Genomic DNA, 72,089 nt, shown 5'->3' with positions numbered 1-72,089 from the left:
CCTCTCTAATGACAGCTTCTTTGCCGTTTAGGAAATCAGCGGGTTTATTCAAAATCTGGTTCTGGCAGGTTCCACTATATATTTTTTAGTAGTCATAAGTTACTTGTTATGTGTTACTTATATGAATATATATTCATAAGTAACACACACAAGTAAGTAACTTATGACTACTAAAAATATATCGTCTCTGGTAACTCATGCATGCCTACAACTAAACACCACCACGCCTGATGAAATAAAACACGACCTAATCAACGACCTTATCGATATCCACGTTATCAAGACTTTTAATCAGCAATCATTATACGTACTGTTTCTGAGGATTAACCATTATAATATATATTCTGTTTCTTGGGATTATATTACCGGATATTTTCTGTTCATTCATATTAATGCCTGTTTATGACAACTGGGTTCTCGTGATATATCGACAGATATCGTGATAGGTCACAATGTAAAAAATAGCTGGCATTTATTTGGCATTCGTTGGGGTTATTCAAGATAGATTGGTTTGATAATGCACTCATCTGGGGTTATTTTTAATACTTGGTGTGATGGTTGATTGTTAGCTGTACTTGTGATTGATAATGTAATTGTACATGTATTGTGTATGTTATGTTTAATGCACAATAAGGTTACAACCGTTCTTTGCGATGTCATTAGCCCATATATATTTCTTACACACCCGTTGGTGAGAACATCATTTGTTATTTTTGATAACATATACTTGTTAACACATATACGTGCGTTAACATTTTAAAGACATACCACTGGCTGCTCCTAGGTGATGACCAGGTCACCAATGTCATACCATCCAATAATAAAAAAGAACGGTCAAATTGATCACTCCGTGACATACCTGAAATTGACCTGTCTGTGACTCACAAGTTAACTATAAGCGCAAGAGCCGTAAATAATTTTTTTGTTGAAAAGGGCATTTAAATTTATTTTAAATATGTTTTCTCTCAGGATATGTAAAAAATAGAATACAACATTCGTGTCCGTTAGATACCATTTATTTTACGACTCGTTGTTTAAAAACGTATCCAACTCGCTTTCGCTCATTGGATACGTTTTAAAACAACTCGTTGTAAGATAAATGATATGTAACGGCCACTCATATAGTATCCACTGTGTACAAAACAGTGCGAGTCTTGTACAATTTGTTAAAACATTTAGTCAGCTTACTGGTTACATACGCGTTTATAAAACGTTTAGTTTCTAGACTCGAGACTTTAATAGAGTCTGAGACAGTAATGTCATGGCAGCGCCATACAAATTGTATGCGTGTGACGTTATTAAAGATAAGTCTAGACTCTAAACGTTTTATAAGCACGGGCACAGGTTGGCCGAGTTGTTAAGGTCGCGAATCGGTGCAGTGGGTTCGAATCTTGCCAATGGACACTTGGTGTTTGTAAATATTGTATTAGGTGCTGGAGGGGAACAGTACGCTACAGAATTAGACTCTTTTAAAGGGACTGCCCTGAGTTGGCTGCCATTGTAACATATTTACGACTAACAGATCCTTTTTGATGACTAAAATTACACATTAAAGATATTTTTTGTTTAGAATATCAGTATCTGTAAAAACAAGGTATTTGTTGTCGTCCTAATTATGTTTGTAATAATTCAAACCAAATTTTACTTTCCAATAATTTCGTACGTAGGAAGCAATGTATATCAGTAAGAAAATCAACAATGACTGCTGTAAACATTAGGACATGATCGCAAATACATTAGATATGTAGACACTTGCATTCTAAACAAGAAAACATATTTAATATGTAGCCTAATTTTAGTTGCCAAAAAGGCTTATTTAGTGGGAAACATCTTAATCTGGCTGTAAACTCAGGACAGTCCCTTTAATGCATGATGAGTGTTGAGATTAAAGAAAGAAAGAAAGAAGTGTTTTATTTAACGACGCACTCAACACATTTTATTTACGGTTATATGGCGTCAGACATATGGTTAAGGACCACACAGATAATGAGAGAGGAAACCCGCTGTCGCCACTTCATGGTCTACTATTTTCGATTAGCAGCAAGGGATCTTTTATATGCACCATCCCACAGACAGGGTAGTACATACCACGGCCTTTGATTATACCAGTCGTGGTGCACTGGCTGGAACGAGAAATAGCCCAATGGGCCCATCGACGGGTATCGATCCCAGATCGAGCGAGCGTTTTACCACTGGGCTACGTCCCGTCCCGCCCGTGTTGAAATTAAATATTTTTGTTTGAGGTTGCAGAATATTTAATTTTAGTATTAATATCATTTAACTTTTCTTTTTGTATTTCTGGCGTATTTCAATAAATGAAAAACAGAAGTCACAATGTGGATTGTAGATTGTTATTTCTAACTCCAACATGAGTGTGTGAGTCCCCACCCATCCTACAGTATGTTGATTTTGAATAGCCTTTATCACCTTTTATACAACACTAGTTTTATTTCCACAGAACACAAACGCCGAACATAAAGCCTGAATGTCAGCAAATTGGACCAAGGACTTTAGATACACTGACATGCATTGCCGACGACAAACAGGTACGATTGTATTATAAAGCGTTATAATGCAATGATTCTTTTTAAAGTTTTTTTTCTACCTTATGCGTGTGTATGTATTATATAATATGCATAAAGCAGGGGTTTAAATTTACATTTTACTTGCCAGTTGAGAAATACAGTATGTTGGCATCAATATAACCCATTAATACGCTTCTACTTGTGTTATGCATACAGTCAGACCTGTTATAAAGGGCACCTTCTATACCAACGACATGTATGTACATGTCACTTTAGATCCATTCCTTTTATTTCAGGGATTCACCAACTGGGGAAATAAGGGAGGGGGAGGGGAAGGGGAGGCTGAGGGGGCAATTATCCTCAGAAAATACAGAGTGCCTTTTCAAAGTTGTTATCACAAATACATGTTATAATCATTATACTATATGAACTATCATCTCCTCACGGTCATTCTGCAGATGTTTTCATCATTATAATAAACTAGTGATGTTTCAGTGATCGATTGTAGTCAAAAAGTAATCGACTTGGCTCTACCTATGTGATGATCGAGTATAAAAGTCCATAATCGATTGGTCCTCCAGTTTAAATGATGGAATTAATGTAAATATGTTGGGTTTCGTATTTGTTTTAATGCGTACACAAAGAAACAAACCCATTAAATACTTATGAATTGTAAAATTGGCGATTTGTAGAATCTGTCTTATTAAAATCCTTCTTATGTTCTTATAATTCTAACCGATTATATAATCGAAAGTTGATCGGTTGGTGTAAACCGATTATAACTGATGGTCGATGGTGGAATTGCAACCGATTCCCATCACTATATTGATAATAAACCATCCGCTCAGCAAGGTGACTCTACTAGTGACGCTGGTAAACAGAATCGACAGAATTGGATACAATAATCACATAATTGCGCTGCGTCGCAAATATTTCAATTTATTGGTCTAAATGACATGCCTCACCACTATTAACAGCCCCGCTTGAAACTCTACATGCACAGGTTTATTAACTCTTTGTTCTGCCCGTGTGGGGGTTATTTCAGTGTGTACACGGTTAAGCTGTTATCTTAAACGTTTGTTCCTATCTGTAGATTGAAGTTGCTGAACCCAGTAATAACAGGCATGAGAAATCTACGGTCTGGCAATAATTCAGTTGTAAAACACAGCAGGCAAGAACGCGGTATAATGCGGCTAAAGGGCAGGGGTTCATCAACATTTTTTTACCACACGGGTTACCCCCACCCCCCATTCTTACCCCCTGACGAGATAATTTTTGACCCAACGCACGCATTCCTTTTTATTATTATTATTATTTTTTATTTTTTATTTTTTTTACATTTTGTGTAGAGTAAACTCAGTAGGATTTCTTGTGACCCCCTTGTATTCTCTGAAATACCCTTACATCCATCTTGTGAAGGAAAGGGGGGGGGGTGATGGGGGCGATCACCAGTTTAATAACTCCTGCCCTAGAATGTTAAAAAGTACACTCTTGAACTGCCATACAGGCTTCGTTTGGTTAACAGTAAGGGTCTTTTGTATATGCACTGTCCCCGCAGACAGGATATTGCATACCCGAACCTTTCATACATCAGTCAAGGAACACTGACTGAAACTGAAAATAAGCCAATAGTTTAGCCGAGGGTAATCAACCCTGGAACCCATCACACCCGAAGCGAGCACGCAACAGCTGAGCTACATTCTGGTCAGGTCAGGTCACAGGGTTTTACGTGCACATTCAGAACAAGCTGTTGTAGCGCATGCCTGTCCAGTACAGGGAAGGGGTTGGGGTGATTGGGAGAGAGGACCGCCCGCACTGGCAGGTGCAATAGAGCACCAGCAACCCGACCGGGGTCAGTAGCGGGCGGGTTAGGTGGTTTTGGTGCTATGGTAATTTTGAAAAGTCCCGTAGGATTAAGCCAAAAAAGAAAGAGCTACATCCTGCTTAATGTCTGCTAATATAGACGGCATGAGTGGAAAACCAAATATACTGAACAACAAAAGAAACGCAAATACATTGTAAAAACGCGAATATTAATGTGCATAATATAGTTACCAGTAATTCAATAAACAGACTGTCAAAATGGGTCTAAAATATTCACAAGACATTGATCATTTCAATAGACACACAACAATTAATGGGATTCAAATGATATATTTTATGTAAATTAAAAAAAACTAATTTAACTTTTGCGTTTCTTTTGTTGTTTAGTATGTTAACAGTATGTACTACCACTAAACGTTTATAATAAGAGCATTATAATACATGCTTGAATAATCAAGTGCACGACCTGCTTATATCTTGCAGGAGGTAATTCATTTCCATGTGTATTTCAGGAACCTGTTTAGTTGAAGATTTGCGCGATTACGCGCTTTTCCCTCGACCCCCATTTCTCCTGTTCTGTCAATCTAATATTATATTTAAACGCAGCTGTCCTTGGCACGCATCTCAGCTATCTGAGCTGTGTGTCTAGCAGATCGTATATTGGTTAGTTGTTATTGGTTAATTGTTAGTGGCTATAGTAGTTAATGGTTAGTGGTTAATAGTTAGTTGTGAATAGTTAGTGGTTATGCTTCATACAAACAGTACTTTCTACAGAATTAAGTATGTGGTGGTGGTAAGTCTACACTGTGGCGAGTGAAGTTTTTAGGGGGTTCCAGGTGATGCTTTTGGGGGTTTCAGGTGATGCTTCTCAGAAAATATATTTAACCACCTCCCCCCCCCCCCACGAAAATTCACTTAGAGCAGGTTGGGGGTTCGACCCCCCCCCCCGAAACCCGCCTCTATACACGCGCCCGAATTTGTAATAAATTAATCAACCATGATATATAATAGTTTACGTAACAATCAGAACTGGTTGTCGTTTTTTATTTCGCTTCTTTGTAAGTGTTTATAGCATATTGCTGGGTTAATTTACACCCACGCCCTACCCACTTGACTCTAAATCCTGAATTCGTTCTGGTATTTAACGGACAAGCCTGTTACTTAGCCTCTAGCGTGGTAATGCGACTTAAATGTTTCTGGCTGTGTTCAAATTACTGTGAATCACCTTCCATGACACGGTGAGGTTCGTGTGATATGCAGCGAGTAATTGGATCAAATATTATTGTTATATATTACCGAATCGTAGTTTTATCAGCCTAGGTCACAGAGGAATTTAAAACTTGACTGTTTGTCCACATTGAGTAGTATAAAATAACGACCCCATTGTTAGGAGAAGAGTACAAGAATCCAAAACATTCGGGAAGCTGTCGAATGTACATATTAACACGACTCGGTAACATGTCACACGCCGTTAATATTCACCATAGTTGAGCCAGAGAAATACAAAAGGATACCAGAGGCGGATCAAGGGGGTGGGGTGGAGAGGCAGGGGCCCGAATCCTCTAAATTTTGCGACAGTTATAATTTTATTATATATTAATGTTAATTCCCCCTTCAAACCTTCCCCAAAGTTCTCTTGGCATTCCGCCTCAAGCCATTGCCCCCAGTGGATTTTCTGGATCCGCTACTGGATACTGCTTTACTATTTTCATTTTTGTCTTCTTTCAGTGACTCACTTTTATTATAAATCGATTTTGTCAATAAGTACTATAAGAGTATAATAGCTTGGAGTTGCTAAGATACTAATGCAGAACTGCTACTTTTAACATTTCTTTATACTTAAATGTATCTATTTCGCTTTGCTTTATCATATTATGTTTTATCAGTTTGCTTCTTTTATATGATTAGCACTTGTTAAACAAGTGTATGCATGTACATCCTATCCGTGAATATTTTTCTTTTTTCTTTTGTTAATTCACAAATTCAAAAGATGCGACTGAAAACAAGAGTGAAATAAATAAATTGCGTATGATATGAATACAAGCCCCCTTTTCGCAACATGTTTGTTTGAACGGTACCTAGACATTTATCACTGAAAATCGGTTTTAACCATTTTAATATACAAACGGCGGAAACATGATTTTGTCCATATAAATACATTAATCCGTTTCTGGAAACTTTTTTTTCATCTCTACCACAGCAAAACTATATTTACTTAGACGGCGGAAACATGATTTTCTCAAAATAAATTCATTAATCCGTTTATGAAAACTTGTTTTCATCTCTACCATAGCAAAACTATAATATTTAAACAGCGGAAACATGATTTTGTCAAAATAAATACATTAATATGTTTCTGGAACCTTTTCTTCATCTCTACCATAGCGAAACTATAATAGCTAGACGGCGGAAACATGATTTTGTAAAAATAAATGCATTAAACAATTTCTGGTTCATCTCTACCATAGCGAAACTATAATACCCAGACGGCGGAAACATCATTTTGTCAAAATAAATGCATTAATCCGCTTCTGGAAACTTTTCTTCATCTCCACCATAGCCAAACAGAGCGGAAAACGAGCAGACGACAAGTGAAGACTCAGACCACAGCGAGGTCATCAGTATCAGTCGTCTGTCGACTACGTGTCTCAGTGCAGACGTCAGTGTCAAGGTCGGACCCAAACCAGAACCTTCCTGCACCTATCACGTTTTTCCATCCGACCTGATGATAACCAAAAATCAGCAGATAGTTCCCAACAGTATGATGTGGAACCCAGCCAAGTCCTCGCTGGAGTTCAGGAAAAAGAAAGACTCGGACAGAAAAGCTAACGAGGCTGGGATGAACTCCCCATTCAAGACGGTCAAGGACCCAAACGGTCTCCGCATAAAGCTAGCGAACCAAGAAAACGACTATTTGCACCAGATGAAAACACAACCGCCAAAAGAATTTATCGTAACGAGAACAAACGAGTTTCCCCCCTTGGCCACCCAGAACCGATGCCTTGTACACAGCAACACGTTATTAGCAGAGGCAGAAGATGCGGATGATCTACCTCCGTCCATTTTCTTCCAAGTTCATGGCATATCATCGAAGACGACAATGGAGAAAAACCCAGCAGAACTGGAAGATCGTACAAGCTATCGTCTAGAGGCTCTGAAGAAATATGATGCTAAAACCGTTTTATTGTTACACAAACACGGACGATCAGCACCACCTGAAACCACTAGGATCTGCAGTGCCAACAGTGCAACCAAAGACGCATCCTCCACTTTACCGCCAGACGCTGCCCAGGCTAGAACCGCGACAGACGAGACGTACGCGTTTTTAGCAGGGCAGCAGCATCAACAACAGCAGCATCAATATCAACATCAACAACAGCAGCAGCAGCAACAACAACAGCAGCAACAGCAGCAGCAGCAGCAACAACAACATCTTCATCAACAGAAGCTTAGGGGTACTCCATACTTCAAGTTCTGGAACAGCGGGAACCACGGGAAGACTGGGGTGAGCGCCAGCAGACGCGCCAAGTGGTGCACGGACATGAATCTGAAGCACCTGGCCGAGCTCGTTCTGGCGGAGCAAGACGCGCAGAATCCGGAACTGTGTCACATGAACAATACGCTAAACCACGGACCTTCAATCGCTTCAGGGGTAGATGAACGGTATTTATAATCGGTGTGAAGTCGTTTTACAGATGTCACAGGCACAAATTCACGAACCCACAATAATTGTTGTTGTTGTTTTTTTAAATTGTTTTTATTTGTTTGTTTGTTTTTTTGTCACCTGTTATTTGATAAAGCATGAAACTTGTTGTAACATTAACTATAGTGTTATGATATGGTTGTGTTATTTGTTAACATAATTTTGTGAGCACTGCCATACAAATTAACAATTAGAGAATGTTTTCTTTCAGACTTCTCTTGTTTTAGAAAAAAAAAAACAAAAAAAAAAATTGTTTTATGATTATTGCCCTTTATAGGTTTCATACACCCTAATCACTTTGTTTGTAGCATAGAAATGCACCAATGGTGAAAAACACCTTAAAGGCACATAATAGACAATCATTATGTTCACATATCAAACTGCCAAGCAATATGATATGGAAACTTTGTGATTGTTTTATTTGCAGCTAGCTGATGAAGTGTTCCAAATAACTGCACCATGTGATGTTTTTACTAAATAATTTGGTCCGCAACACTTACAAAGTAGTGTAAAGGAATATTTATTTAACGATACATCAGCACATTTTGAACTATTTAACATCGTATTACGGTAATTGCTACGATTGGTCTGCAACATTTACTAATATAATATGATATATGATATGATATTATATGATATGATGATATATGATATGACATGATATGACATGATTAGATATGATATGATATAATTTACATTTATAATGGGTAGGCATTTTGAGTTACTGTAAATACCAACATGGTAAGTTAAGGAATGTTCTTTAAACGTCACCTTTACTCAACACGTTATAATTTGAGGTCTAACAGTAACACATGTTCTACCGTCTTTGATTGTCTATTTGATCAAGGAAAACATTGTAATTAACCAATCGTAATACAGAACATACAATCAGTTTACAAATACCGGTCATAGGGGGCACTGGTTGGGACGGGAAAAACCATTCAGTCCACCAAATGATATCGACCGGGACCCTGCGACCTATTTCACCACGGGCAAGCTACACCCCCAGCATCGGAACGAACGGAATTGTAAGTAACATGATGTTCAGGTGTCATAAGCATGGGCGGACAAGTGTAGATTACAGGGGTGTGCAGCGCCTTTTTGTACTCTACATTATTAAACAAAAATTATTTACAATATAAACACTAGAACATGCGCTTATGAGAATTTTGTTTTCAGTTCCCTTGGCCTACTAGTTTCACCAGTAGATCCACGAGTAAAAAATAGGCCATACCAGAGATAGGGTAATAGAATATGCTGCAGGACTGAATTCCAGTACTACTAACCCGTTAACTCCCTGAACTTGGAACTCGCTCCAATGATTTTAGTTTTCACATAATTACAACGGATTACTTTAATTGGTTAAATGTTGGCGAATTTTTATAATCCAACAAGTTAACTACCACAATAGTATTTAACAAAAATGGAAAACCTCCGTAGTTTCTCCGAATTTTGACTTTGTTCATCCAACAAGTTAACTACCACAATAGTATTTAACAAAAATGGAAAACCTCCGTAGTTTCTCCGAATTTTGACTTTGTTCTTTTTAAGACCCAACATAGTTTTCAGGATTTTGTTTCTGAAGATCAGATTCATATTTACTTAATACAGACTTAATATATATTATTATTACAATAACTCATGAATGAAGCTGGGTCAGCAATATGAATGAAGCTGGGTCGGCAATTGTACAGTTTTAAAACTTTTATTCTTGCTAACACTAATATATACACAGATTATTATACCCAGATTATTATCAAATGAAACAAGAATAGCGAACAGTCTAGACCTGGTTCTTGTATTATCTTTTAATCAACAATCGAGTTACTATTTACGCCTTTGTTGTTTTTATTTTCAAATGTTTTAACATTTTTAATATTTATATATTTACTTACTTATTGTTGAATTGTTACACTGAAGTATTTTAGTTGGTTTTGTTTGGTGATGGTTTACTCATGATTTCTTTGAATCCTAATACACGGAACTGCATGTTTTAAAAAAAAAAATCGCTTACTTTTCTTTTTACTAGAAGTTTCCCTTACGAACAGAGATGTACACGATTTGGTATAATGTATAAAAGCTGAAGTATTAATTGACATTAGTAAATATGCTGTCACTAATTTTCTGGTGTAAATACTGTTAGGTAATACTGTATTCAGATAAAGTAAAACTAACCACCAACAGGTTCATTTGGGGAAAGGAAAGGAAACGAAAGGAAATGTTTTATTTATCGACGCACTCAACACATTTTATTTACGGTTATATGGCGTCGGACATAGGTTAAGGACCACACAGATATTGAGGAAGGAAAGGTTAAGGACCACACAGATACTGAGGGAGGAAACCCGCTGTCGCCACTTCATGGGCTACTCTTTTTTTTATTAGCAGCGAGGGATCGTTTATATGCACCATCCCATAGACAGGATAGTACATACCACAGCTTCATTTGGGGAAGTGCAATACAACATATGCAGTAAAACCCTTTCATACCGGACACGCACGGGACGTAGTAAAAAGTCAGATTTTTTTTTAGAAGTATTCGGTTTAGATAGGCCATATTCTGAACTGATATTTGAAAAGAGATCGTGGAAAAACGTCCGGATTTTAGGGAATTCCGGTAAACAGAGGGTCCGGTTTTGAGGGGTTTCACCATATATCATCTTGCAAAGTTAGATGGTTTGCGTAAATACTGTATGCTAGAGCTAGACTGCATGGGAATTGTACAAGTCCGTAGACAATATTTTGTCTTTCTCTTGTTATCTACTCATCTACAGTCCAGTTGTAAACAGTTTTAGATCTCCCAAATTTTGCCCACAACAGATGCTATCTGATGCAGTTAATCTGACAGATTATCCCTACATGATCCTGTTGTGGAATTTAGCTATTTTAAATAAAATGAATGGTTTTACTTTATATAATTCAGACTACATCTCAAAATACATTTTATTTCAAATTATTAAACATGTATTTTCAACATGCAGATATAATTATATAACTATATTTACTTGTTACTTACAAAACGAGTGTACCATGTATACCGGTTTACTAAAATAACTGGCATTACAATTCTATTTATTTAAATTAAAATAAGCCAGGGCTCACCCTATCCATTGCCTAATTAACTAACTGCTAATTTTTATACACTGGCTACAACATTTAGTCTTTGGCTAATACAATAATCCTTAAATTATCAACATTTTAATAATTTTCAAGGAAATACTCTATATATTTGAAAACTGGCTAAATCAAAATTTGTTCCAGTGTGAGTCCTGATAAGCTTATTGTATTTCATTTATTGTTTGCACCAGCTCATTTTCGAATTGTCCCCCTTCGTTTTCAGATGTGGTTTGACGCTAGTGGGCGCGCCTACGTCAGTCTTGCCACGCGATACGATCCTATAAGAAAATAAAATTTATTGCCCAGTGTCAGTATAGTACCCCAGGTATTTTTTTTCATTATTTTGCATCCATAATAGTTTGTACCTTTCCCAGCGTGCTTTAACTTCCGTGTGCTATTCCTTTTGATTTCTGTGTTCCCTTTAACCCGCTAACCCTGGCCATTTGTTTCAGTCATGGTCGGACCGAACTTAACTCTTTTTGCCTATAGTGTTAATGATGTACCGCTTGCAGTGGTTATGACGTGTGTGTCAGCCATAACAAACTGGTTTGTGTTTTTATTTAAGGTTTGAAGTAATATGGTGGTGTTATTGCTATTGATATACTCATCAACATTAATTAACGGCCAGTAGACTTTTTAAGTCATTCTTTTCTGGTATCATAGTATTTCAGCAAGTTTTGATACAGATAACTTTTAAACATTGTTTCAGTCAAATTTTACCGGTGACATGCGGAACAATCTTGCACATGGTCGATTTTCGGGCATTAAAGGAAGGGACAATCAAGGCATTTGACCTGGTATGCATATTCAACGATATATAATACAAATTAGTGCTTAATATCGACAAGTATAATCGTATAGTTAATTAATAAAACGGTTAAATGTGACGGCTATTATATATAACGGGCGCAGCCATTTTGTATTATCCCAGTGAATACGCCCTCTGGCGAGCTGGTGGTTACGTAATACCTAACGTGTCACGTCAGGAATTAGTCTTCGAACGGAAGAAACAAAAGATACCTGATTTTTGCGGATGCATCGCAATATTCTGTAATAATAGTCATCCCAGTAAGCCAGCAACAATTATATATTTATGTTTAATACAAAATAAACCACCATTGTCAAAGTGTTGAAATAACTGTATTATGGTTTGTACATAAATTAAACCACGTACTGAAACAATAATCGGAGTGTTTTCTTAGTTAATTGGTCTTTTCTTTCTGTGGCTTGTACCTGTTGTTCCTGATTGGCAGGTGTATATTTAGACGGTGACCAGACACTATGTCTAGACGCGCTAAAATGACGTGCCTCTTTTTATTAACATCACAGGGTATTGTGTGTTAACCGCACGGACACCCCTCTAATCGTAATCGATCAGCCGTCTGCTTCATTACTGTAAGTAATTCTGTAAAACCTTTGATTAAGTAGACTTTCCCATCTAAAATCACAAAACTGACCAATTACGTAGTCCCAAAGAAAAGTAAATTATCATTTGGGTATCGTGAGTGGTCGTTTTTGCTCGAACGTAGCATACCAATAGGCCTAATAATATGCATTTTTTTCTTTGGATTTAAAAAGAAAAGAAAAATACTATAACTCCATTTCGTTCTATTGATGCAAATTGAAATATATTTAGTTAAATAGTTTATTATACTATCAAATCATTTATGTTGTTTTACAAGTCAGTTGATGAAAGCGAAGCGCCTTGTAGTAAATTAGAGCGTTTGTTTACACTGTGCATAGAGCAGATGGACGGAGTTGACGTCACTTCGCCCCAAGCTATACCACCGGACGTCACAAAAACGAAACAAAATGGCTGCCCCTAGTTAGCAGGAATAATCATGTTTTTTTATTAACTCTAAAAATTACGCGTTTTTCATTTGTTAAAGTGTCAGTATGTGTTGGTAGTCCGGGTATGCATCTTTCGAACACACAAATCTCTTGTTTGAGTTTACTCTACCTTTAATGAAAATACCGAAATGCACATTTGCTACTAAAGGATTCGTTAGCCTAATTATTATTGGTTCATAACGATACTTATCATCCCCACCCCACCCCCACCCCCACCCCCACTCTAATTAAGATGTTCTTTAAAATAAATAAATCATTTTAACGGAAGAAGCTATATTTTTTATTCCATATTAAATAAAAAAAATTACGAAAATATATACTGGTCCATAATTAATGTTGTTGAGTATATTACTAAACTACTACAGGTCTGTAGTTTAACAGAAAATCGGTGAGTAGCAGACACTTGGCAAGAAAAACAAAACCCATCGATGATGAAGAATGATAGATGCAGCCACCAGACGATGAGACGTGGGTTTATGTTACACACCTACCCCCTTTAAAGATATTTGGTAGTCTGTTAAAAATACGAACATATCAAGTTATTTTAAAATGCCACCTCCTGTTAAAGTCTCACAAGTCTCTTACATTTTGCGATTTTAGATATCGAAGATATTCTTCACCATTCGACTGAGGTGCGATAAGTTGCTGACCTCCATCCCCACCCCACCCCACCACCAACCTCGCCGGCATGGACCTGTTGCGTCCCGTCGAAACAGTGTTTAGTTCCATAACTGTATTATACAAGGTTTAATACAGATGTTATTCTGCCTGTGATAATGGGTGTGACATTAGCATAATGTGTGAAAGCTGCCTACTGTCAACGTGATTCATGTCTGGCACCAAGAGTCGCAGAGTAAACAACGTGCTACTGTGTTATTGCCCCCGAGTCAGACCACCGATCTTATCGGAGGCCGGACTCAGGGTAGGCGTGCTCGAAACCATAAAGGTATATGAGCACGTTAAAAACATATCTAAGTTCTAAGTACTGTGTCATTCAAATAGACATTCCTTTCTGTTTTTAAAACTTTTTTTTTTTTATATAATGATGGTCTTGACTCGAACGGTTTACAAAGAAAGCGGCGTCATTTATTATATTCCACATTGATATCGATGGGCTATTTTTAAAGATTATTTTTAAAAGGAAGGGGCGTATTCAAAGTTATGGGCTTATTTTCATTTAAATCCATTTTAAAAGGAAACATTGGCCGTGGTTAAGTAGTGTAGTCGGTTATTAGTATTTTTGTTTTAACCAAAACGAAAAAAAAGAGGATATACATTACTGCGGTAGTACATACCTCTGACACTAAGGTTAATGATTTAGCCGTTTTAAGAGAATGAATGAATGGATGTTTAACGACACCCCAGTACGAAAAATACATCAGCTATTGGCTGTCAAACTATGGTAAATGCAAACAGTAAGTGACGAACATCAAAATAAAAATTCAAGAGTTAAATAAAATGAGTCTAAAGAACTGTGCAAAAAATACAAATATCACAGATAGATAAAATAAAAATTTAGAATACAGTTTTAAGAGGTAAACAGAGTCGGATCCAGGACATGTTGGGGGGGGGGGGGGGGGGGGAGGGTCCTATGAGAAAAGGACACATGAACCAACTCAATGGGAATTAAAAAACAACAACATCCCCTCCCCCGCCCCGAAAAAGGAGACACTTGAATGTGTGTGTGTTGTCATTTTCGGTTTTATATCGTGTGTGTGTGTGGTTGGGTGTGGGTGTGAGTGGGTGAGGGGTTATTAAATATTAATTAAATATCAAGTATTAAATATGTTCCAGAAATTATCATATACATAGGAGGAATTATTGATCATGGAGCAGCTAGAACAATTTTAATACAAAGGATTTAACTTTATCGTGTTAGTATTTATATACTGTAGGTCAGCTAGCGGCGTTTTTCTGTTATGTCCTCATACTTATATACAAGGATTATTGTTAAACAGCACCGGTTTGAAAATCGTGATATCCGGGGTGTTTGTTTAAATATTGACTTATAAGCTATTCTGTTATCCTTCTTTTTTTTAATTACGTAAAACAACAATTTACATACCCAAATAAGCCCCGGAAATTATATATTATATAGTAAATTTCTTGGAATTGCAACTAGAATCCTAGAATCCTAGTCCCACACAATTTCTCGAGAATCTTGGATATGAGACTGTATTTATATTTCAATTAACATATTTCTCCCACATTTCATTATATTTTAATTAATATATTTCCTCCCACGTTTCATTATATTATAATTAACACGTTTCGTCCACGTTTCACTAATACCTTTGACCCTGTTATTAACATTCAATTTTCGTTTATCCAGCTGCATGTGTTCAGAAACCGTCAAATGAACATGCACACTATTCGAAATCATCTGAAACACTTATAGCATACTATTTTCTATACAATGAAAGACAACGTAAGAGAGAATAGCAACTACAGTAAAACCCAATCTAACCCCAACCGATAACTATTGTCCTCACTGAATTAACAATGTCTAAATCTATACATACACAGGTTCCAAGACATTCGTGGATTGCTGAATAAGCATTATGTAATTGACACACCAAGTTTCTTAATTTAAAATAAAATCAGCTGTGGCTATACAGTGCTGGATTTATAAGGGGACAAAGGAGGCAATTGCCTCGGGGCCCCTGCCAGAGGGCCCCCAGGCTAAGGACTTCCTTTATAATAAAAATGTAATAATTATAAAATTAGTTAATTTTTTTATTTGTCATGTAATTTAATTTCTATTTTGAGGGCCCCCTAACCTGAAGTGCCCCGGGCCCCCAAGATCTAAATCCGGCCCTGTGGCTATACACTGCAACAATTATAACACCATGATGTCCAATCGCAAGTCGAAATCGATACGTTTTAAGAAGAACACCAAAGAGACCATTTAAATACACATCACAATATAGCCTCTACGAGCAGGTGCATTACTTTATAGATAGAAAACTGTATTTTATACATGTACTTCTTACAGTCGTAAACCTAGCTTTGACAAGTGTACCCTTGACACTATAAGTGGTGCATAAAAATATTACAATATTTGAAAGAAATAACAAGAAGCAGGAGAAAGAAACATAAATAGAAGCAGAAATAATGTACATGTGTTTTGTTGTGTAATTTGATGGAAATTTGCTGGAGACTTTAGTTATGTGTTTATAGTATAATTATATTTTATATCATATAGTACTGACACTAACATCATAATATATATGTTACTAACAGTACGTGTAGTAGGCCTAAGTATTGGTACTACGGTCATGTCATATAATTATTATAGATATTATTCAATGAGTAACACGTGGTTTTTGAATTTTATTTAACAAGTTTTATAACTTTCGTATATCACACCCTACTGTTATTAAAATCACAGGAACTAGTTCTATTTAATGACCACAAAAATCAAATACATCGAATTTGTCAAAAAAAATTCCAGTTTGTCATAAGTCATAATATAATATTATAATGTTTATAACTATACATTTGTTGTTAATATTGTATCATAGTACTTGTAATAATTACGTTTGCACTAACGTTTTATAATTTAATTGTGTTACTTGTGAAAGTGCTGTCGCTAATATGATGCTTTGTATATAATTGTACATATATTTGCTTCTTATTATAATAAGTGCTAACTGATATAATATTTATATTAATTCATCAACACAGTACAATATGTACCAGTGGTGGTTTCATTGCTATTATAATTTATTTCAGTGTCTGCTGACGCCAAGAAGCATCGACAGTCTAACATGGCGCGAACAACTTGACGCCTTGCGTCAAATCCGACCTCGAATGAAATCGAAAAAGCGAAGCGCGAGGCTGTTCTTCTTTAAAGAGGACGGTGCGTTTCATGTGCAGGGCAGTAACGACTGTTTCTCTATAGAAAAATGTCCCGAGGACTTCGACCCGATGAACAAGGAACAGGTGTCACAGCAGCGAAGGATACGACATCTCGTGGAACAATCCAAATTAAAATGTGCAGCAAACTTTGTTGATGCCTCATCTTCTTCTGATGCGGCGAAGGGCAAATCTGGAAACGTCAGTGCTGGGCAAATTGAATCCGTAAAGACTCATTCTACGTCGGATAAGAACTCAGGAAGTAGTGCTAACACGTCATCAGCTCCAGATGTCAAGGCGGATGGTGGTTCGTCGGAAGGAGGTGTTTCCGAGGACAGTGGGGCACAAGTGACGAAGTACTGCCCGAGTTTAATCTGGCGGCTGCCTAAATATCAGTTCTCATACACGACAATATCACACCTTCAGCGTTCGCATACTTGTGTTCCATCTGATCGAAGATTCTAACCAGTTTCAGGCCAATTGGATGACGACAAAATATACAATTTTGTCCAGATATTATACACATGTATATAGTTGCAGGGTTTAAGCTGGACTAAAAAAAACCCATCAAAATCATTGGGGGGGGGGGTTAATTTAGACTGCAAAATGTGAGTATTTTGGCGAATTTGGACATGAACTCTTTAGCCAGTTAGCCAGACGGCCAGAATGGCACTTAATCTGCAAACGGCATGCGATGTTTGGATAAGCGTTTTTGACGAATTAATCATTATATAGATTCACCAAATTCAACTTTTAATTCATATTTGACGAACGACAGCTTAAACCCTGAGATATTCAAAATATATACACAAACAAAACTAACCTTCGAAGACCTCAGCTATTTTGTTAACCAGCTGCTAGAAAACTGACAATGAAGCCACCCAAATATAAAAACATTTTCACTGGTACCCCACTCCACAATGATTTTAGCTTTATGCCCCCCCCCCCCCCCCCCCCCCCCCCCCCCCCCACACACACACACATACACTTCAGATATAGTTACTGGACATGACTTTGCTGGTGTATTTCAATGAAATATTCTTCTAGCAAATGGCGAGCTCTACCTTCGTGTATTTGTTTATATGTATACCTATTCAGAAGTTTAAAAGTTTGTTTTTGTTTAACGACACCACTAGAGTATATTTATTTATTAATCATCGGCAATTAGATGTCAAACATTGGATAATTTTGACATATAGTCTTAGAGAGGAAATATAGTCTTAGAGAGGAAACCCGCGACATTTTCCCATTTTTTTTTAGCAAAGATCTTTTATATGCACCATCCCACAGACAGAACAGCACATACCGCGACCTTTGATATAGCAGTTGTGGTGCACTGGCTGAGACGAGAAATAGACCATTGGGCCCACCGACGGAGATCGATCCTAGACCGACCGCGCATCAAGTGAAAGCTTTACCATTGGACTACGTCCCGTCCCAACTATTCAGACACCTGCACGTATGTCGGAAGCTTTCTATACAATAAAAAGACAAAAGCCAAGCATGAATCTTAAACACACTTTGAACACCTCAACCGAATTCGGTTTCTCCATTAATACATTATACTTTTCTTTAGAGAGGTCAACAAAAACAAAAACAAACAGTTATGTAACTCCACGTTACAGATAACGAATGCATTGTGTACAAATACCCGTAGTGCTTTAATTGCGAAGATTATTTTCTATGTGTACAATGGTAATGTATTTTTATTTTTAAATAAATAAAAAAATAGGCTAACTTATTTTAAGGTCATGCTTATATTGCTAACTGTGTTTTAAAAACTTACTGACGTTTACAAACACAACCAATTATTTTCGAATGGCTTTATATGTACCACTGACCTAGTCTTACTGAAATGTTTATTTGTAATTTTGTTATGTTCTACCTCAGTGTATTTTTTAATAGGCGATTCTTTTTTTTATTAAATATATAAATAACACTATTCATTTGTTGTTCTTCATGTATAATTATATATCTTCAATAATACACGAGCAGATGGAATCCTATCGTATAATTATATATCTTCAATAATACACGAGCAGATGGAATCCTTCTATCGTTGTATAATTATATATCTTCAATAATACACGAGCAGATGGAATCCTATCGTTGTATAATTATATATCTTCAATAATTCACGAGCAGATGGAATCCTTCTATCGTTGTATAATTATATATCTTCATTAATTCACGAGCAGATGGAATCCTTCTATCGTTGTATAATTATATATCTTCAATAATACACGGGCAGATGGAATCCTTCTATCGTTGTATAATTATATATCTTTAATAATTCACGAGCAGATGGAATCCTATCGTTGTATAATTATATATCTTCAATAATTCACGAGCAGATGGAATCCTTCTATCGTTGTATAATTATATATCTTCAATAATTCACGAGCAGATGGAATCCTATCGTATAATTATATATCTTCAACAATTCACGAGTAGATGGAATCCTTCTGTCGTTGTATAATTATATATCTTCAATGATACACGAGCAGATGGAATCCTATTGTTGTATAATTATATATCTTCAATAATACACGAGCAGATGGAATCCTATCGTATAATTATATATCTTCAATAATACACGAGCAGATGGAATCCTTCTATCGTTGTATAATTATATATCTTCATTAATTCACGAGCAGATGGAATCCTTCTATCGTTGTATAATTATATATCTTCAATGATACACGAGCAGATGGAATCATATCGTTGTATAATTATATATCTTCAATAATTCACGAGCAGATGGAATCCTTCTATCGTTGTATAATTATATATCTTCAATAATACACGAGCAGATGGAATCCTTCTATCGTTGTATAATTATACATCTTCAATAATACACGAGCATATGAAATCATATCGTTGTATAATTATATATCTTCAATAATTCACGAGCAGATGGAATCCTATCGTATAATTATATATCTTCAACAATTCACGAGCAGATGGAATCCTTCTATCGTTGTATAATTATATATCTTCAATGATACACGAGCAGATGGAATCCTATTGTTGTATAATTATATATCTTCAATAATACACGAGCAGATGGAATCCTATCGTATAATTATATATCTTCAATAATACACGAGCAGATGGAATCCTTCTATCGTTGTATAATTATATATCTTCAATAATACACGAGCAGATGGAATCCTATCGTTGTATAATTATATATCTTCAATAATTCACGAGCAGATGGAATCCTTCTATCGTGGTATAATTATATATCTTCATTAATTCACGAGCAGATGGAATCCTTCTATCGTTGTATAATTATATATCTTCAATGATACACGAGCAGATGGAATCCTATCATTGTATAATTATATATCTTCAATAATACACGAGCAGATGGAATCCTTCTATCGTTGTATAATTATATATCTTCAATAATACACGGGCAGATGGAATCCTTCTATCGTTGTATAATTATATATCTTTAATAATTCACGAGCAGATGGAATCCTATCGTTGTATAATTATATATCTTCAATAATTCACGAGCAGATGGAATCCTTCTATCGTTGTATAATTATATATCTTCAATAATTCACGAGCAGATGGAATCCTATCGTATAATTATATATCTTCAACAATTCACGAGTAGATGGAATCCTTCTGTCGTTGTATAATTATATATCTTCAATGATACACGAGCAGATGGAATCCTATTGTTGTATAATTATATATCTTCAATAATACACGAGCAGATGGAATCCTATCGTATAATTATATATCTTCAATAATACACGAGCAGATGGAATCCTTCTATCGTTGTATAATTATATATCTTCATTAATTCACGAGCAGATGGAATCCTTCTATCGTTGTATAATTATATATCTTCAATGATACACGAGCAGATGGAATCCTATCGTTGTATAATTATATATCTTCAATAATACACGAGCAGATGGAATCCTATCGTTGTATAATTATATATCTTCAATAATACACGGGCAGATGGAATCCTTCTATCGTTGTATAATTATATATATTCAATAATACACGAGCAGATGGAATCATATCGTTGTATAATTATATATCTTCAATAATTCATGAGCAGATGGAATCCTTCTATCGTTGTATAATTATATATCTTCAATAATACACGAGCATATGGAATCATATCGTTGTATAATTATATATCTTCAATAATACACGAGCAAATAGAATCCTATCGTATAATTATATATCTTTAATAATACACGAGGAGATAGAATATGCCTATCGTATAATTATATATCTTCAATAATTCACGAGTAGTGAACTCGATGACGAAAAGCTGTTTCAATAATTGTTACGACGAAATGAGTTAACATTGCGTAAAATACAAATAAATAAATAAACATATAAAAGAATGAATTAAGAAAGAAATTAAGAAATACATGTAAATAAATAATAAAAAAATATTTTAAAAAGCACAACAAAACATGAGAAATAAATACATGTAAATGAATTTACAAATTTAAAAAAAAAAAGTTTTGCATGCAATGCAGTCATGAATAGCAGTCAAAACTGTGATATCAGATATTCACAAAAGGTATGCATATCCTCCCCCAACTTAATAATATCGATGTTATACCGTTAACTCATAATATATCTGCGATTAAGCATTACTGAATGTACTGTCCTAACGTCTTGCAATGAACTGATGCTTGTATAGAGCCCTTCAAAGTAAGTTGATTTAATGCCCCCCCCCCCCCAAAAAAAAAAGAAGAAATTAGAAAAAAGGTTTACTCCAGTATACATTTAAAAGTTTGTTTTACTTAATGACAGCACTAGAGCACATTGATTTATTAATCATCGGCTATTGGATGTCAAACATTTGCTAATTTGTGACATAGTCTCAGAGAAAACCTGCTACATTTTCCCATTAGTAGCAAGACAAGAGATCTTTTATATGCACCATCCCACCGACAGGATAGCACATACCACAGCCTTTGGTATACAGCATACATTTGTGCAGAATATTTACTAGTTTCGTTGTTATTTGACAAAGTAAGTGCATCAATCAGTGGCGGATCCATGGTCATATTGAGCAGGGGTCATAATGAAGCTGTCAAGCTGGCGAGTGGGGAAGGGTCGGTGGTAGTAATATTGCATTAAACAATATTGTCACAACAAACGGGCAGATGCAGGGTTTCTCTGGGGAGGAGGTGCAATACTTAAAAGGGACGGTATTTCAGAAGTACACCAACATGTATTATCCAAATGGTTAAAGTTAGTTTTATTCAACAACTAGAGCACATTGATTTATTAATCATCGGCTACTGGATGTCAAACATTTGATAATTTTTACGTATAGAGAAAACCCACTACATTTTTTTCATTGATAATAATGGATCTTTTAGATGCACCAAAACTGAGCTCGCCTGATGGGCGGTTGGTATATGATCGATCCCCGTCGGTGGGCTCATTGGGCTAGTTCTCGTTCCAGCCAATGCATCACGGCTGGTATATCAAACGCCGTGGCATGTGATATCCTGTATGTGGGATGGTGCATATAAAAGATCTCTTGCTACTAATGGAAAATTGTAGCAGGTTTTAAACCAACATTTTTCATTATAATATAAACCCTCGCTTCGCCAATGCCTACGCATCCCAACTCTCGACTTCAACAGCCCTGAAAAACAAACAAACACTTACCTCTATTGATATATCCACTCGACACTTGTAGAAAACATTGCAACAGAACAGCGCGGTATAGTTAGCTGTTGTCATTAAGTAGTATTAGATCCATGCACAAATAGTTTACATTTATATACATTTAACATAAATATGATTATTAAATGACAAACAGCGATTCTGTTCACACATTTCTGAAGTTAAAACAACAGTCAGAAAAATGTACGTAGTATCGCTTTGACACCAATAAGCACATTAATTAAAACGTCAAAGTACTGTTGACGTCACGTCAAAGGACTTGATATTTTTATGGTAACGTTTCCGGCCATATCCGTACCCTCCGGGGGGGGGGGGGGGGGGGGGGGGGGAGGAGAGAGGAGCAGTTGTCCCCCTGAGAATTTTTTAACCGCAGAAAATAGTATACACATCTCAGGGTTTAATTTGTATAGCGTTTCTTTTGTTTATAAAAAGTAGTACCCACCCCAGGATTTTGTTCCGTTACTTAACTAGAAATGTCGAAATGCCATTAAAATGCACACCTTATTTTGATCGACGCCTGATGGGGAATAAAGGTAGCGCAGGACAGTAATAATGCAATCTTTCGGACCATAGTGACGTCATAGCTTACACTGGTTTTGCGAAATGAAAGAACTTAAAAACAAAAAGTATGATTACACTTAAAAATGACTTTAAAATGCGTTTATTTTATCACCGACGTAGGAAGCGGGGTTGAGGTGGGGGGTGGGGGTGAAGGGGCATGTGCCCCCCCCCCCCCCCCCCACACACTTTGTAGCAGCATGTTTTTAAAAATATATTTTTACATGTATTTATATATATGTGTGTGTATATACCCCCCACCCTACATTTTGGCACCTTCTTACGTCCGTGTTTATAAATCTGAATAAAATGCAATCTAGCTTTATTTCTGACTGCATGTTAAGTACATGAGTTATCACCAGTATTGCAATACAATAAATCTCTGTAGAAAAAAACCCACCTGAGAAAAACATAAATATTTAAAAAACTGTAATGTTAAAGAGCACCTTCCCTCCCACCAGTTACCCATGTGAACAAATGTATAAATAACCAAACTCGGAATAGGGACAAAATGCTAAATGTGTAAAAGCAGTTACAAAAAATAACATCACATGTGACCGATTGATAATTATATTTGCCTCATCCCTGGTGTACATATTACTAGGAAAATTCATTGTATCACTAAAAAAGAAAAACCCATGCTTTGTATGCAATGGCAAAGCAAAACGTTCATATTAAAATGCCTATAATAATTATAGAATATTACCATTTATATGCTTTATGTAGATATATACCCGCATAACATACATGCATATATCTTTACAATAGAGTGTAGCTTTTTGATTCACACACACTCTCTTCTCTTGATTATGGGTAGATATATACATGCATACATTTTTACAACAGTGTAGCTTTTTGATTCTCACACACACACACACACACACACACACACACACACACACACACACACACACACACTCTCTCTCTCTCTCTCTCTCTCTCTCTTTCCCTTCCCAAATACATTGCCTTTAAAACTGCAAGGATAGTTTGGGAGCCCATCAGTCACATTTTGTTTTACAACAGTGTCTCTTTTTGACTTACTCTGTCCCCCTGCCTCCCTCCTTTCTCCCCAAATACCTGGCCCCTGAAATTGCAAAGAGGATAGTTTTGTTAGTCTATCAGTCAAATAGTCTAGTTACATAACCCATTTAAATTTAGAACATGGCGTACCTGGTCATGTTTTGAGAGAAAAATATGAAAGATTCCTTGCTACTAAAATATGCTACTATGAAATATTTCATAACCCAGGCCTTCGATCATTTCCGGTACAGTGTCAGTAAAATCACAGAACCGAAATTTTGTTTCCCATGATTATCATATATATTGAGTACTACTATTCAACGAAACCTAAATCAGTTTCTGATTGGTTCCAAGGCACGGAACCGAAAAGGTGTTTCCCCTGAAATTTGAAATCCTATGGCCTGATAACCCATAAATTATTTCCAAAACTGTTTAAGGCTCAGATGTGTACAATACTGATTTTACCCTGATGAAAATAATATTGCCAGGCATGTGTGCAGAAAGTTTAGAACAGTGTCTAGACTGTGGCGACCAAATTTATGGTGGAGTGAGAAAGAAAAAGATTTTTTTTTTATTTAACGACGCGCTCAACACATTTTATTTACGGTTATATGGCATCAGACATATGGTTAATGACCACATAGATCTTGAGAGGAAACCCGCTGTCACCACTTCATGGGCTACTCTTTCCGATTAGCAGCAAGGGATCTTTTATTTGCGCTTCCCACAGGCAGGATAGCACAAACCATGACCTTTGTTGAACCAGTTATGGATCACTGGTCGGTAGGGGGAGTGACAAGTCAAGTCATACTCCCCTAGAAAAAACTAAATTACAAAAAAGGACATTTGGCTGAGCAGGGATGGATTTCGACCATGTCTATAAAAATTCATTATTACCATATGAGCTCAAATATGCTGGGCTTCTACTTCCACTTCAGCTGACTGGCTTAAAAAGGATGACATCAGGTTTGTTGCTTGCTATGGTTGAAACTTCACTTTTATTCAGTTAAATTAATATTTCTATCTATGACTTGGATTAAACATACATGTACATATGATCTACAGAAATGTACAGACTATTTTGTTTCATAAAACAAGAAATTGCATATTTTAATAAGTAGTGACTTTAATCATATAGAAAAATCATTATTTTCTAATGTGATCACTGGCATATTATTTTTTATTGTAAACATTTGGCTGTAAAAAGAATACAGATATGCCTTTGATTTTGTGCGTAGGGTTATGTGACATATGGCTGAGCATTTTTTATATTGAAAAAACACCAGTTAAATGTGACAATGAGTATTTACAAATTATCTGTTCCTTGTGAATGCACTGGAACCAGATGATCCATAATTCATCACAGTAATGCATCATGGTAAGTCATATCTGTGATACCTAAGGACACCCAAGCAAGCAAACACTATCTCCACAGGTGATACCTAAGAAGGACACCCAAGCCAGCAAACACTATCTCTACAGGTGATACCTAAGGAGGACACCCAAGCCAGCAAACACTATCTCTACAGGTGATACCTAAGGAGGACACCCAAGCAAGCAAACACTATCTCCACAGGTGATACCTAAGAAGGACACCCAAGCAAGCAAACACTATCTCCCTAGGTGATACCTAAGGAGGACACCCAAGCAAGCAAACACTATCTCCACAGGTGATACCTAAGAAGGACACCCAAGCAAGCAAACACTATCTCCACAGGTGATACCTAAGAGAGACACCCATCAAGCAAACACTATCTTCACAGGTGATACCTAAGGAGGACACCCAAGCAAGCAAACACTATCTCCACAGGTGATACCTAAGAGAGACACCCATCAAGCAAACACCATCTTCACAGGTGATACCTAAGGAGGACACCCAAGCAAGCAAACACTATCTCCACAGGTGATACCTAAGAGGGACACCCAAGCAAGCAAACACTATCTCCACAGGTGATACCTAAGGAGGACAACCAAGCAAGCAAATACTATCTCCACAGGTGATACCTAAGAGAGACACCCATCAAGCAAACACCATCTTCACAGGTGATACCTAAGAGAGACACCCATCAAGCAAACACTATCTCCACAGGTGATACCTAAGAGAGACACCCATCAAGCAAACACTATCTCCACAGGTGATACCTAAGAGGGACACCCAAGCAAGCAAACACTATCTCCACAGGTGATACCTAAGGAGGACAACCAAGCAAGCAAACACCATCTTCACAGGTGATACCTAAGAGGGACACCCAAGCAAGCAAACACTATCTCCACAGGTGATACCTAAGAGAGACACCCATCAAGCAAACACTATCTCCACAGGTGATACCTAAGAGGGACACCCAAGCAAGCAAACACTATCTCCACAAGTGATACCTAAGAGGGACACCCAAGCAAGCAAACACTATCTCCACAGGTGATACCTAAGGAGGACAACCAAGCAAGCAAACACTATCTCCACAGGTGATACCTAAGAGGGACACCCAAGCAAGCAAACACTATCTCCACAGGTGATACCTAAGGAGGACAACCAAGCAAGCAAACACCATCTTCACAGGTGATACCTAAGGAGGACACCCAAGCAAATCTCCACAGGTGATACCTAAGAGGGACACCCATCAAGCAAACACCATCTTCACAGGTGATACCTAAGGAGGACACCCAAGCAAGCAAACACTATCTCCACAGGTGATACCTAAGGAGGACACCCAAGCAAATCTCCACAGGTGATACCTAAGAGGGACACCCATCAAGCAAACACCATCTTCACAGGTGATACCTAAGGAGGACACCCAAGCAAGCAAACACTATCTCCACAGGTGATACCCAAGTAAGGACACCTAATCAAGCAAACACTATCTCCACAGGTGATACCTAAGAAGGACACCCAAACAAGCAAACACTATCTCCACCTATCTAGTTAACTACATTAACTATAAAATATCCTTTTGACATATTACAGCCATCATTATACTGGTATGGCCAGAACCATAAATGAGGGGGACAGGTTAACAGCTGTCATCCCCCTCCACAAAATAAAATAAAAAGAGAAAAAAAAGTGCCATTTTAATTTAGAAATGCCCTTTTGTGTACCTTGAATAGACTTTATATTACAGTGCCCTCATTTTATTTTTATTGCACTCCAGTTAATCTAGGTTAGGGCCCTGATACAAATGTCACAGCAAACAAAATATTCTTCAGGGTTTTTAAAGCTTCTTTAGTTCAAATCATGCACGCCTGGAACAGTGCCCTCATTTTTTTTTTATTGCACCCCAGTTAATCTAGGTTAGGGCCCTGATACAAATGTCACAGCAAACAAAATATTCTTCAGGGTTTTTCAAAGTTTCTTTAGTTTAACGCTGATCATAAATCATGCACTCCTGGAACAGTGGTTGATTGATAATTACTATTACCAGATTACGCACCTTAGCGCATGTTTGAAACGTGTAAATTTTGCAATTGGTATCTGCCATTAAAGTAATGCATGCCATAACTTTCATGACTTGAAAAATATGAAAAGTGTTACCTATAGGTTACCAGATCTACAGATTATTATTTGTCTATTTTGAGGGGGTACATATTGACACATGTCCTCCCCCTCCTGAATACTAAAATATGTATATATCCCACTAACCCAGAATCAAGAACGAAAAATTATCACATGGCATTATTTTCATAAAACACTACCATATGTTCATCTTGATTACAGATCAGTGTTGGAAGGGATTGAACCAAACAACTCTAAGTAACAGTGTGTTGAAATAAACATAATTGTTGTCAGTGAAAGTTATGCCATGGACCATTTTTCAGCTTTGACTATATGACTGTATGTAACATATAATCTATCTATTCTATCCTGTTTTATGAGTTCTTCAGAGTGGGGACCTCAGTTTTAGACTATGCACTCCTCAAACAATGGCTCATCAAGAATGACTCGATCGAAGGAGAACCTGGACAGGTCGATTGTCCTGAACTTGCTGTCTACGATCAACTCCATGACAGCGCGGCCCACCCCAATCGAGTGCTGTAGTCCATGGCCGCTCAGACCGTTGGCGAAGATAAAGTTTCTGTGGTATGGATGAATTCCCACTATCAGATTCTGGTCCAGGAAGTTATAGTCATAGTAACCAGCCCAAGCACTTTTTACCTAGAATGGAAAAATAAAAAATAAAAATAAGACCAATCAGAATAGTGGCAGATTTTCTAGTCACCAGTTTTTTGAGGCCACACCACTACTGAATCTAAATTACAAATTATTATGAATTTAACCATATCAGTGACATTCAACCTCATATCAGTGATATTCAACCTCATATCAGTGGCATTCAATCTCATATTAGTGACATTCACCCCTGTATTAGTGACATTCAATTTCATATTAGTGACATTCAACCTCATATTAGTGACATTCAACCCCATATTAGTGACATTCAACCCCATATTAGTGACATTCAACCCCATATTAGTGACATTCAACCCTGAGTTAGTGCAGACCTGTCAACCTTTAGTCAAGAGAAAGCAGGAAGTGTGTGTTGAAAAAGCAGGAGATTTTGTAAAAAAGCAGGAGATTTTTTAAATTCACACAATTTAACCCAAAATCGCAAGATTAAAAAAACCCCAGTATTACAATAAGTTATATGAATACTATATAATGTCATATATACTTGTTAACCGTAGGTCTTGGAATTTAAAAATAATAATAATAAAAAAATAAATAAAAAAAAATAATGTTGTTTTTTTAAGTTTAAATATTATTATGATTTAATACATATTTAAAAAAAATTAAAAATATGTTATCCCAAAATGTTAAGAACATGAACAAGAAATTAAAAAATTAATTAGTACATTTACGGTATTACACTTACAGCCTTACAGGTTGCGTTACATTATCATTTGTGGTTAGTGTACCTAAGCAGGCTACCAAAGACAAGTTTATATAAATTGTATAAATTAATATTAAATTTTTACTATAATGAGGAACAGCGGCGTGGTACTTATTTAAAATCATTATAATGATGTACATTGTATTTTCATTAATCATAAGTAAAACCTCATTACCGTATAATCATTACGGACATCGTGTGAAATATACCAGAATAATACCCTTTTCCGTGAGTAACTTTATGTCAATGTCAAACACAACATTTTTTATTTGTACAAAAATAATTTCTTGAAGTGTACCCTTATAACCAACATTTTACTGCACAAACATACAAAATTACTTGACACAAGTATGTTTATACAGTTAATTGGTCTTTTCGTTGTCTTGCTGTGACATGTGATTTTAACACTCATCGTCACGATCGTGTGTATCGCTGTCAACTCAGGAGTCTGGCAGTTCAGATTCGTCATAGTTGCATTATGTAATCCAGTGGGAAGACATTTTACAATTCAGAGGTGTTATTAGAACTAAATTGGATAGTTTTATATATGGCAACACTGAATGTCAATACACAGCCCGTTGAATTAGCGGTAACACGCTTCGTAGTCATTACGATGACAACAAACATTATAATAACACGTCATTTTATAAACTCCATGTGCTTTTTGAACAATATAAATAGGCTATCCCACAATTCTCACTTTGGCAAAGGTTAAACAGTCGGGACAATTCGGCTTGTTACATTTTCAGAAACCGAAAGTAATTGACATTTTCCGAATGAGAAAAAAAAAGGCAGAGTTACTTCCCTTATGTTATTTTGATAAAAGAGGATCGATTTTTTTTTTATGCTTACAAAAATGTCATTTAAAAGGAGAAATTGTCCTCCCGCACAGGTGAAAGGAGATTTGATCAAATACCGGGAGACTCCCACGGAATCCGGGAGGGTTGACAGGTCTGAGTTAGTGACATTCAATCTCATATTAGTGACATTCAAACTCATATTACTGACATTCAACCTCATATTAGTGACATACAACCCTGTATTAGTGACATTCAACCCTATATTAGTGACATTCACCCCTGTATTAGTGACATTCAACCACATATTAGTGACATTCAACCCCATATTAGTGACATTCAACCCCATATTAGTGACATTCACCCCATATTAGTGACATTCAACCTCATATTAGTGACATTCACCCTCTTTTTAGTGATATTCACCCCCGTATTATTGATAATCAACCCCATATTAGTGACATTCACCCTGTATTAGTGACATTCAACCTCATATTAGTGACATTCACCCTCTTTTTAGTGACATTCACCCTCTTTTTAGTGATATTCAACCCCGTATTAGTGACATTCAACCCCTATTATTGATATTCAACCCCGTATTATTTGATATTCAACCCCATATTATTGATATTCAACCCCGTATTAGTGACATTCAACCCCTATTATTGACATTCAACCCTGTATTATTGATATTCAACCCTGTATTATTGATATTCAACCCCGTATTAGTGAAATTCATTCACTCATTATATCTTCTGTTTCTTTATATACAGACATAACTATGCTACTAATAAATTAAATTTGATCTAAAATGTCATGTGTTCCCTTATTTTGTTTCCATCAGTGTACATTACCTTTAGGTTTTCAAACTTTGGTATTCTGTGTGCCAGATGAGGCCAGACTTTGTTGGTGAAGAAATCATAGTCTACGTCAAGATCATCTATTGGAGGCTCCTCTTCCTTCAAAACAAAACCAATAATCCTTGGAAAATATAAAACTTTTGAAACATTTCAACTGAAATGAAAAGCAAGAACAAAATCTACCCTAAAAGATGGCTAATATACTGTACTATTATATGTATGCATGGAACAAAAAAAAACTAAAACTAAAACAATGACAAAAGAACAATCTAAACCAATAAAGTAAATAATAATGAAACAAAACAACACAAAAACTAAACCAAAGTAAAAGTAAATAGAATCAACATTTAACTATCATGTATTGCCTAGATATAACCAGTATAATGCATGGGAAAGTTTAGATGAGGTATGGTGTCTTTACACTGGACTTTCCCATCAAAATATGACAGCTGTGTTGATAGCCCACCATCATAAACCAGGGCTTCTAGATTATGGTAGCCCCACTCCCATGGCTAGTGATATTCAATGTTGGGCTAGTAAATAACTACTATTGCCATGCCCGATGACAAGTGAAAAAACCCATTGCCAAATGTTGCAGTTAAGTCTATTTTGTAAATATAAATATCCTGATCTCCCCCCAACCCGACCGGCCTCGGTGGCGTCGTGGTTAGGCCATCGGTCTACAGGCTGGTAGGTACTAGGTTCGGATCCCAGTCGAGGCATGGGATTTTTAATCCAGATACCGACTCCAAACCATGAGTGAGTGCTCCGCAAGGCTCAATGGGTAGGTGTAAACCACTTGCACTGACCAGTGATCTCTAACTGGTTCAACAAAGGCCATGGTTTGTGCTATCCTGCCTGTGGGAAGCGCAAATAAAAGATCCCTTGCTGCTAATCGGAAAGAGTAGCCCATGTAGTGGCGACAGCAGGTTTCCTCTCAAAATCTGTGTGGTCCTTAACCATATGTCTGATGCCATATAACCGTAAATAAAATGTGTTGAGTGCGTCATTAAATAAAACATTTGTTTCTTTCTTTCACCCAAAACCCATTGTTAGTGTTTTAAGCTCAATCTCACTCTTAAGGTGACATATCTGATTATTACTAGACTGAAAGATTTTTTTTTACTTGTTTCCTATTACATGCTGGAAAAATATAGGGTAGGTAGGTAGGAAAAACATTTTATTTTGGAAAACAATTTTATTTATGGATATTAAATAAAGGTGTTGACTACCGGTATCCAAAATAACCTCTGCATGTATAGAAATGCATTATGCAAACCAACAATACCATTCATCACAGTGTTTTCCCTAGAAATGAAGTAAGGCATGGTAAAGTGACGTTTTGTGGGCATATTTTATGTGCAGTTATAAATATAAAGGCTTTTTTTTTCCATTATACAATTTTCAAAAGGACAAAAACCTTATGGCCATTTTATTTTCTATATCTATTTCATAACTTGATTAAAAAAAGGAAATATGTAGTACTATCCACATAGGTGTGTTTAAAGGCTGAATATGACGTCAGGTTTTTTTTCTAGTCAGCATGAACTTTTTTAGCAGAAACCCGCAAAGTTCCCAGTGACCACTTACAAAAAAATAACGCATCGAGATCTTACTAACATATTTAATCATTTGATTTGGCAGTAAACTCCATCAGTATCGGTAAACATTCCCTCCCCTAGTTTATCAGAAGGTCACTAAATTTCTACAAGGCCAGTTTGTCGCTGGAGTAAATCATTAATTATAGTTATTATTATTATTATTATTATTATTATTAATCAGAACACCTCGCTACGCTAGATGTAGAGTAAATCGGAAAAGATCGCATATATTCGTGAAAACAATTTTCCGACTCTTCGCCCGATATCTCACGAAAGTTACCGAACTTCAATTTGAAGGGAAGTAACTCCGTCAATCAATTGTTAGAAGAAAACATTTCATGGCTAACGGGTCGCCAATAAAACTAAATTTGTGACAGTAAAACCACCGATATATGTCCGCAAATCGGAAAACACAGTAGGGTTATCCCCTAAATGACACCAAATTAGTGCTTGTGATAGTTTTGGAATGTTTTCGTGGAAATCGTTGTTATATAAAAAAATAAAAAAATTGATATACATGATGATGGTAACTAGTTTAACGTGCCCATATATCACTAGGGTTTCGAACATGCCCATCCCAAGTCCGACCTCCGATAAGATTGGTGGCCTGACTCGGGATGTGGGGTTAATAGAATAATTTTTAAAAAAGAAGAAAAAAATTACAAGCCAAAAATAAAAAGAATTGACTGCTTGGCCGAATATTTATATAATTTGGAGCATTTTAGAAGGACAGTCCAAAAATAAATAAGAGAAAGAAGAGAGGATCGGACTATTTAATAATATTTAAAAAAAAGAGTAATTTTGACATAAAATTTTGAACGAAGGTCTAAATGTTTAAAGTCTATATGTCCATTTGAGTGGCCTCGTTAAGGCCGTTAGGGTGTGGAGGTTGGCCTACGGCGAACTGATGAGCGGAGAACCGGCAAAGCCGGGGATAAAGTGCTTCCATCTCTGGTCGGCGAGTTGTTGCCGAAAAGGGCCTTGACGATCCTGTGGATGGTGTGGCTATCCATCTCTCTAACTAGGACCGCTTGTCGGTAGACTCCTTCCTGGCGCTGAGTCAGTACCAACCCCGTCTTGCCGGCTATAGACTTGATGGTGTGTAGCTAGCAAGCATTTCCATCAGGCAGTTGTTTCAGCTCTGGTTCCACTAGTCCGCCCATCAGTGATGCCGGATCCGAGGTGTCCCCCTGCACGAACTTCAGGAAGCCGGACCTGATTTTCCCGATCTGAACTTTCCAGACGGCTTCCGAGTCAGAGGGGGACGGTGCCTGTGAAGGTGGAGGCCTTACTCTTCGTAACGGCTCCTGCCCGGACTGCCGCCTTCCGAACTGGCAAGACTGGTGACAGTGGCCAGTTACGTGTAGACGGTGGCGTAGAGGGAGATGGAGGTCTGTCTGCGGGCGTCTCGCACATTGGCGTGTTGAGAGCATCCCTCGATGTTGACGGTGGGTCCGGATGAGCTGGTCCTGCCCCTCAGGTGGGGGGGCGGGGGCAAGTCGAGAGCACAGGCGACAGCGTCCAGCTTCATCAAGATTTAGCTTGGAAGTGTTAGGGTCAGCAGGTTCAAATTAGGGTCGGTCGGGTAACCGGAAACAAACAATATTTTATGATATGCCCTATTAAATTTAGTAAAATTTTATTAACTTAAAGTAAAGTAGGGCTAGTGAAGTTTTAATCGTGGCTAGTAAAAAATTTAAATTACTGATCCCATGGCTAGCGGATTTAAAAACAATTCTAGAAGCCCTGGAAGCTGAGACTATGAACTTCTATGTTAGTGACAAAGATGGCGGCATCCATTGACATATGGAACAGTACATGTATTTATGGAATTTCATCTTTTTGCAAAATTCAGCATGTGTACGCAGTAGTTGACTGGACCAGTGTGCAAAAAAGATGGTTTGTGTAGTATGGCATTGGATATGTGCAAGGCGGATGGCAGTGCTGATCAAAGAAGGGGAATCAATCAGAACGATAAAAAACTACTAAAAGAGGCTTGAGTATTATAAAATAAACAGCATATAAATTAAAGTTAACATACAGGCAAGGGAGATCTCCCACAGAGATAGTGACCGCCAAGTCCCTCACGTCTCGAGTAACATCCAGTCGGGTCAATAACTAACGGCATATCCAGCCCTGGTCCATCTGAACAATGCACTACATAGACATATCGCTTCCTGAAAAAATATAACATGGTTCACTATGATTGGCTACCATGTTATTGATGGTAGTGAACAGATGGAACAGCTGTCATGAACCAAATGTTTAAAACTGTGCAATGACATCCAGTTTATAACCACCCTTAATTTAGTGAGCGAGTGAGTGAGCGAGTTAGTGAGAGTGAGAGTGAGAGTGAGAGTGAGAGTGAGAGTGTGAGAGAGAGAGAGAGAGAGAGAGAGAGAGAGAGAGAGAGAGAGAGAGAGAGAGAGAGAGAGAGAGAGAGAGAGAGAGAGAGAGAGACCGAGACTTAAAGACAGTGTGAGAGGAAGAGAAATACTGCATGAGAGAGAGAGAGAGAGAGAGAGAGAGAGAGAGAGAGAGAGAGAGAGAGAGAGAGAGAGAGAGAGAGAGAGAGAGAGAGAGAGAGAGAGAGAGAGAGAGAATGAGTGAGAAAAACAAAGGTCTTCATTCAACATATTACACTTTAACAGAGATGGACAGTTTTACCACAACACCACAGTAGTATCAATCACCTTGGTTCAACCGGCAGTGGGATTGACAGTTCTGCTGATCCGGTTCCAATCATAGCCTTTCTCGCCACCTCGGCGGCCCAGGCACCAGCACAGTTAACAACGACAGCAAACCGTGACTGGTAGGTCTGACCGTCTGAGCATTTTATCTGTAACAATAACAATCATCAGCAAATCAATCACCAGTAAAAGTGAGTGATCATTGAAACCTCTTTCACACCTGCCACCAGCCTTCGTGGTGTCGTGGACTGGTTAAGCCATCGGACGTAAGGCTGGTAGGTACTGGTTAAGTAAGACTAACACACCCTCTTTTCTCTCACTTACAACTAACCCACTGTCATGACAGACAGCCCAGAAAGCTGAGATGTGTGCCCAGGACAGCGTGATTGAACCGTAATTGGATACAAGCACAAAAATAAGTTGAAATCAATACACACCTATACACACCTGCCAGGAAACAAATGTGTGAGCGGCAAAAATTATGACCTTGCAACACCATTTCAAGAGAGTGATTCTGGATCGTGTGCTGGGTGGTGTGATTTTGGGGAGTTGACCCCCCACCCCATGTTTTCCGGGGTAGCATGACTCAAACCCCTTTAAAAATTTGCTTGCCAGAGTACAGACACCCTCACCGCCCCCCTCCCCCGAATTTCAGCATATGTATCTGTGATCTTTGCCTTGCCTTGAATTTATTCATTGTGAAGACTGATTAGACAGGTGTGACACATACAGGTAGTGTAAAAGATGAGACGGAATATTCCGCTGACAAACAGGCTATTTTATTACCGATTAGTGACAACGGTCTTTATATACTTTTCCACACAAGATGGCACACACCACAGTCAATAATATAACAGTTATGGAGCACCGGCTGAAATAGAAAATAATGTGTCAGATGAAGAAGTTATTTTCTTACATATTTGACATCAAATCCCATATTTATTTATAAAGGTGTTTTTAGGATTATATCACGATTCTTTCTTATTAATTAAGCAAAACAATCAGGTAGTTATAGAATGCAGGGCTCGAACTTAAGAATTTATCACCCACGGTAATTCAAAAAACAAATTGCCGTTGGTGAAAGGACCCACCGATGGTAATTTTGAGTGTGCCGATGGCAATTTTTCAAACTGACTTTTGCAGCAATTAAACTTGACTGAAAGGTTATTTTTCTGTATGTACATGTAGTCAAATTTCTTCAATTTATGTCAGTAAACTTCAATAAACAAGAATTTATTATAAATGGAATCATGGACTACTAGCATAAAGCTAACATTAAACGGAACCTGGTGTTTCTGAGACAAGTTGCCCAAGTTTTCGGTGAATATGACATGAAAATTGTTCTATGGATGACATTAAATTGTATACAGTGTTCTCGCTGGGTGAAAATTGAAGGAGGATAGCCATGCGTCCCCCCTCCCACCCCAGCCCACCATTTAAAAAAAACAACCCAAACCAACCAACAAAAATAAATAAATTGAAAAGCAAACAAATTATGAAAGAAAAAAAGGAAAAAAAAAGGCATGTTTGGTTACTGTATATCGTTGTATTTTGGACGACTGTGTTTCCTTTGATGTCCACTGTGCAGACTGATCGATGTTTTTCAGTGTGAAAAAGTGTGCATTTTGAAATAGCAGAGCTGGATGCCAAAAAATAAAGAGGGGCGCAGAAAAACAAATGGGGCTCCCAAACGTGAAAAGGGGCGGCAGAATACGAAAGCGAGGAGGCAAAATGCAGTGAAAACGTATATTATACAACAACACAGAATACGCGCATGACTAAATATAGTTCCATCGCGTAGTACTAACTAAATGCCCATTAACTCGCAACAAGGACCCAAATGTCTGTGTTAAATACTGGCAGATAATGTTCATACACGTTTATACATTTTGCCATCAGTGGTGACGCCCCAACTGACAGCAGTTTATATGTCACCGACGGCAATTGCCGTCGTTAAGTTCGAGGTGTTTTTTTCACTTTACACTTAATGATTTCTGCTTCTTAACATATTCTAAACCCATTGATGTTAAAAATAACGTACTAATATCATATCACTTGGTACAACTGGCTCCATTAAATGGAAAACAAGATACTCACCACTGCGTTATCAAGTTCCTTGCGTACATGGGTTGATCCTCCACTGACGTACGTTTCGTCTCTGAACTCGAAGGAAGTGAGTTCACCTTCGATGTACCTCACGCCCAGACTGAGATTCTTCTGTTTGAGAGCTTTAACCATGAGCCATGGATCGAACCAGCCTTCACCTTCGAGCCCTGGTGATAAAGACATAGCACATTTGAAAAAACAGCAGAAGTATCCATTAATCAAACTAAGCCCACAAGTAAAAGCTGTGAAAAATGGCAGGTGTGTGGCAGTAATGGCCACAAGAGATAAGCACCTGTCATGCTTGAAGAGACAAGGACTGGGATGTGGAGGAGCTGCCAGTTCGGGAAGAATCGAGAAGTAATTCAAAGGATAAAAAACAAAAGAGGGGCAGTGTGATTAAAAAGAAAAACATTTAAAAACTACCTTCACAATCCAATGACAAATCAATAGCTTAAAAACTGACCTCTACTTTAATGTTCTGTTAAGCAAATATCAGCTTCAATATTCAATAAAAACATAATGCAGGCCCATAGGAATGATATCTGAAGTTGTGTGTGTGTGTGTGTGTGTGTGGGGGGGGGGGGGGCGCAAACCACAATTTCTAGTGGAGAGAGCTACATTCTTTAGTGGGGGCCACAAGCCACATTGTTTACTTTATTGAAATAGCGGACACAAAAAACCTGTAGTTTCATTATCAAGTGAAGGGCACAGTACCCACCTGGTTTGTAAAGACCTGCAATATATTTTAGTATATTACCATATGATCCAACCTCAATGCCATCTAAATTCAGCCAAGGAAACTTCTTCTGTAATTTCGCTGTTGTCAGTAGTTCTGTTTTAGCCCCCAGCTCTCTGTAAAAACAAAATCCCACTTCTATTAATTAATAAATCACAAGCATTCTGTGAGTACTGCTAATTTTAAGCAATACATGTTCCCTACCAGGTGCAACAAATTTTGTTATCTTCAAAGTTCAAGTGCCATAACTCTGTCAAAAATGGGTAAATCGCCATGAATGAATGAATGAATGTTTAACGACACCCCAGCACGAAAAATACATCGGCTATTGGGTGTCAAACAATCGCCATGAAAGTCAAACTTGATCTGTAACAGAACTTGATAAAGCTATACACAACATTTCAGGCACATGGAAATGTTTTTTAATAGAAAACTACATGTGGGACCGATAAGACACAGACAGAAGGATGGAGATGAAACAGGTAGGAGACTAATAACAGAACATTAAAAAGAAAGCATTAAGTAAACAGCAATAAGCCCGCATTTCTGGCAGCTCGCGTGACTACAATCATGAACCAATCAGGTATGCTGGATCAGATCCCCCTCTTCAAAAAATAACTTTTCAAATATGGACATTCACCAGCATTTTGCCATGATGATGAATTTTACTTGTAAATGTAGAATACTGGAAAGTGCATTTCAGATCATCTAGTTATAATAATTTTCTGCAGAAGCATGCACCCAAACCTTTCTAGAATTAAGATAAATGTGCTAAGAAGGGAATCAAGCCAGTTTACATAAAAACAATTACTACAAACTTGTACATAGTAACTTGAAAATAACCAATTATTTGACTGAATCATACAGTTGTTCAGTTTAAGTAATTATTTTATTTGATCTAACAGTTTGGTTAAAAAACATAAAGCATAATTTACAAGCATTTGTTAGAAAATAGCATTTTCAGGACATCTCTTTTAAAAATGTCTTGGAGAACACTCCCAGACTCCCAGTGGCGTAGCGTGGGTTGCCAGTGCCCGGGACAAGACAAGTATTGTGCCCCCTCACCAGTGGACCGTTAGCACTCCCCGAGTCCCTTCCACCAGTCCAGAATTTTGTACCCGGGGCACTTGCCCCGGTGGCCCCGCCCACGCTACGCCACTGGCTACAAAATACATGTAACCCTTGGATTTCACTGAAAGAATCATTTCTGGTACCATATCGGTAGCATGTTGTTAAAATCATGGAACCAAAATTTAGTTTTCCATGATTATTATATTCAACATGTATGGCTATTCAACAAAAATAAAAAATATATATAATTATTGTTTAAAAACAGTTTCCGATGGGTTCCCATGATCACAAGGCACGGAAAAGTGTTTCCCCATAATATTTGAAATCCTATGGCCTGAACATTCTGTCAGCCTATATAACTTATTCAAAAACTGATTACAAATAATTTCACACATAATTTCATAGATGTCCCTCCTTCCCCACTTGAAAATTGTGTAAAGTTTACACCGTCACTAGAAAGCCTATATAAATCATGTGGTTTTTGTTGGTGTATTGATCCTTGTGCCATGCATTAAGTATAATCAACAAATTAATTAGGAGCCTGACCGCCGGTAGTAGGGGAGCATAGTAGGTAGTTACAAGTGCCTCTTAACAATGTCAGAAGTAATTACTGAACACTCTCCAATGTGGTCAGAGTAAGCTCACAGATAAACGCTGATGGGACATGGCAGGTGTGTGGCATGGATAGTCACAAGAGACAAGTACCTGATGCGGTTGAAGAGACAAGGACTGCGTTGTGGAGGTGGACAACGAAAGAAGTTGAAAGATAGGAGGAGTTGTCAGATCAGGAAGAAATGAGATGGAAGTCAAAGGAGAGAAAGGAAAGGGGGAGTGGGATAAAAAAAAAACCATAATAATAATAATAATAATTAGGAGCCAGTAGATATTGTCCACATTTTTATTTAAATAGAACATAAAAAACCCCAGATTCCTTTGTAAATTGTCAACATTGGGGAACATTATTAACTTATTGATTTTTCTACATTTTTTATTCAAATAGAACATAAAACAAAATACAGATTCCTTTGTAAATTAACAACGTTGGGGCATGTTAGTAACTTACTGATTTTTCAACATTTTTATTTAAATAAAAAATAAAACAAAATACAGATTCCTTTGTACATTGACAACATTGAGGCATGTTATTAACTTACTGATTCAAACAACAAATAAGAGTGAACAACATAAACATTCCCTGCCGAACGTGCATTTCTATAGTTTTCATAAAACCATGAAAAAATCCACTATGTGAATGATGGTCCCCCCCCCCCCCCCCCCCCCCCACCTCTGAGTCTCATGTGTGAAATTTTACTGAAACAAGTGAAACCTTGTTAAATAATGTGACACTAACAAAGAATGACCCTCAAAGTACACAGGCCGTAATTAGTTGTGTAGAGTTTATGTCTGCAATATTTTACTTTTGCAAGGCCACAAGCTCGGCCAGTCTCTCGGCTCGGTCTTCTTTGGCAAGAAATAGATATCCTTGATGATTAAACTGGACATCAGGAGGATCCTCATCTGTTAAATAAAATTATAATAAATAAATCAATAAATCAATAATAAAATGAATAAATAATAAATATTTAAAAAAAAGAAAAAAATTTAAAAACAAGAGAGAGAGAATAAAAACACAACCACCTCCCAAAACATTATTGTTAGTGTTTATTAATTACACCTGGTGTAGCACGTCTTGGTCTTGTAGATCTATAGCTAAACTAATATGTTTAATTAACAAATATATTCCTATGTAATGTATGTATAGGCCATTGTATTCCAGAACCACTGAAAAAAGTGACATTTGAATGAGTTCGTTCTTGGCCATGTCAGTATGCATTCTATTAAAGAGACTGTTCTGCGTTTTTTGCTGTTGTGACATGTTCCCAACTAACAGAGCCTTTTTAATGACTATTTTTACATACTTAATGTATTTTCTTGTTCAGAATACCAATGGCGGTATATTCAATGTTTTTGATTGTCCTAAATGTTTTAGATGTCCGAATTAGATTTTATCTACCAATAACTTCTTAAAAAGAAAAAAAGAAAAGAAATAAAAATATATTTAAGCCATTAAAAATCATTAGGACGATCAGAAACACACTGGATATAGAGACACTGATATTCTAAAGAAGAAAATGTAGCTTTAACCACATATATATTAAGTAAGCATTATTGTATAAAGAAACATGTGGATAGTTAAAATTTATCATTCAAATATAAATATTAAAATGCACTTCACCTAAAACACAACAGATTAGCAGTTAAAGGTTAAATGTGATGTACTATCAGTTTTTGACAAAACATGGCTATACACATGTAATATGATGTATATACAGTGAAACTCCTCAAAAATGGACTCGCTATAAACCAGAATTCCCCCAAAACTGGACATTTATCATGGTCCCTTTCTAAATAGTACAGAACAGAACCTTTCTAAACCAGATACCCCTGAAAACCAGACATTTTACTTGATCCTGTGGGTGTCCAGTTTACAGGGGTTTCACTGTATTTTAATACACCTCATAAAAAACCTGACCTAGAACACTAAGATGTTCTCGGATGTTTCTCAGAAAGTCTGCTGTGAACATCGACAGTCGTATATTTTCCGGCAGTGTAAACTGATGTCTGATTCCTCCCACTGACAACATACTGGAGGCCCTCGTGAACTGAAATAACACAATAATAAAATAAATATGATAAGTTGTAGAAGCATCACGAGGGTTATATGGCTTTTTATGTACCCTCTGTGTGTTCTTTTATGCCAAGCCGAAGGGGTTAAAAGAGCACACAGAGGGTACGCCGAAGGGGTTAAAAGAGCACACAGAGGGTACGCCGAAGGGGTTAAAAGAGCACACAGAGGGTACATAAAAAGCCATATACCCCGAGAGATGCTTCTACAACGAATTTATCTTGCCGACATGTTAAACCATATAGCTAAATAATCAAAATAACGCCAGACAATAATTGTTAACAATTTATTAATGGAGCCGTACCACGTGGACGCGAACGAAACCACTTGCCAGTGACGAAAAATAGTTCCATCGATAAACGAGTTTTTAACTTCAAATGTTTGTAATATGAAATTGTCTGAAATCTTTATTTATAATCTAATTATTGCTTTAGCATTAACTGGGGTGGCTGGAAACTGTTGGAAATTACAGACGGGGTATAAGAGAATTTGGCTCCACCCCTACAGGGGTATAAGGAATTTGTCCAATGGCAAACAACCAATGAGATTAAAGAATTTTACATGAAGGCGAGATAAAAATATCTGTATTTACATTTAAGAATTATTCGATAGTAAAAAGGTTATGGAAATCAATACTGTACCTAGAACAAAAGAATGGCATGTTTTTAACATCACATCTCATTGTTTATTGGGAGAGGCAGGACGCAGCCTTGGTGTAAAGGGCACAGCTGATGAGCGGTCGATCTAAGATTGATCCACATTGGTGGGCACATTGGGCTATTTCTCGTTCCAGACAGTGCCCCATGACAGGTATTATCAAAGGCATATAAAGGATCACTGTTACTAATTTAAAAATGTAGTGAGTTTTCACACTAAGATTTTGTCAAAATTACCAAATGTTGGTGATTCTGACATAATTATAGTCATTGGCTGGAATGAGAAATAGCCCAACTGACATTGATTGATCCCAGAACGACAGCTCTAATAATGTCACCAAGGACGTACACAGATTCATTAGAGGTTAGAGAGACTCACAGAAAAATCTCTTTCCACTACAGCAACACTGATTCCTTTAGGATGTCGCTGCTTGAGCCAGAATGCCACTGACGACCCCATGATGCCACCACCGACAACAAGAACGTCCACTTCACGCGGAACCTTCGATTCCTCAGGAAGCGCCTTCCCACTTGTAACAGCATCATATTCCTCTTTCAGAATCCGCAGTGGAGACCGATATATTCCTAAGATAGAGCAGATAAACATTTTTAATAATTTATCTTGCAATCACTGTTTCTACTGGCTGATTATGATGACCGATTAAAGCAAAGTCATAAATGTACACGAGCGTAGGAAGGTGCCTAAAAGTGGAAAGAGCACACACACACATATAAATACATGAACACATATATATAAACCATCGCAGCTGCTACAACGTTGGGGTTGGGGGTGGGGGGGGGGGGGGGGGGGGGGGGGGGGTGGCGGCAGCGGCACATGCCACCCCGCTTCCTACACCAGTGATAAATACTAGCAGATTATGACTTTTCACATCACATGAATAGCCACATTACTAAATCAATAATTTGACTTCTTCATTGTACAATGTATCTGAAATAACAGCTTTTACCCTTATTTTTATGGACTACATGATAAAAATAATAACTAGTTAATAATGATGTAGCATACTGGCTTTATCCTGTTCAGGCCGAATGGGAAATTCCACTTGGCACGCCTTGTGAAATTTTCCATTCTTACTTTCACAGGTTAAAGCTGATATCCTACATCATTAACTAGTTGTTCTATATTTACACTAATTTTAACATTAGTCTTTTTTAACAAAAAATAAAAATACAGTTTAGGTGTAAATATACATACTAAAGTTAACTAAAACCACATAAAATCTTTAGACTGCTCTCAACTAGACTAAATGTTGGAGCCATTTTGTTTAATTCAAGGAGAGTCATTATTAGATCCCCTTAGAATGTGGATTAAGAATTTTTTTTTTACTAAAAATGATTAAATATTAATACTCAATATGGTAATATTTTAAATGGCTTCCCATAATCAAAGTTAGGGGAGCAAGTAAACACTTCCATCATGGTGAATTCTGAAGACGTAAGCCCAAATCATAATACAGATTTCACCTTGTATATTGCAAAATTAGCCAATTACTAATTTTTAAACAAAATGGCCACATAATTTAGTCTTTGGCTAATAAAATGTTCCTTAAATTAATCACATTTTAATAATTTGTAAGGAAATATTCTACTTTATTATTATATAAAAATTGGCTTCCAGTGTGAGCCCTTATAATACTAACACAAAATGCACTATATGCATAAATACTTAGGTATATTTAATTTTAAAAATTGCAATAAATGGAATGGAATGGAAACTGGGTTTAACGTGCCCCTATCCACAGAGGTTCAGGCACGCCCACTTCAGATTTAGCCTCTGACTTCGCCAGTGACCAACTCCGGAGTGGGGGGAAATTGCAATAAAGATCTACATTGTATAAATACAAAATTTTATAAGCATTGGCATTACCAGCTGGTGGTTGGTGATCCAGCTTATCTCCATCAGAATGAACACAGCGAACACACTGAACACATTGATGTCGGCGGTTGCAGACTGTACGACCTAACAAACGATACAACACACTCATTTCTGGATGCACACCTGAGAATAAAAAAAACATATATGTATACACACATGTACATATATGTAGGTACACACAAATACATTCAAATATAGGGATACACAGTGCAAGCACCCGGCCCATGGGACTTGAGGATGGAAATATATATGTAGTTTTTTTGTCCTACTCTACATGTATATTGTATTTAATTAAAGACATAATGGCAGGAACCCTGACTCCAGATATGATTCCAAGGCTCGAACTTACGAATCTGTCTCCCACAGCAATTTTTAAAAGAATTGCAATGGGTGAAACAGTCCTCCGATGGCAATTTTGAACCTGCCTATGGCAATTTTTTTTAAAGTGACATTTGCAGCAAATAAACCTGACTGAAAGGCTATCTAGTTATATGTAGACATCTTTTAAATGTGCAAATGTTAATTATTGGTAGATAATGTACACCAGGTGTATACATTTCACCATTGTTGAGGAGCTTTACCGACGGCACAAAAGTTCGATCGATCGAGAGAGAGAGAGAGAGAGAGAGAGAGAGAGAGAGAGAGAGAGAGAGAGAGAGAGAGAGAGAGAGAAGGTCTACTGAGGTCTCCTGCAACCAAAGTACTGCAGACGAGTGCTCTACCGTCTGATCTAGATCCCAACAACTTTGCAAGCCATTTATTAATGTACCATTCCGTAATGCAGTATGCTATAGGCCTATACGAAATGGTACATTGTCATACGAAAATCATCTATGCCGCCCCAAGTACTACAAACGTCATTTCTACCAGAAACACATTGGACTTACAATAAAATAGTAATATAAATTAAAAACAAAATTAATTTTAAAAATAATAAAAACAAACACAAAAAGAGAGAGAGAGAGAGAGAGAGAGAGAGAGAGAGAGAGAGAGAGAGAGAGAGAGAGAGAGAGAGAGAGAGAGAGAGAGAGAGAGAGAGAGAGGTACTAACTTGCATTATATGAATGGATAAATGATAAAATAATAACAACATACCTACTTTTAATGCTAAAGCTCAGTGAACTTAAAACATGTTAGAATCACTTTAAATAACCTCACTATTATGCACCAGCAGGAAGCAGCTCATCAACACTGGATATGGGCAGTTCTGACAGTATAATGCTTAGTATATCTGTATGCCAGTACATGTCACGTTACCCTCATTCTGAACCGAGTCAGTATAATGTTGTTGACAAATGCAAACTGGTAGACTAGGACCAGGGCTTCTAGAACCTTGATCAAATCTACTAGCCATGGGATCAATGATTTTTAATATTGACTAGCCATGGTTAAAAATTCAATAGCCCTACTTTACTTAAAGCTAATACAATTTTACTAATAGTAATATTGTCACCTAAAGAGGGAGATAGAGCTTAAAAAGATTGAGGAATGGGGGTTGGGGCAGGATATTCATATTTAAAAAATATACTTAAATGCAGCATTTGACAACTTTATTTCACTAGCTGATGAGCATGGCGATAGTAGTTATTTACTAGCCCAACAATGAATATCACTATAGCCATGGGAGTGGGGCTACCATAATCTAGAAGCCCTGCTACTAGGACATTCTGTTGTAAACCCTAAACTCAAGGGTTCATTCACAGGGCCTTACCGACCTTAAACTAGCTGGAGTGGTAGTGTAGCCTGAGTACTCTGCTGTTAGAGTTAGAGAGACATTTCAATAGTAATCAGGGCATAATCGCACTAATTTGGACACCACATGGACTTTTGTCTTTTCCGACCGCATGAAGGTTGTTTTACATAATGCATGTTAATGCAACACTTATAATTCAGGGTTAGATCTGGGTCGTCAGAAAATGTCGCCAAATTATCTATTAAACTTTCAAATTGTATAGATACCCAGTTATTTTGTAACAAAATATCAATTAATACATCAGGGCATAAAATTTGGCACGAACGATTTTGGCGTTCTGCAAAACTAACATCAACATACGACGGATTGTTCGTGCAAAAGCTGTAATCGCTCGTCAGAAAATCCAAACAAACGTGTGTTAGCTAATATCATCAATGTTTTGGAAAACTGCGTGCAGTGGGAAATCCCTGACCTAGATGTACGTGCTTGGTGGTACTGTTCTAACCAGCTTTTCCTCCATCATTCAATGTGTCCAGCTATTTTTCTCATGACCATCGTCAACTTTCGTTATAAGATGCTACCTATGTTAGCACGCCAGTGACAGATTTACAATTTAGGAAAGTCTGCAGAAATTCTCAAACTTTTGAATTCACAATATTTGGTGTTTGTAGCACATAAGAGAATTTTTACGAGTAGGTTTTTTTTTAGAATATTATCTTATATACCGATGCAATTTAACGACACTGATGAAAACAAAATATGTTTAAAAAAAATAATACACGGGTGTCATGAAAATTTCTGTCACTGCTATTCCGAGCCAATAAGTCTTTCGACTGAATCAGATCTATTAATAGCAGTACTGTAATATTAACTTTGTGACTGTCAACGCATGCCAATGCTCACGTGATGGTACCTGGGCATCTACCGTTAGACTGATAATTTAAAACCCATTTTGCCTGTCACAAGAGCATGTATTACGAACAGCACTGCGGTGCGCGAGATCTTGTGCCACCGTCACGAGAAAATTGTGTTCTCGTTACAATGAATAGCATTTTACAGAATTTCTATTTTCCAACAAATTGAAACTAATGTTAATAAATTTTGGTTAAATGATATCGATGATTTAAAATTTTGACAAATCTTCCCCAAAAGAGGTCAAAACAGATTTTGACACAGATGGATGTTTGTGGGTCAGTCGGGTTAGGACAGACAAACTTCATTTTTTTATTTTCACCTGGCAGCTTTCAAGCTAGTCCTAGCATGCAAATAGTATATTTTCTTATTTATGATAGGAAATTTGATGGAAAAAGCTACGAAAATCGCTCATCTTAGATTCTCGCTTGATTATAATCGTTGGCCTTTAACCATTTCATTTGTATCGAACTACTAACGAAAATCGTTTGTGTAAACACTAAAAGCACACGAACGACATATTAGTGGTCTCACAATTTTTAATTTTATGCCCTGGTACATGAACTTATTTTGCCAAATGAAAATAAAATTCGCCTGTTGTTTCTAAAATTCACAATTGGCGAATTTGGCGAGTGCCAGAGATAGCCCTGTAATTATATTTACATGAAAACTATATGCTTACAAAAGGAAATCACATTAGTACCGTCATTAAGTTATTCAATCTAATTAAAATTAAGTAACATTTCCGTGGTTTTGAAGTTAAATATTTTGAGGTCAGCATGTTTGTACTTAATTTGGGTGCGATTATTTTGGGTATATATGTATTTTATGCACTGCATTTAATGCCTTGACTTTTATGCAATCTAAAGCAATGGTAATAATCAACCGTCAGCTCCTACATATTTAACCAGAACATTATTGAAAGGAGGTGCTGTCGGGTTTCTTTGTGTAGTGTGTGTATTAGGGTTAATATGTGAAATAATTTGTTATCAGCGAACTCAAACATGATCAATGTAATGGTATTTAATGTCAAACATTGTGTTATTATTGGGAAAGATATACACCCGTTACCCCCATTATACTGATACATGTGGGGAAGATGGAACCTCACCCTAATCCTAACTATAACCCTAACAGTAGGAAGGTAACGGTCTGATATTTTACCAACGTCTAATTTAGTAAATTATTTATAGTGCACAGCCCACATTAGGTCAATACTTTTCTTAAAGAACCACACTTTCTTTGTCCGTTTTAGTGCACGGGTACATTATGTCAATACTTTTCTTAACGTGAACGGTGAGTTGCTTCTCTCAATGTAGCATATTTAAAATGGTGGTGGACTTTTGACGGTTGTTATTTGAAGATTTATTTTGTTAATAATGACACAAGTACTTAAATCAGGATTTAGTGAGTATGGTAAGTTATACTTTTGGCATGAGTTCGACCCATACCCCACTTTCAGTGGTTAAGGTTAGTTTTAGTGTTAGGGTTAGGATTAGTTCACCAAGGTAAACATCTACGGTCCGTTTTTTAACATTTTGACATTTATTGGACCCGATGTTTACAACTTGAACAGCAAAAACAAGCGTGCAGTTTCCGCCCAGATTTCAGGCGGAATCGATACAACCATGGAATTAATTATTTCGTGGCGAAATATGAGATGTACCAATAAATATAAACACTTACTGTATAAAGAAAACTTCCCGAGTCACGTTTTACGCATAAATAGACAGTTTGTCCAAATAGTAATCCTGCATTAATCCAATTTTCAGTTACGAACAAAATCTCGAATATTCCCGCCGGCCATTGTGAGCATATTTAAAATGTGATTGAAAACTGTTGGTGGAATCGGATTATTTTTATTATTATTCGTCTCGGGTTCACGAGTTTATTCCACGATATTTAATGGAATATCACGTTTTATAATAATAAATAAATAAACTTAATTAATGAATAATATTTTTTAAAAATCAATTAATTGATAATAAATTAATAATAACAATTAAATTTAACTGAATAAAACTCCTAAAATAACTAATGACCAGTAAATATAACTAAAAAAAAGAAATGAAATTAAAACAAAAAAGAAGAGAAAAAAAGAGAAAAAAACACATGTAAGCAATGGCCTGTAATAATAATATTTAAAAACAATTACTAAAGGAAATAATAATTTTGGAAAAAGTAAATAAATGAAGGCCTTAAAATAAGTAATGACCTGTACTAACAATCATTATTTTTTTAATAATAATAAAAAAGAATAATACACCCCAAAACTTTAATGTGATAATATTATTAACAATGCATATAATGCAACCCACACAAAGCACATATGTAGAAACAAAAATAACAAAATAAATAAATTTAATAATCAATTCCATTCAGTTCCGCAATATTTCTTTTTACTGGGTGTACGTAAAATGCTTGATACGAATAATTCTCGTTCCGCAAAATTTTCATTCCGCATTTTCGATATGCCAGGATAAAAATAGCTTTCAATTGTTTAAATGTGTCATCTTCAAACATCTAATCCTGGAAAGGTTACCAAAGGTATTGTACTTAATATTTTTGTCTAAAATTTATTAAAATATGTTGTTGTACGTGTTGAGGCTCTTAAATAAAGCACATATGCCTGATTTTATTAAATCGTGATTGCAAATGTTACGTTACGGCACAGCAATAAACATCACAATAATAAATATCGTGCCGGAGACGTTTATCTTGATGAACTAGGTTAGGATTAGTCTTTAAAGCCTTGATATAGAGGTGTACTAGTAGAACTCTTTCCATACATTTTTGGTTTGTGTGTCCATTTGTTGCACTATTTCGGTTGAGAAACGTTTGAAACATGGTGCCACAAGTTCTGAATACCAGCTACATATAGAGTATGTAACAAGGTTCGGATGTAGAAGAACCACACATTCCACATCCCTTCGGACTAAATCCGGTCTTTCTAATTTAGTTGTACATAGTTTATAGTACGACAAAAAGAAGTAACGAAATTACATCACTTAATCATACAAAGATGATCTCCACACTGTCATTGCTGAAATATTAACTACGCACGAACTTTACATATAATTAACAATGGCTTTAGGTATGCGACATAACTAATAAAGCTTTAGCCTAGTTAAACTGCACAAATACACTAACTAAAAGTAACTTACAACTAACCTGTAAGTTACAGTGTAAGTGCGCCTTCTTTCGTTTTGCAACGATGGCTCAAGGGAAACAACTCTTCAATACCGATAAGAAGTACTAGTTTAGAGTTCCTTCCCTTGAACTTTTGATCGTCTATTATTTTAAACCACCCTCCTTTTGAGTGGTGGTGTGTGTGTGTGTGTGTGTGTGTGTGTGTGTGCTGGGGGAGGTGGTAACGTAAATCATTGGTAAAACGTTTGCCTGATCATGAGATCGCTCTCCATTGGTGGCTCATTTAATATTCCGATACGAGAGAGCAAGTACGATAATGTACGTTTTTGTTTGTTTAAATAAAGATTAAAATCATTAAATCTGGCTTGTGCCCACCACAAGAGACTGTACTGTGCCTTACTCCACTACAGATCGGACCTCCCAACTCATTCCTGCGGGCCTGTATAGCCCTTTTAACATGTTAAAGAGCACTGGTTGGAACGAGAGATAGCCCAAGCGCTTTTCCACACCATTAAGTTAAAGATTATAAAATTGTTTATTGACACCACTACATCGGCTAATGGATGTCAAACATTACGTAATTTGGACATATAGTCTTAGAGTGGAAACCCGCTACATTTTTTTCCACTTGCAGTAGGCCTAAGGGCTATTTTATATGCACCATCCCACAGACAGGATAGCACATACCAAGGAATTTGATATAACAGTCGTGGTGCACTTGCTGGAACGAGAAATAGCCCGATGGGCCCACTGACGGGTATAATTCAATATATGCATGAAAATAATTTCAAACAATACAATACAATACAATACAACACAATACAATACAATACAATACAATACAACACAATACAATACAATACAATACAATACAATACAACACAACGTTACAACACCACACAACACAACACAATATGTACTGCAACCTTTGTATATATACGTTGGTTAACAATGGTAACATTTTACAGTCCTTTTCATAGACGATGAACGATATCAGCCATTGGATAGGCCAATAATGTTTTAATTCGTCTTTTAACGAAGAGATCTGAGACAGGACACAACAGAACACATCTTTATTTCACCCAGTCAGTCTTTGATCGATCCCCGTCGGTGGGCCCATTGGGCTATTTCTCGTTCCAGCCAGTGCACCACGACTGGTATATCAAAGGCCGTGGCATGTGCTATCCTGTCTGTGGGAAAGTGCATATAAAAGATCCCTTGCTGCATTAGAAAAAATGTAGCGGGTTTTCTCTGATTACTACGAGGGAGAATTACAAAATGTTTGACATCCAATAGCCAATGATTAATAAATCAATGTGCTCTAGTGGTATTGTTAAACAAAACAAACGTTAAATTATATCAGCCAACAACCGGTAGCATCAGAGGATTGCAATACATACAACAAATACATATATAATATACGCACACTCCGAGATTGCAAGAGTTATATTTCTATGTTATAAACAAAATTATATAAATAGATACACATTTTAAAATCAACAACAGAGAGAACAAACAAAATGAAATAGGTTTACAGGAAGAAAACTAGCTATTTATAATTTTAATAAATTCACACATTTAAACAAAATACTGAGATGTTTTACAGTTGAAGACTTCTTTCATTTTAATCAATTAAATAATATTTTAGCAGTCCTTTTTGCGCTTCTTTCAATTTATTTCATGTACTAGTAAATAGTTGATGAAACTCATCTCATTTTGTCTACAGTACATAACGTGCATGACCTTTGTTCTCTCTGTAGACTTGGCCTACCTTTATCAATTGGTAAAACAATGACTAGATGGACGAACTCGGAGAAAAGTGATGTCTTTTTTTCTTATTTAAGATGTTGAAATAACTTTCAAATTATATTTATTCTTTAAAGAGTATACACTTTACTAAGTCAGCTACTATACCAGTTTTAAGTAAACTGGTCTTCAAGTCTTAATTTTACAGTTCTTTTTAAATATGACATAGACACACAACAGTGTGCATCCAACACTGTTATAACCAAGTCTGTAAAATATGTCTCTAATATGTACAGTTTCTTTATATTCTTTACTATATTTTATAAGTCATAAAACATCAATTTATAAATACAAAAGGATACTTTTGTACCTATTAATTTTCTTTCTGACAAGTGATGCTAATCCACCAAAATGGAGACCAACGAATAACAATAAAATGTATGACATATTATTTAGTTATAAACCCACGCTCACTTAGATAACATTAAAAAAAACCCCGCAAAACAACCCCCAAAAACAAAAAACAAAACAAAACAAAACAAAACAAAAAGACAAACTGCAATGTAATTTTAAAATCGAATTATAGTCTACTCAATTTGTGGCCAGACCCACCACAAATTACAACAAAAATGTTTTCTTGACATGCTCAAGAAATACATTTTTAACTTTAAAATCACTAAACTACCTTGTTTAGTGCTTGATATATGGTCAAAAGGGCCATTTGGTAGCCATATTGAATATATACAAATTAGGCATATTTCCTCAAGGTGTATTCGGGTGCATTTTTAATATGTTGTTTTAGAGATCTCTCTACAATGTATTGTGAACAAAAAATCTGTTGCAATTTGTGGTAGGTTAGGCTCCTAAATCTTCTATATTGACTAGACTATAACAAAATACTATCATATTATAGTTACATGACCACGGAGGGAGTGGGTTCAACATGCGTCAACATAAAAAAATTATTAGTGGAAAATATCTTACAACACTCAGGACAATCTATTTAAATTATCTTACAACACTCGGAACAATCTATTTAAATTATCTTACAACACTCAGGACAATCTGTTTAAATTATCTTACAACACTCAGGACAATCTATTTAAATTATCTTACAACATTCAGGACAATCTGTTTAAATTATCTTACAACACTCAGGACAATCTATTTAAATTATCTGGGCGGGACGTAGCCCAGTGGTAAAGCGCTCGCTCGATGCGTGGTCGGTCTGTACTACCCTGTCTGTGGGATGGTGCATATAAAAGATCTCTTGTTGCTAATCGAAAAGAGTAGCCCATGAAGTGGCGGCAGCGGGTTTCCTCTCTTAGTATCTGTGTGGTTCTTAGCCATATGTCTGACGCCATATAAAATGTGTTGAGTGCGTTGTTAAATAAAACATTTCCTTCCTTGTTTAAATTATAATATAATATTATTTCGTGAATTCTGGGTGTATTATCAAAGTTGCAAGTGCCATATTTACATACATGTATTTTAAATTTTAATAACTATAAATTAATCGATCAGACATATTATCATTAAAGAACATCAAATTTGTAATGTGCTGGACGTAAACAGTGGTTTTCCCAAGAAATACTGACTAAAAATAGAAAGTTAAAGATTGTTTTGTTTAAGACACCGTTAGAGCACATTGATTTATTAATAATCGACTATTGGATGTCAAACATTAGGTAAGTCTTAGAGAGAAAACCCGCTACATTTTTCCATTAGTAGCAAGGGATCTTTTATATGCACCATCCCACAGACAGGATAGCACATACCATGGCCTTCTGAACCCGACTTAGTTTTGCTTGTTAAAAGCGATATTATGAAACTAAAACATGTATAGTACTTGATACATTTTTGCATGGAATATTAATTTGTGCAAATCTAATGTGATATTGTGTTTTTCATTCTAATGCTAGTACAACATTAAATTTCTTCTTCTTTTACTGACTTATTTATTTAAGCACGCATTTATGTATTCACTTTTTTTCTTATTTTTTTTTCTAACATATTTCTTTCATTCATTCATCCATTCTTTCTTTCTTTATGTAGACGTAAAACGTACATATCGAAATTATCTATTGCAATAAACAGAATCTCTGCATGAAATACATTTAAAATCTTATACCAGCAAATACTAAAAAAATCATTAAACATTATTCTTGAAAACCCCAAGAAAAAACTCCAAAACAAACCAAACAAACAAACGAAAAAAGTAAAAGAAGAAATAAAATACACAGACAAATAAAAAGAAAGAAAGAAAGCTTTCCCCTTAAATGAAATAAAATAATTTAAAAAGATAAATTAATAAATAAAATAAATAAACAATAATATCAACAAACAACAAAACACTCCAACGTCATCAACAATAATAACAACAACAAATAATTATAACTCTTAAAAATAAAATCTAGGTCCAGAAACACTATAGAATGCAGCAACACTCAGTGACGTTTGTTTTTGAGCTAACTGATTTTAAGCCGAGTGACAAGGTGACGAATTCTTACAACATGCCCGTAAAGCCATGGCAGATTAAATCATGCCGTGTGATTCCCACTATGTTTGTTTGGCCGTGACCCGCGACCGACCGCCCGCAGAATACATGTGTTTTTAGTGAACGCCGGATGATTTATCATCGCCTCTTGGGAATGGTATGCCACCTTGGTGCTACAATAAGTACCGATTCATGTACATGCATATACACAGATATAGGTTAATTACCATATTTTCTTTGTTGTTTAAATGTTAGTTTTGGCATTTTGTGTCGGCACCACCTCAAATAATGCATCAGGATAAAACAATATTTTTTTCCATAAGCAAAGAATCGGGATTTTTCTAGCGTGTTGCTTTTGTGGTAGAAGACATCATTTGCTTTATTATGACATACGCGCTGCACAGCTGGGCCGAGTTCAGCCCAACCGGGCAGAAAAACGTCCGCTAGACTGGTTTATGCACTTCACGGTAAACCAAATGAAAACGTCGGGAACCAATCAAATAGTTCGCGAACGTTAGCTGGCTGAACTTGGACCTGCATTCGTCTGAGGCCAACGAAGGATGTAACTGACCTGAGTTCATCAAATGCAAGCAACGCTAACGTTTGCAAACGCTTTGATTGGTTCCAGGTGTGGTCAGTCGGTTTAACAAGAAGTTAAAACAAAAAACAAAACTGAATAGCTTTGAAGCGTTTCTCTGCTATAGTTGGTCGAACTACTCTCTATGCAATACCAGCCAGAGTGATCTATATATTTTCTGTCTAAATATTATTTTTAAATGTTTCAGCTTTCTTCTGCTCGTACCTAATGATCCCCATGCACTGCATGCTTTTAACTTTGGCAAGGGTGTAGGGGGTTGTTGGTAATGGCGGGCAGACCTCGAAGCAATATCGCTAGGAATGCCCTGCGCATCGATTTGATGTAATTGTATGGTAATTAGAAGGACCTGCCATTGGACGAGACCACGTGGAGAGAGGACCGCGCGTTATTAGTGCTGACAGCACCGTCCCGGCCCGCACCGCCTAACCCCCATTCTTCTTGCCGATCGCAAGGCAAGAAAGACATCTTGGGCACTCATTGACAATTCACATTGTAAAGTCTGCCAGTTTTATTCCCGAGCACTTGTCGTAAACTATGACGGGCACGCGCGGAATCTGGTAATGGCTGATCAGGTTGGGTGTTCAACACTGCTTCCGTCAAACGCTCCGCTGGCAATGGAAACATTACGTTGTCCATGCACTTAAGACTTCGTGCCAGTCTACGAGGAGAGCATTCCGTAATGCGGGTGAACTTGTAGCTATTTAGTGTGCAAATGACATGATATCATAAAGACGGGGTGCGAAAAAATGACAGATAATCTTATCGGATATGCGCGGTATTTTCACAGCAAAGAGGATAAAACAAGAGCGTAATATAATGCACACACGCGTTATTGATTTAGCAAACGGCAGAGGTTTCGTTTACCGTAAACCAAGACTGCAAATGAGCAAACGACACCATGGCTGGCTCTCCAAGCACCGTGTGGTTTTGAATCGAGTGTTAAACACTGTGCATAGTATTATATATCAAAGTTAAAGTTTGTTTTGTTTAACGACACCACTGGAGCACATTGATTCTTTAATCATTGGCCACTAAATGTCATACATTTGGTAATTTTGACATAGTCTTATAAAAAAAAAACCCCGCTACATTTGTCCTAATGCAGCATGGGATCTTTTGTGTGTACTTTCCCATAGACAGGAAAACACACACCACGGCCTTTGACCAGTTGTGGTGCACTGGTTGGAACGAGAGAAAAAACAGTCAATTGAATGGATCCACTGAGGTGGTTTGATCCTACGACACAAGCACCTCAAGCGAACACTCAGCCGACTCCGCTAAATCCCGCCATATTATAGATCAAATGTAAATTATAATTTAAAAACGACAAATAAACCCCCACTCATAACAGGTGTTAAAACTGTTATGATTGTTTTGCACCTTCTGGGATTTGGATGGTTCTGGATTTTGTGAAATACTCCTTTGAAATATATTACAGAAATATCAGGATGTTTAGCCTTTCAGGAACTACATCTTCGAATGTCCACGAACATAAGCATTTATTCGTTTCCTCTGGTTGGGTTTCATCCGTCTCAACCTGTGCTTCAAGGCTGGTATATCATAAGCAGTGGTAGGATTGTGATGTCCTGCCACATTGGAAAGTACATTTACACATAAACAATCAGTTGCTGCTTCAGGAATAACGTATCGGGTTTTTAAGATTTCCAAATGCGTGACATCCAATAGTAAATCGATGTGCTCTGGTAGTATCTTTAACCAAAACAAGCTCTAACTGAATTCTGTTCCAGATGACATTCAACATTTTTTAGTTTGGAGAATTTAGATCAAATTCGAAGAGGATCGTTCATTCAAAAAATAACTTTTACAGGGCCGTATTTTTACATTATGTTTTGCAAATATAAAATTTCTGGAGAGGAAAAGTCTATAAAGAAACAAAAACTATAGAATACGTTAAAGGCCCGTAAAAATGGACATTATGTTTAGTTAATTTACAAACCTGTAACACATTTGGATAATGTTATGACAGAGAGAAACTAAAGTATATGATGTTTAAATGGGGAAAATACCGTCTAAAATAACTAGAGCTTGTTTCAATAACCGTTACTTCTCAGACGAACGTGCGTTTTCAGAATTATGAAAAATGCATTTTGGGGGTATTACAAAAACCAGAACCACTTCAGGTGGACGAAAATGAATATTTTAAATAATAAAATGTAAGTAGGCCTACTTCTAATTTAAATTATTAAGAAAACCCGGCTTTAATAGTGATAAAAACGTCGTAGTGTTTAAAACCTAGGCTCTGTCACTTTAACAGTTTGTGTAAGTGGTTGCTGCACCGAATGACTCGAGTCGTATAATGCGATTTTAACTACACATGACAGGTCGACCCTGATTCGAAGTTTCCCCTCAATCTGTCCAGGCTGCTGGAATCTTTAAACGATCGATTGGTCACGCCGCGTGCAGGTCTCCGAGATTGCTAAATGCACAGGAATGCCATGTGCAGGTTTACTACCGAGTACGGCCAAACCAACTGCAGTTTGATAAAATGATAGTTATCTACCTTTGACCACATAACAGAGCGACAAGCGTTACGACGGGACGAATGTCTAACATATCGACGTAACACACGAACAACCAACAGTTGAAGGTTTCTTAGTAATATTAGGAAAGGAAATGTTTTATTTATCAACGCACTCAACACATTTTATTTACGGTTATATGGCGTTTGACACATGGTTAAGGACCACACAAATATTGAGAGAGAAAACCCGCTGTCGCCTCTTCATGGGCTACTCTTTTTGATTAGCAGCAAGGGATCTTTTATATGCACCATCCCGCATACAGGATAACACATACCACGGCCTTTGATATACCAGTCGTGGTGCACTGGTTGGAGCGATAAATAACCCAATGGGCCCACCGACGTGGATCGATCCCATACCGACCGCGTATCAAGCGAACGCCCCGCCCCCTTTAGTAAAATTAATACTGGCTACAGACCTATATGTATATTTGTTATAAACACCAAAACGAACAAGTAAAGAACTAATTAAAGACTAGGTTTACTATGGTTAACATAATGATGTTCAAACCTGCACATGTGCAGGGATTTTAGTAGTGGGCGGGGGTCTAGCCTGTGACGAGTGAAGATAATAGGGGGTCGAGACATGCTCCCTCTGGAAATATATAGAGAAAAATGAAATTGGTCTCGAGCGGGGAGTTGACCCCGAAACCCTCCGCGTGTACACACACCTGTCATATTAGCCTGCAAAGAGGTGTGGGATAGCTAACTCCATGTCCACATGTTTTATGGAGGAGTGTAAGGCGCCAACCCCTCAACACACACACACACACACACACACACGCACGCGCACGCACGCACACACACACACGCACACATACGCACGCACACACGCACACGCACACGCACACACCCACCCACACACACACACACACACGCATACTAGAAGTTACAGACTATTCGTGCTCTTATTAGTTTTGTAAAAAAACCACTTTTGCATCTTTTGTTATCTGTATGCGCAAACATGTTCAATAATGGATGATCGGCGTTTTCAATATGCATGTTAGTAATCCATTAATTAACTGGTACTTAAGGAAATAAATAATAACGATTTACGTTGAACTCTTACTCAGATGTTAAAAAACTACGTAGTTAATTACTTATAATTAATGTGTGTTTTTTCCTCGTTTTTCCTTCCTTACAATCCTTTCTTTAGAAAGACAATTCTATTCAAAGTCTCTAACTAGTTAACGCTTTAAATGCTTTCACGTCTAATGTTGTTTAAACGTCTGTTTCTCATGGAATCGTTAATAGACTCGCTCATCAATCACGCGATTCTAAAGAGTCATAACCAATTTGCTAACGCATAGATATTCCGAAATCCAAAGCGTTTTCCCGGTGAGTTCAAAATACCAGAACCTCTTCGACAATGAAGTCTGAGTTAGGTAAACGAGACCGACTGGTTTGAACAATACAGATGTCGAAAGCGAGTGCGCGTGTATTACGCCAGTTCTGCAAACATGTAACATCTACACGTTGCTCGTTTGTAATGAATTGTAGTGACACAAGAATTGGAAACCGCACCGGTCGCGTCACCCACACGTGTAATACCTCTTCCTCACACCGTGGATCAATGAGTTCACGTTCAGCGTCTGCCACACCGTTCCTGTTGTCGATCTGACAGTGTATATGTAGATCTCGCTTTTGGAAGCTTCTGTCGTTTGGTTTTGGTTTCTCCCTGCCTGACGAAAGCGCACAGAGACCTCGCATGCTCGTAGAATGTTTCGCATACGCAGATCCCAGTGCTGGCAGTGCGAATATTTAGTAATACAGTTGGGTAGGGATGTTATCGTAATTTCCAATCTTGAAGGTTCTGACTCAAGACCTTGTTGTTGAACAGGTCACAACTGCCGTCGTGTTTGACAGTGATTGTGATGACCATGTTGTATCTGACCACCCATCGCTGTAGTTAATAGAATGACATCACACAGTATTTCGTTAATCCATGACATAGGTCATCAAGTCCTTGCAGAAAGAGGAGAGTTATGAATATCAGGGATGTAGTTAATGAGTGACACTACGCAGTATTCTGTTAATTCATAAGGCACAGGTCATCAAGTCCTTTGAATAGAGGAATGGGATGGGGGGGGGGGGGTCATGGCTCGACCCCCCCCCCCCAACAAGTTCGTTCGCTCGCCGCGGTCTAGACCCCCTTGCACAGTTTCCTGCACACAAGCTTGTTCTCAGTTATTAGACTTAGAACAGTCCTGTATATATAGTACTAAGAATGACTAATATTAGTAATGGAAGTAGCGATATACTTGAAACCTAAAAGGAGAGTGGGCATGACTCTCTGTTATTGAACTAATGATAGATAATATTAAGTACATTTTAGTTTAAGTCAGATTTCAAAGGTGCTTGGTCCTCTTACAATATTACTCCGTTGAAATGTAATTATTTGCATGACAAACAGTCGTGTGAAATTTGATTTCTGAGTTGTGTACATATTCGTTCTGCATTCTCCAACAAAGAATGTTTAGCAGAGGGTCGATCGATATAGTTTTTATTCACTGTGTTGTTTTTTTTTGTGTGTGTTGTGTGTGTGTTGTTGATGTTGTTGTTGTGGTTGTTGAATTTGACTGGTGGAGAAGTTTGTCTTGTTTAACGACACCACTAGAGCAAAATGCATTTTTAATCATCAGCTATTGGATGCCGAACATTTGATAATTTTTGATACGTTGTAAAGCGCTCGCTTGACGCGCTGTCGGTCTAGGATCGATCCCCGTCGGTGGGCTCATTGAGCTATTTCTCGTTCCTGCCAGTGCTCCATGACTGATATATTAAAGGCCGTGGTATGTGCTATCCTGTCTATGAGATGGTGCATATAAAAGATCCCTTGCTACTAATAGAAAAATGTAGCGGGTTCTAAGACTATATGTCAAAATTACCAAATGTTTGACATCCAATAGCCGATGATTAATAAACCAATGTGCTCTAGTGGTGTCGTTAAACAAAATAAACAAACTTTAAAAACATTACCAGTCGGCAACAGGTTACTGCTCTGACACTTTAGATGCCCGACAGCTAATAGCCACAATGTGCTGAGGTGTCGTTAAACTAGCTATTCCTTTCCTTCATGTACATACATACAATGCACTGCTGAACACACAAGATAAACATTTAACCAATGATGTATTAGAATAGATGGCGTTAGACTCGGTTTTATTCGTAAATTACGACCAGTGATATATTGAGAAGGACGGAAAGGACGGAATTTGTCTCAGCTTTATTCTTAAATTACGACCGTTACAAATTCCGTTCCAAGCCCCACGGTCAAGCAGCAGTTTAGTGCCACTATTTTATCTTCTTCAGAAATATCTGGAGCTTCACAAAAATCTATACTTCATTCAAATGTTTACTGGGCACGGCGGCCGGAGTTTAAACATGGTTGATGATTACCTTCGGGTGCTTCCGTGTCACACAATTATCATAATATATGAGGAATAAGAATTGGATTATGAAAGCCATGACGGATGGTAACCAATAGTTTCTGTACGATCATCAAGGTCGAATTCAAGATGAATGGGTGGGATGTTATTTGAGTTTTCAGAATCAATTTGGATACAAAAATTTATATATAAAAAATATTGTATCATTATTAAACTACGATGTCACTATTATCTAATATAAGAGGAATTTTTAAAATAAAATTATTTATTGAATTTATGACTAATTTTTGGGTTAAAAATATATTCTTGTTATACACATAAATAAAAGTTATGCATAATGCATTCAGTTAACGTTACTACTGCAACCTATGTTTTAACAACTTACAGATTTCAGGAGGCATAGGATTTATATTATAATTTATATTGTAACTTAAACTTAACTTGTTTAATGATTTTTTTATTATCACCCCTTCCCCCATCTACCCTTTTATTTCTGGAAGAACATCAACTAATTGGAAATAATACGTATCACGAAACTCAAACCATAAAACAATCATAAAACAAAGAAGTGGAATACATAGTTATCAGTTTAAAACAAACAAACAAACAAACAAGCAAACAAACAAAAAAGAAGAAAAAAGAACAAAAACAAACCAACAACAACCCAGCAACAACAATAACACACACTCCCACACAAAACAAACAAACAAATAAATAACAACAACAATAAAAAAATTAAATACTACCCCCCAACCCCCCCCCCCCCCCCCCCCCACCCCCCAAAAAAACAACAACAAACAACAACAAACAAAAAAACTAAACAAAAAACAAAAAACCCACACAAATAAACGTAACAAAACGCCGAAACTTCTCCCCCAACAACCTATTGTTAGTAATTTCGTACTGGTAATTATATTTTGTCAAATCGTGATGACATCTGAATATTTTGTACCGACAAGGTCATTGTACAAAAAACACTAAATCACTGAATGGGATTTTTTTTTTCATTGAGGAAATTTTATTTTTTTTCGGTTATGACTGTACTTTGGGGTAATAAGTGTAAATACACCCACTCTTCGTTTTTTACTATCCCTAAACCTGATTAAATATATAATGTAACATTTATTTTTCTTATTTGTTGAAATATTTCATTGTTATATGGTGCTATTGTGTACCGCAGCCGAATATAGGACTAATATTTTATTTAGATTTCTAATTAACTAGTAATGAATTGAACAATAATATAAACTTGATTAAATGATGAAAACCTAAACATATTACCCTGACATTGTAGGAATTTGTAACCAATACACTTTATCGTCTAGAGCTACGTGTATTAGATAGATTTTCATTAATGTTTCTTAATTCTGTACTAATTTACTTTGCTGTGCATAACAGTGAATGGTGAAAAACGGATTCTGTTGTATTATCAAGTTAATGAATCGAGTTAGCATGTTTTCGATTTTTTCTTGGGTCAATAAAATAATTAGCTCAAATATGTTTGAGGAATACTAAATAATTTGTTAGCCATGATTTGCCGCGAATGGTAGATAATAACCGATTAACCTGCACAATGACGATCACCGAGGAGTACTTGAAATAACATGTTCGTCAATGAAAAAACTTAAAGGGACAAACCCTAGTTTCAACCCGTGAAAATTAACAATAAGTTTAGTTAATCTATAAACCTGTAACACATTTGGATAACATTACAATTGAGTAAAACATGAGTTTGTGACTTTAAAATGGTGAAATACCCTCTTAAAATAGACTAACACTCGACTCCATAACTGTTACTTCTCAAACGCACGTGCGTTTTTAAAAATATGAGAAATGCATTTTGTGATATTAAAACACCAGGATGACCAAAAGCACTTCGAATGTACGGAGATTGATAATCTAAACAATAAAATCTAAGTAAAGTATGATTTCAGTTATCAAAACCGGCTACAATAGTAAAAAATATGCCTTAGTGTTTAAAATCTAGGGTATGTCCCTTTAACTGATGACGTATGTTTTGTTCTTTCCGACTTTTCATACTGTAACACGTATGTGTACTTTAATTTTATGTGAAGCATTCTTTTATTGTTACTATTTTGTCGTATTTTTGTTACTTTTATTCTAATGCAATCATCCATTTCATTTCAAATTATTTTCGTGCTTATATCCAAATAAGGTTCAAGCACGCTGTCCTAGACACACACACCTCAGCTATCTGGACTGTCGGTCCAGGACAGTGGGTTAGTTGTTAGTGTGAGAGAAGAGGATGTAGTGGTGTTACACCTACCCACTGAGTCGTTAAAACTCGCTCTGGATGGGAGCCGGTACCGGGCTGCAAACCCTGTACCTACCTACCTTATGTCCGATGGCTTAACCACGACACCACCGAGGCCATTTGCTACCTAGGTCGTTCCGGATATACCTTCTGTTACTTCGGATGGCCCGGGTGTTTAAACAGTAAGGGGTTTACGTCCGAGGAATCGTGTGAATAACAAGAAGGCACCAAGCTGAATGTACCCTACTCCGCAGAATTGACCAGGAAGGAAGGAAGGAAATGTTTTATTTAACGACGCACACAGATATTGAGAGAGGAAACCCGCTGTCGCTACTTCATGGGCTACTCGTTTCGATTAGCAGCAAGGGATCTTTTATATGCACCATCCCACAAACAGGATAGTACATACCACGGCCTTTGTTACACCAGTTGTGGAGCACTGGTTGGGACGAGAAATAGCCCAAATGGTCCACCGACACGTCATGACTAGTTGTTCATACTTAACAACAACAAGAGATACATTCTGGACAACGCTTCTTGATATCTGTTCTATCTGTCCTATTGACCTCAGTGTAGAATTACATAACTGCCCCGATGATATTTTTATTACAAAACTCCTGTCCTGCAAACCTCCAATAAATATTGATGATGAATCATCTATGTTATTGTGACGGTACATGCTCTTAAATTTGTTTCGCCTGTGGCGATTTTAATTGTGTTAGAGGGCCGTGTGCAGTTTCATTGCCCGTAGCCCAGGTGGGCAACTTGTTACGTAATACTTCGCGCGATCGGGCATTCCAATACACACCCTTAGCCAGGTGCGGAGGCCATGTGGCGAGTAGTTACGTAATACCTCTGCGAGTGCGGTTTTTACAACCGTGATTTGGCGACGATGGCGTCAGTAAGTCTGACGATCAGAGAGAAATATACTGACTCTAGTAGAGTTGGAATATCAGATGATAGGGGGAGGTACCCAGGCGTTTTCTGATTTTTGAATAAATAGCTAGGATTTAGAGATATCTCAGAGAAACGGAAAAGGAAGCTTCCCGGGAACGTTAGTCCGTTTGGACTTTGGTAAATATCATTTCTGCTCTGTGTATAACCTTGATGTGATTGATGTGACTTTAAATATTTTAATACTGTATTATACCAATATTCTTTAGACAGTGTCTTCGGTCATCTGACGAAGTAAATCGTAGACTTTTAGTTCTAACATTATACGAGTATTTGGTAATATAAAGCTTAGCCAGTCATCCTAGACGACCTAGGTAAACTGTAGGTTATTGTCTTTATTGTGATAGGTACCAGTATTAATTCTGTGTCACAAGATTACTGAAAGAGTAGTTAAGGGTTAATTAAAAATTAACCCGTTAGGAATAGAGCTGTAATTCCTTTATTAATTAAGTTCCACTGGAAGCGTTCCTAAATTATCACACGTTACTGAACGAGTAGTAAGGGTTAATTAAAAATTAACCAGTTAGGAATGGTGTTGTAATTCCTTTATTAATTAACTTCTCCTGGAAGCGTTTCTCAATTATCACACGTGTGGGTGTGGTGTAACGGTGAAGTGATTCGCATATTGTGTAACTAGACACCTAGAGATTAACTAATTAAGTGATCAGTTCTGGGTTGTTATTATTGCTGTTATTAATTAACTACTACGGCTGTACATTTGTCAGCGTAGATTAATACAGATTCCAAAGTGTATTGTGTTTTTGTTGTGTTTCTAGAGAACTAACGTGCTATAATGATATATACTTTATATAAGATCGTATCTCTGATCATACCTAGAGACGAGCCATACTAGGGTTTAACCGCCTGTTACAGAGAGATCTAATAGATATACAGTTAGGAGAGAGATTTGGATAATCGTGTTTATTCAGTTACGGGAATTATAGAATCCCCGTGACAGGAGTAGAAAATTGGGGCGCTCGTCCGGGATCTGAAACGGGACATGCATATTTAAAAAAGTATTGTTTGTAAATGGGGGCTTTATAAATTAATTTTACAAATTACAAATTAACCAGAAGTAGCACGTTGTTCACTAGAAAATTAATTAATAATAAGTGCGTCATATCTAAACATGGATAAGAATTTGCTGGATAGGCCTACACTCAGTGTAGTGGAGATTAAGCGAACACGTAAGGCCGAGTTAGTTGAAATCACGGGTGAGCGAGAAATTGATTTAACATCAGCTAAAACCTTAGGAGATATAAGGACAATTATTATCCAGGAAGTTTTTGGTGATAGTCCTGTTATGGAAGACAGTGAGATTGTTCCAGAGATAGAAATAAATGAGTTAAGTGTGGAACAACAATTAGCTTTTAAAAAGCTTGAGTACGAAAGAGAAGAACGTGCATTAGATAGAGAAGATAGAGAGAGAGAGAGAGAGAGAGAGAGAGAGAGAGAGAGAGAGAGAGAGAGAGAGAGAGAGAGAGAGAGAGAGAGAGAGAGAGAGAGAAAGAGAAGAGAGGGAAATAGAGATAGAGAGGATAGAGAGAGGGATAGAGAGAGAGAGAGAGAGAAAGAGAAGATAGGGATAGAGAATTCCAGTTAGAAAAATTAAAAGTGGAACATGAGTTAAAGTTGAATACTGAAGAAGTCAGACGAGAAGCCGGAAATGGGTTTAACATGTCGGAGGCTTATAGATCAGTGCCTGTATTTGATGACCAGGAGGTAGATATGTTTTTCCAACTTTTTGAACGGGCCGCTAAGCAGCTAAATTGGCCGCAGTCTAAGTGGACATTGTTAGCCGTGTCTAAGTTTAAGGGGAAGGCTAGTGTAGCTTATAATTCAATGAGTGATGAGCGAGCAAGTCAGTACGACCTAGTTAAGGCTGCAGTGTTGAGGGCTTATGAATTACGACCTGAGGATTATCGTTTACGGTATAGCGAGTTGAGAAAAACGCAGGGTCAGTCTTATAGTGAGTTTGTGGCTAAGAAGGCAGGGATGTTTGATAAATGGGTGGTGTCTCATCAGGTAGAGTCATATACCGAGTTACGGGAGTTGTTGATCTTACAGGACATTAAAAATGGATTACCAGTTAGCTTACGTATTTATTTAGAGGATCGTGATGTCAAAAAGATAGAGGAGGCAGGCATAGTGGCAGATGATTACGTGTTAATACACAAAGCTCAGGCAGTACCGGGTAGCTCTTTACAACAGGGTGATAAGAAGAAATTTCAGCCAGGTTTTCCCCGGGAAAGTAACTATCGGGGAGAGTCATCTAGTTGGTCAGCTAGTCAGGCAAGGAATGTACCTGGTGGGCAAAGTAAGGATAGACCTGCATTATCAGCCAATGCACGAACTTTTCGTCCACATTGCAGTTACTGTAAAAAGGATAACCATCTTATCGGGGACTGTTTTAAAAGGAAACGCGATAATGCGCAAGTGGTCGGTTTAATGAGGTCAGCTCCGTTAGCAAGAGAGTTAATGGTTAGTCCCATGGCAGAGAAAGTAAACCCGTATGTGTCCACTGGTATGGTTTGTGATGTGAAACAAGAGTTGTGTCCTAAGGCAATATCAATCTATAGAGATACCGGGTGTAGTCAGAGTTTGATCACGCAAGAGTGTTTAGCTGGTATTGAAAATTCAGACATAGGACGTAGTTTGGCTTTAACCTCGGTTACTGGAGAAAAAATGGTTGTCCGGTTACATAAGGTTTTCTTGTGTTCGAAGTTTGTGACGGGACCAGTCGTTATGGGTGTTGTGAAGGACTTGCCTGTTGAAAATATAGGAGTTTTGTTAGGTAATGATTTGACTAGTCAGTGTTGTCAGCCGACATGTGACCAATTGTTAATTAAAGACAGCCCTTTACCAGTAGAAGAGAGTGAGGTTGATGAGATTAGATATCCTGCGTGTGTAAAGACTAGGGCTATGGCCAGTAGGTTATCACGGGATCTAGAGGATATTTGTGATTTGTCTGATACGTGTGTGAGCCATGAAATTGGAGTGGATGAGGTTATCAGTAAAATGGTAGATAAGTCAACTGAGGAATTAAATGTGGTGGAACCTGTTGATCTCCCGCAGAGGGGAATTGAACCAGTTGTGTTTGATAGAGGGGATTCACCTTGTAATAGACAAGAGTTAGTTCTAGAGCAGGGGGCTGATCCAAGTTTGTTGGCAGCTCGCACTACCTTGTTAACTGTGGACAAGGGAGTATTAATGAATAGGAGAGTTAGGGATAGGAAGGCTAGGAAGCAACTGAGCCATGCTCAGAGCAAAATAAAATCAGAGTTTAATAGGAAGACTAGGAGTCGGGAATTTAAACCAGGGGATAAAGTGCTGCTGTACCTTCCCATTAAACGGGGTTCATTACAGAACAGGTATTTCGGTCCCTATGTTGTGCACAAACGAGTTAATGAGACAGGGTATGTGATAAACACTCCTGATAGGGTTAGGAAAAGTAGGTATTGTCACATCAATTTGCTAAAAGGTTATTTTGACAGACTGCCGATAGTTCCAGAGAGACCGGTCCAAATTCAGAGACACTCAATTTCCTGTGATGACGTCAAGACTGCGGAGATCAAGTTGGCCAACGGCCAGATTCTAGCAGACTTGAACCCCCAGCGAGCAAAGCGGACTACGTTGAAACAAGACAATGTTTCCATTTGTCAGAATTTTCCAACGGTTACCAATACCTTAAGCCAAGATGTGCGCTTGGAACCCAACGCTACACCGATTCGACCGCATGCCTATCGGAGAAAACCTGGAAAACGTGCGACGCTGAGAAAGAGGGAAACGAAGTTCCATTGGTCAGGTGAATGCGAGAAGTCATTCAACCGTCTCAAGCAGAGGCGCTACTCGTCTCCCGTGATGGCAGCACCAGACTACCGAGTGCCTTTCAAGCTAGCTGTGGGTACCAGTGACGTGGGTGCTGGAGTTGTGCTGTTCCAAGAAGACGAAGACGGACTGGACCATCCTAATGAAAGCCTCCAACCAGAGAGTTTTGAGATGGAGTCTTCTTCTGCAAGAATACCCAATTACCATTGGACATATCAAGGGCACATCCAATGTAATCGCTGATGCCCTGTCCCGAAGCTGAACGTTATGATAATGTGTTGACATTCCTTATTTCCGTTTTGTTTATATATATTTTATTTGTATACCAGGGACTCAGAGACTCAGTGTGATTACTGGTAGTCACCTTATTATTACATGTGTTATAAATGCCCGTATGCGTCGGTTAACGCACCTTTTTGTTTTAATGTAGTATATTTCCCTATTCCTAGAGTAGAGGAAATATCCTTTTTAAGGTGGGGGTGTGTGACGGTACATGCTCTTAAATTTGTTTCGCCTGTGGCGATTTTAATTGTGTTAGAGGGCCGTGTGCAGTTTCATTGCCCGTAGCCCAGGTGGGCAACTTGTTACGTAATACTTCGCGCGATCGGGCATTCCAATACACACCCTTAGCCAGGTGCGGAGGCCATGTGGCGAGTAGTTACGTAATACCTCTGCGAGTGCGGTTTTTACAACCGTGATTTGGCGACGATGGCGTCAGTAAGTCTGACGATCAGAGAGAAATATAACGACTCTAGTAGAGTTGGAATATCAGATGATAGGGGGAGGTACCGCCTTGTACCCCCAGGCGTTTTCTGATTTTTGAATAAATAGCTAGGATTTAGAGATATCTCAGAGAAACGGAAAAGGAAGCTTCCCGGGAACGTTAGTCCGTTTGGACTTTGGTAAATATCATTTCTGCTCTGTGTATAACCTTGATGTGATTGATGTGACTTTAAATATTTTAATACTGTATTATACCAATATTCTTTAGACAGTGTCTTCGGTCATCTGACGAAGTAAATCGTAGACTTTTAGTTCTAACATTATACGAGTATTTGGTAATATAAAGCTTAGCCAGTCATCCTAGACGACTTAGGTAAACTGTAGGTTATTGTCTTTATTGTGATAGGTACCAGTATTAATTCTATGTCACAAGATTACTGAAAGAGTAGTTAAGGGTTAATTAAAAATTAACCCGTTAGGAATAGAGCTGTAATTCCTTTATTAATTAAGTTCCACTGGAAGCGTTCCTAAATTATCACACGTTACTGAACGAGTAGTAAGGGTTAATTAAAAATTAACCAGTTAGGAATGGTGTTGTAATTCCTTTATTAATTAACTTCTTCTGGAAGCGTTTCTCAATTATCACACGTGTGGGTGTGGTGTAACGGTGAAGTGATTCGCATATTGTGTAACTAGACACCTAGAGATTAACTAATTAAGTGATCAGTTCTGGGTTGGTATTATTGCTGTTATTAATTAACTACTACGGCTGTACATTTGTCAGCGTAGATTAATACAGATTCCAAAGTGTATTGTGTTTTTGTTGTGTTTCTAGAGAACTAACGTGCTATAATAATATATACTTTATATAAGATCGTATCTCTGATCATACCTAGAGACGAGCCATACTAGGGTTTAACCGCCTGTTACAGAGAGATCTAATAGATATACAGTTAGGAGAGAGATTTGGATAATCGTGTTTATTCAGTTACGGGAATTATAGAATCCCCGTGACAGTTATATAGTGAGAGAGAGAGAGAGAGAGAGAGAGAGAGAGAGAGAGAGAGAGAATGGCAGGGTGGCGAGTGAATTTATATGAGCGAGATTGCGTGATTCTGATCAATCAACAACCCTTTTAATGTAATTCTCTCACCATGCGTTTATTCCCATGCCACTGTATATATTACGTATCGTGTATTTTGTATTAAGTACTATGTATTATCCATTAATCATTGTACATTGTCTTTTATGTATTAAGTATGTATAAAAATCTGTACTGTTCGAACTCTCTACAAGAGGAATAAAGAATATATATATATATATATATATATATATATATATATATATATATATATATATATATATATATATATATATATATATATCACAGCGATCGATTCATTCAATGAAGATGGAAATAACAACAAAATGTACCCGATATTAGGGGATCACTTTACAAACATCTTTATTGTTTTTTGTATATCTTGAAAACTTTATTAAAATAATAATATTAAAACTTTGATCAGTTCAGCAAAACCGGAACTGCCCGTGAATGTCAGACCGATAACATCTTCTGTTCAATTAAAAGACGAGGCTGCTTGTATTTCGTATAAACCTTTTTGTAGACAAAGTCTATCAACACACAACAATATGGTAACCAAGCCCCGCCCCCCTTTTTTGTTTTGTTTTGTTTGTTGTTTTTTGCTTTTCGGGTTATTTTTTATTGAAAGGTGGGGTGCCGCGCGGCCGCCCTTCTTTAATTTGTCCAGGACAATGGGTTAGTTGTTAGTTGTTAGTTGTTGGTGGTTGGTGAGTGAAAAGAGGGTGTACTGGTCTTGCACCTACCCATCGAGTCGTTAAAACTCGTTCTGGGTGGGAGCCTGTACCGGGCTGCGAACCAAGTACCTACCAACCGTATGTCCGATGGCTTAACCACGACATCACCAAGGCCGGTAAGACTCGTCCATTCCTTGTCCGCCGGTGGATGTCTACTACTAAGCCAATAGGCTTAGTAATGTTTATATTTTGGCTTAATTACTATTAATGTATTTTCAATTTACTAATTTATTTCAAATTAAATGTATCCCTTCAGTAAAAGTTCCCTCTTTCTGTGCTGGACAGGAAATCTGGGGCAAATCGGAACTCGTTCCCAGGATGGACGTGCCTGAACCTTCAGTGGATATGGGCACGTTAACAGAGTTTTCCTGCCTTCCTCCCGAATGAAAACCAACCTTGGTCGTGTAGTGGTTTAGTCATCGGACTTAAGGCCGACAGGTACCTGGTTCGCCTCCCAGTACCAGCTCCCACCCACTCTCACTAACCACAGACATTCCAGATAGCTTAGGTGTGTGCCCAGGACAGCGTGCTTGAACCTTAATTGGATATTAGTACAAAAATAAATATAAATGAATGAAAAAACTATATATTGGGGTTCAAAACACTAATATATTGAAGTTGATAATACGTATGATATATAAAAAAAACCCTTCAAAATGTTGCCTTTTAAATATTAAGTACAAAAAACGTCAAATTATTTTCTTACATTATTTATTTGCGGTAAAAAAAATAGCAGTTGAAAGGTGAAAACATTTACCCGTCCCCGAGTTTAATGTACTCACTCACTCACTCACTCACTCACTCACTCACTCACTCACTCACTCACTCACTCATTCATTCATCCATTCAATTCATTCATTCATTTAGTCATTCATTCAATTCAGGCAGGCAGGCATGCAGGCTGAAAAGAATACATACTGATCTAAAAATAGAGTAGTTTAATTGTTGTGCCTTATTTGCGCCTAAACGTACACATACGTACACAATAAAACACTTTGCAGTATATAATACTAAGAAACAAAAAAAAGAAGAAGAAAAAGAAAAAAAGAAAGAAAAAAAACAACAAAAACAACAACGAAGCAACAACAACAAAAAAAATCAAACCCACCCAAAAACAAACAAAAACACCAAAAACAACAACAATAACAAGAAACAAAGAACACACCCATACACACACGCACACGCACGCACACACACACACACACACACACACACACACACACACACACACACACCCAACCTCATAACAAAACAGCAATGCACAATTGCAACATTATGAGCAAGCGTTTTGGTTATTTAATTCACTATATTAATTGAAACCATCTACAAACATTTGACCGGTTGTTCAAGGTAGTAAAGTAGTGTCAGGGTCGGTATAGAAATGATTGGTTCTTTAATTAAGTAAATTACTGACACCATCTCCAAACATTTTCACTGGCTATTAAACCCAATAAATTAGGCGTTTATTTGAAGTTATAAAACACACCGGTAGTTTACGAAGCTATTAACAACCGTGGATAAAAGTCAATTATTAAAGCAAAATTAGACGTATGTTGCTTGGACGCTAGTATATTTACGAAGACGCTGGAATATACGCCACCCCAACGACCCACTTACGGCGCGTTTGGCGTGCCTCGCGCTGTCTTGCCAATCTGACGAGCACGTGTAAAGTATGTCTCACGTAAACACGGCATACAGAGTTAGTGCAGCAATCAGTCATTCTTTAACACCAGTGTCGGATCCGAAGAAGAGTGAGACCATTGCTTTTCAGTAAGTTAAACATTTCAAATTATAATTTGAAGTGTTAAACAATAATTAT

The 72,089-nt window shown here is 37.2% G+C and overlaps 2 protein-coding genes across 3 annotated transcripts in view; one reads left to right on the top strand and one right to left on the bottom strand.

Moving 5' to 3' along the window:
• Window positions 1-18,075, top strand: part of LOC121384166 — a 26,223-nt gene extending 8,148 nt beyond the window's left edge. Inside the window, exons 2-3 of the mRNA XM_041514431.1 lie at window positions 2,459-2,546; window positions 16,756-18,075. Coding sequence (XP_041370365.1) covers window positions 2,459-2,546; window positions 16,756-17,343 — 676 coding nt within the window. The 3' untranslated portion in view covers window positions 17,344-18,075. The remainder of the gene's footprint in view (window positions 1-2,458; window positions 2,547-16,755) is intronic.
• A 7,040-nt stretch (window positions 18,076-25,115) lies between these two features.
• Window positions 25,116-49,957, bottom strand: LOC121382660 (FAD-dependent oxidoreductase domain-containing protein 1-like). 2 transcript variants are annotated; one of them, XM_041512196.1, is made up of 11 exons: window positions 49,904-49,957; window positions 44,119-44,250; window positions 42,610-42,815; window positions 41,422-41,551; window positions 40,307-40,406; window positions 37,839-37,933; window positions 37,073-37,248; window positions 34,979-35,124; window positions 34,327-34,462; window positions 30,679-30,783; window positions 25,116-28,291 (listed from the first exon to the last, which is right to left on the bottom strand). In XM_041512196.1, the coding sequence occupies exons 2-11, from the start codon at window positions 44,234-44,236 to the stop codon at window positions 28,037-28,039; spliced, it is 1,467 nt and encodes a 488-aa protein (XP_041368130.1). In that variant the 5' UTR covers window positions 44,237-44,250; window positions 49,904-49,957; the 3' UTR covers window positions 25,116-28,036. The 2 variants fall into 2 exon arrangements, with proteins under 2 accessions (XP_041368130.1, XP_041368131.1); XM_041512197.1 differs by lacking the exon at window positions 49,904-49,957 and adding an exon at window positions 49,736-49,832.
• Window positions 49,958-72,089: the final 22,132 nt, after the last annotated feature.

The sequence above is a fragment of the Gigantopelta aegis genome, chromosome 10 (assembly GCF_016097555.1).
Source record: "Gigantopelta aegis isolate Gae_Host chromosome 10, Gae_host_genome, whole genome shotgun sequence".
Taxonomy (NCBI): Eukaryota; Metazoa; Mollusca; class Gastropoda; order Neomphalida; family Peltospiridae; genus Gigantopelta; species Gigantopelta aegis.
Note: the sequence above shows the minus strand (reverse complement) of the source record. Positions and strands in the feature narration are given on the sequence as shown.

What these genes read in the sequence shown, in the direction of transcription:
- LOC121382660 (XM_041512196.1), bottom strand. Translation starts at nt 44,236, where the DNA reads ATGAGTGTGTTGTATCGTTTGTTAGGTCGTACAGTCTGCAACCGCCGA. An exon ending in GGATCACCAACCACCAGCTG is followed by an intron (nt 42,816 to 44,118) that starts GTAATGCCAATG and finishes GCTCTATCTTAG; the next exon opens with GAATATATCGGTCTCCACTG. An exon ending in AGGAACTTGATAACGCAGTG is followed by an intron (nt 35,125 to 37,072) that starts GTGAGTATCTTG and finishes TTATTGTTACAG; the next exon opens with ATAAAATGCTCAGACGGTCA.